This window comes from Ictidomys tridecemlineatus, chromosome 4 (assembly GCF_052094955.1).
Source record: "Ictidomys tridecemlineatus isolate mIctTri1 chromosome 4, mIctTri1.hap1, whole genome shotgun sequence".
NCBI lineage: Eukaryota > Metazoa > Chordata > Mammalia > Rodentia > Sciuridae > Ictidomys > Ictidomys tridecemlineatus.
Genome location: NC_135480.1, coordinates 58,702,985 through 58,774,746, shown reverse-complemented (window position 1 = coordinate 58,774,746; position 71,762 = coordinate 58,702,985). Strand labels below are relative to the sequence as shown.

Sequence of the window (71,762 nt, the reverse complement as noted above, 5' to 3'; positions counted from 1 at the left end):
GTATATGGTAGTCTGTAACTATAAAGAACAAAGGTTCTGCCTGAGCCTGAAATCAGTAGTTACCCAAAGAAGGTGATTAATAAGAAGTTTATAGCTGCAGCTAGTCCTTGGGAGGATTATAATTTTCTACTAACTTTGTTGCTAACTTTACCCATAATTTTTGTTCTAGATTTATGATTGACAAGTGGATTTTTTTTAATTTTTGCATTTTATTTTATCTCAATGTAACGTCACGGAATGTTTAAATTACATTAAAATAAAATGAAAATATTAATATTCAATGCACATACACAATTTTATAACAATTGTTTAAAGAGATCATCACTGAACATTTTCAAACCATTTCTATTTGGTATTGGAAAAGAAAATTCCAGCTGAACAATGTATTTTTTAAAATGTAATCTTTGATACTTTCTTTTTTTTATTTATTTATTTTTTTGTGTTTTTTTTTATTGTTGGTCGTTCAAAACATTACATAGTTCTTAATACATCATATTTGATACTTTCTTTATTTTACTTTCTTAGCTTTAGTAATCTTTATCAGATGTGTCAGAGTTTTCCTGATTGTTTTGCCTCAGTTACTCTGGTATATAACAAACTCTTTCAATGTAAAAGTGAACATTTTCTTTTACTTTCCAGAAGGACTTTGTGAATTATAATTTTGATTTTTATTGAGTTTTGCTTTGTTTTTCCTTTTTGTTTTTCTAAGGAATCCATAAATGCATGCTAGCCTTTTTTTGTCTTTTGTGTATTTGTTATTGACACTTATACTAACTTTTCTTCTCTTAGTTGCAGCTATTTTCAATTTGCATTACAGTATTTTTACTATTCTACTTCAGACATTATGGATGGTAATCTCCCAAGAGGACTTTGATCATGTTTTCCAATCTCTGTGTCTGTGTGCAACTGCTTCCATCAGTAACAACTACTCAACCACTCATGGTAGTTGTTTTTACCAGAAAAATATGGCAGGAGTGATAGTGATGTTCTGGGGTTACTTCCTCAAATGTTGGGAAGACTAGTAATTTATATTTTGCTCTGAATTCACCATCAACAACTCTGAAATTGGCGTGATGTAAAGTGTGAGAACACAAGTGGTTATATTTGATCTTCTTGTTATTGCTCATGAGTTGGGAAAGGTGAGAAAAATACAGATATATTTAAAATGAGAGACTTCCATTTATTCCAGTAGCTTCCTAGATAAAGTTTAAATTTTGAAATTACTAGTGGAAATGTATTTTCTTCTCTTTCAGCTGGTACATTTGTATCTACTTAGGTATTCATTTTCCTGTAAGGAAAAGTTTTTAGAATGTCTTTTTAATTCTGATTTCATAGTAAAACTTAATGATTATGTGTCCAAGTATGATTGTCTTTTCTTTTTTAAAAATTGATGAACCAATATTGATACAGTATTATTAACTGAAGTCCACAGTTTACCTCAAGGTTCACACTTTGTTTATAATTGTATGGGTTTTGATAAGTGCATAATAGTATATGTTATGGTTTGGATGTGAGGTGTCCCCCAAAAGTTCACATGTGAGACAATGCAAGAATGTTCAGAGCAGACATGATTGGGTTGTGAGAGTTTTAACCCAATCAGTGAATTAGTCCCCTGACAGGGATTAATTGAGTAGAAGGATGTGGCTGGAAGAGATGGGAATTGGGAGTATGGCTTTGGGATATATACTTGTATCTGGCAACTGGAGACCTCTCTGTCTGCTTCCTGATCCCATGTGAGCTGCTTCCCTCTGTGACACTCTTTCGCCATTATATTCTGCCTCACCTTGAGCCCTGAGAAATGGAGCCAGCCTTTTATGGACTAAGACTTCTGAAACTGTGCACCCTCAAACTTTTCTTACCTAAAATTGTTTTGGTCAGTTCTTTAGTCACAGCAGTGAAAAATCTGACTAAAATGACATAAATCCACCATTATAATATCACACAGAATAGTTTTCACCACGATAAAAATTTCTTGTGCTCCACCTATCCTTTTCTTGCCCCTCTATCCCCAAACCTTTTGCAGTTAGTGATATTCTTTTACTAACTTTGTAGTTCTGCCTTTTCCAAAATGTCATATAGTTGATATTATATGGTTAAAGTCTGTCTGTTACCTAAAAAAAAAAGAAAGAAAGAAAAAGAAAAGAAATTATATGGAACATAGCCTTTTCAGGGTAACTTCTTTTCATTAGATATATGCAATTAGCTATTCCTCCATGTACTTTCATGGGTTTATGGCTTTTATAAATTTCTGTATAATATCCTATCAAATGTATGTTCCAGTTTGTATATCCACTCATCTTGGGTGCTTCTAACTTTTGGCAATCATGAATAAAGCTTCTATAAACATTTGTGTCTTCTTGTTATTGTAGGTCTTTGGGTGGACCTACATTTTCAACTTATTGAGTAAATACTTAGAAGTTTTAAGACAGGGTATGGTATGGTATTATCATTATCATAGTTTCTGTTTTGAAAGAAACTATGAAACTGTCTTCCAAATTGCTTCTGCTATTTTTATTCCCATCAACAATGAATGAGCGTTGCTGTAGCTCATCACTGGCATTTTACAGTGTCAGTTTTTGTATTTTAGTCTTTCTAATAGAAGTACTATGGTTGGTATTTTGTTGTTTAGTTTTCAATCCCTTAATGACGTATGGTATTGAGTATGTTTTTATATGATTGTTGGCATCTGCATATTTTCTTTGGTAAAGTGTCTGTTATATCATTTACTCATTTTTTTAATTAGGTTATTTCCTTATTGTTGAATTTTAAAAGTTCTTTGTATAGTTCAGACACAAACCTTTTATCAGATAATGTATTTTGTAAATATTTTCTTGATGTGTGCGTGTCTTTTTATTCTCTTACTATGAGACGTTATTTAATGTTATGTTTTGTATTGGGGATTTGGAAAATGCCCTCAATTAAAACTTTTATTTTCTTTTGTTCAAGGAAAAGCTTTATATCAGTGTCTAAATAAATTTCTCCTATGTTTCTCCTTTCTATCTTTCTAGAATTCCCATTAGTAAGATGATAGAGTAGCTGAATGGTCATTTTAAAAATATCTTTTAGTTGTAGAGGAACACAATAAATTATTTTTAAAATTTACTTTTATGTGGTGCTGAGAATATAACTCAGTGTCTCACATATGCTCGGCAAGTGCCCTACCCATGAGCTACTAATGTTACCCCCCTGGATTACCTTTTTTCCCCCCCTCACTGTAATCCCAGTGGTTCAGACGGTTGAGGCAGGAGGATAGTGAGTTCAAAGCTAGTTCATCCACTGCAAGATGCTAAGCAATTCAGTGAAACCCTGTCTCTGAATAAAATACAAAATAGGGCTGAGGATGTGGCTCAGTGGTTGAGTACCCCCAGGTTCAATCCCCAGTAACACCTATCCCCCCCCAAAAGACTTAAATCATTGGAAACCGAATCTGATAGTTTTGCCTTCAAGATTCTAAGTCTTAAGAACAAAGAGACTGCTTAATTGGATGAAATATAAAAGCAAAGAAGAGGGAAAGGCAAATACATAGAAAGAAAAATATAGATAGGTTTTGGTTGTATACAAAAATATCAAGAAATACTTGCCGTGTTGATTAATATTGCTCTGAAGTATGTCTTAAAATCTGGTATTGCCTTCAGCTTTGTTCTTTTTGTTCAAGATTTCCTTGATTATTGATATCTTTTTTGATTCCCTATGTATTTAATAATTTTTTCTACTTTGTGAAGAGTATTATTGATATTTTGATAAGAATTGTGTTGAATCTGTAATAAATAAAATTCCTGTATAATAAATGACAGAGGGTCAAATTATTTGTTTGTAGATTATATCATACTACATTATAGGAAAATCTAAAGCCTCCACCAAAAGACAATTAGAACCCATAAATTCAGCAAAGTTGCAGAATACTAAAATCAAAATACAAACATCAGTTTGCTTTCTATAAATGTCAATAACAAAATTGGTATGAAAGAAATCTTGAAAATAATCCTATTCACAACAGATACAATAAAATAAAATAAAACACATAGAAATAAACAACCAAAGAAGTGAAAAATCTATACCATGAATATTTAAGTAACATTGATTAAATAAATTGAGAGAGACACAAAAATTTTTGGAAAGACCTCCTATTTAATACATTTAAATTATTATTATTTTTAAAATGTCAATACTACCCAATGTTACATTTTTAAAAGCCTGAGTATTGCTATATTTTTTCAGAGCAATCCGTCTGAGTATTCTGGCATTAATCTGTTGAGTCTTGACTATAGATGATGGTAAAGGCAGGGCACAGACTTGGACAATGGGAAAGAGATACTTACAAAAACAATGCATCATTTTTAGCCTGACAATAGGACCATAGAACACAAAGACAGCATAGAAGTGGGAGTTACAATTCCAAAATGATTTATTCCACCCCTCCTGCAAGACAATTGCCAAGACTGAATTAAAAATCAGGACACAGAGAAAGAGGATGAACATCCAAAAACATTTTTCAAATGGCTGGCAATGGTCATGGTATCTGCTTAATCAGATGTCTCAACAGGCTAGGCAGAGAAACAGAAAACAGGTAGAAATAGAAAGAGCAAGAGAGAATGTGCAGATAATAGTAACAAGTTAGTTTGGGATGGATCATAAGGGGTATAATAAAGGATGAATTCGTACCTAATACACTACCCAATGTTGATAACCCCAGAATTTTCAGGATGAAGAAATAATGAAGTGGATTCAAGCTGCAAAAGACAGTCAATTCCTTGAAGGATAGATGAAGAATGAAAAAGGAGCAGGGAGTGCAGAAATATGAGCTAACTTCCCATTTGAATATGCACAGGTTTCCCAGTACTGTGTGCATGATGGCATGGTGAACAGACCCATGCACAGGTTGGCCATGATGTGAAACATTGGCTGCTGCAGGTTTGGCTCAGTCCAGGTTACATGGAGCACCATGCCATTGCCCAAAATCTCTGTGACATAGATGGAAGAGATAGGAATGAAGAATCAAATATGCTGCTGCTCCCGGACAGAAAGTCCAGTGAGAAGGAAAAATGAAGAATGCATGCTTAGACTTACTAACGTAATAATTCTGGAGCTGAGATACTAAAAAATATTTTTTAAATGAAGTGCTCTAATTTAATATGAATAATATACAATTCCTAAGTAAATAAAATCTTCATAAAAATTTACTAATTCACCAAATATAGTTGAGTCCAGCTTTTGCTTGTTTTTCCAGCATAATCACTGAATGGTACCCACACGTGTCCTATCACCCTTTGAACATGATTTTTCTAGCTAGGCGTGGTGGCACACACCTGTAATCCCAGTGGCTCAGGAGGCTGAGACAGGAGAATCGTGAGTTCGAAACCAGCCTCAGCAATAGCGAGGTACTAAGTAACTCAGTGAGACCCTGTCTCTAAATAAAAATAAAAAATAGGGCTGGGGGTGTGGTTCAGTGGTAGACTGCCACTGAGTTCAATCTTTGGTACCAAAAAAAAAAAAAAGTTTCTTCTAATGATCCTTCCTTCAGACACCAGTAGGGGACAGCAGTGGTCCTTTGCATTTTTCTCCTTTCTTCACTCTTGAAGCAAGTTCCTTTCAGAGCAGGATAAGCATAAGTGAGTTCAGCCCCCTTGGGCCTTGGCATGGCTGAAGAGATAACCACCTCCTCCTACAAAACTTATCCAAAGAATTGGGAGCTTAGAGTTTCTGTGTATGCTAATATCAGAGAGGATTCTTCATCACAAACTCAAAGTAGGCTTAAAAGCCCAGTTTTCCTAAATGTTTGTGACCATCAACTTGTCTTATTTATCTATTTTGTATTAATATGTTGTCTTATGAAAGTTCTATAAATATTATCCCCATCATGAATAAAATATTTAAAAATGCTGTTATCCCTAACTTACAATCTAGATAAACATATATGACAGTGTACATTTAATTGTAGTCACCTGCATTTTCAAGTTTCCATCAGTATTTAGATGATTTGATCGGACTATGATGAATGATTAATTTATCTATTTTGTTTACTTTGATACTTTTTCTTTAAGAAATTGAGAGACTACTTAAAACCAACCACAAGAATGTATCAAATGCTGAATAAAAGATGAAAATAGAAAGAGGGAAAGGAATTACAAATAATCCTATTTATTTGTGTTTTCTTGTTCATTTTTTACAGTTATCATAAACATTTATGAAGTGCAGTATGATGCTTTTAACTAGGTACACATTTTAGAAAGCTTCAATCTAATTAACATATCTATCACCTCAACAATTCATCATTTTTTACATGGGATGTTAAAAATCTACTATGTAGGAATTTTGAAATATAGTACATTAATATTAATTTTGATCACCATGCAGTGCCCTAAAACTTAACCTTCTTCTCTAACTGTACCTTTGTACCCTTTGATCAACAGTTTCTCTGCCTAATCTTCCCCTCCTCCACTGGCCCTGCTCCAGCTACTGGTAAGCACCTATCTATCATAGCTATGAAATCAACTTTAAAAAAATTATCTTTAAACTAAAGTGAACCATTTCATTTATCACAATAAATACTGTGTTTATTGAACATATCCAAATTTTTCCCTTGGAAATTCCAGAATAGGCCAAGAGGATCTCGATTAGTATTGTCATTTTTAAGACAAAAAAATTTGTAGAGACTTCCTAAGAAATTGAGTCAGGATACTAAGGTTGCTAGACTTCAGGTCCAATTGTTCTCCAAGGCGTTTCTTTGTCTTCAGTGAATCATCTATCATCAAAACCTTCATCACTTCTCCTATTTTCTGATCCTTACATATGAAGTTAAAAGGGTTTTGCCAGCAATAAAAATGTATATATTACATTAAATGAGTAATATATTCAGGAAAAAAGCCTAGAGAAATTATACATAATACATAGAGTTGCATTTATGTTAGAATTACTATTTAGTCATAGAAATTCAGTTTAGGGTTGTCTTTACAGATGTCAAAGAAATGTTATTAATAATGAAATTTAGAGTTCCTATAGTAGCATTACCTTCTAGTTCCACCCTCCTCTTTGAGAAGAAGTTACAAGAGGTAAATTAATTCTTCAAATTTACCTGCTTCATCCCCAGAGATAGTACTATTTTTTCTAAGATTGCAGCCTGGACTCAGATGATGATTACTACAAAGGAATTGGATTCTCAGAGCACTGAAAGTAAGGATGCTGTACAAAAGAGAGTCCAGGATCTAATTACTACTCAAGTATCCTAAAACAAAAACAAAACAACAACAACAAAAACTCACTAGGGATCCATATCCTCAAGTATCATACAGAATAAGGAAATGTCCAGCATCCTCAGATGACATGACATCCCTCCTAGAACTTCTGCTAACACAGAGATGGAGTTGCAATGCCTTGTGCATAGGCAAGCTGGCCTTGACATTAAGTTTGCTGAGGGACAAAAACCAACCCATTCAGTGCAGAAAGGAAAGTGTAGTTTTCAAAGCAACTCACCAGGACATTTTTGCTAGAACATGTGGCTCCTGGAAAGAAAAGATAATGGAGTGTAAAAGAATAAACTTCATTGCAGGGCTTATTTGCTTTCCCTATACAGATCTCTGATAAGTAAAGTGAAGAATTCTTTTTTAGTGTTCTGATAAATAAAGTGAAGAAAATTTGCCTTGCTCTAGTTTTGGACATTGGATTTTTGGATTGTGTGAGAATAGAACATGTTTCTTGTGAAGCACACACACATTAGAGTTTTTTTGACCATTGTTATATTGTGAAATTGTAATTTCTTAGATTGTTAGATCTTCTACTTCAATAATGTCCCAGAGGAGATAAAATCTTATTATCAGATTTACCTATGGTACATACTTTTGTAAATGAGTATACCCTACTCCAAGATCTTACAAACTGTGTATGAAAAAAGCATGTCTCTCAGACTGGAATTGGTAACTATTTTGAAAGAACAGGATAAACTCCCCAGGAAGATTACTGGTGACATAGTAAATGGTGTGTTTTTTCATGGCCATTTTATTGAATTTTCTGTTTAATAATCTATCTATCTGTGTATCTGTCTATCTCTATCCATTTAATTGATTTATTTATTTTGAGAACACACTGCATTCAAGCATCTCTCTCCTCACTCTGTGCTAAGGGTAAGCCTAGAAATGTCAACATCTATTATACCATATACAGAAAGATCATACTCTTACGTGTCTTTTAGAAGTTCACTATATCTAAAAAAAAGAAAAATATTATATTTTATTTATATTATTGATATAGCAATCATCATTATTAAGGGCATTTACTGAAAATTCAGTTTTGTCATTTTTAAATGACATTGTTAATTAACTCATTAAAAGAAACTTATATAATAGATTTTACTATATCACTCTATAGTTGAAGAAACTGAGGCATAAAGAGATTGAGTAACTTGTCTCTAAGTTAGGGTCATGAAACTATGGACATGAGAGTAGACCTCAGGCTGTCTCATGCCAGAATCTGCTTCCCTATATTGCAAGGCACAAGTAGGGAAATAGAACTGGTTTGAAATTGTTGTCTGACTCCAGGTAAGACAGGACAGTGGCTTGAAATTTGAGGTGGAGTATAATCAAGTCAAATTATGATTTTGGAAATAGCTACAGGAAAAAGGTCATGAAAGAGTTTGGGAATTATACCTACAAGAGTGTTTTAGTCAGTGAGAATGTGATTCAGATCTTTACATTGCCATTTATTATGTGTGGAACTTTTAGCTCAACATTTAACAGTTTGGTTATTTGTTTGTTTGTATTTTTAATATTGTTGACATAATGATAATATATGAAAAACAGATGTTTTCCACCCAGTCCATACACATCATCATTTGTGATAATTATCAGAAATTGATAATTAAATCGACATGACTAATGGAAGAGAGTGAAGAGTAAAGACAAAAACTATGAATGGAATTTTTGTCCTCCAAATCTGAGTGAGCCATTCATCAAGTTTGAGAGGACTGGAGGAGATTCCAAGAAGTGGGACATGGTGATCCATTGAGTTTTCAACATGCTGAGTTTGAGATGTCCTTTGGACATATAAACAGAGGTGACCAATAGGCTTAACATTTCTTTCATGTCCTAAAATGCTAATTTATTCTTGGCATATAGTAAAGATGCTCTTTTCTATCTTTTCCATGGACCTCTATTTGGAAACAAAGCACTATGTAATGAGGAGTGCTGACTTTGAATTAGAATAATCTCAGTTCTATTTCTTATTCACTCTGTGATCTTATTACTTTATTTTCCTTATATTGGGCTCTGTATGCAAAGCAGGCATAACAACTGCTCAGAAAAGTACAGAATGAACCAAGGAGTCCCTTTCTAATGTAACTTTTCTAGTTTCTTTTTTTTTCTTCTGTAGGTATTTCTATACTATTTTAAAATATTATTTCCCCCTCTTCTCCATGGAGATATGACCATCTCCCTTGATTCAGGTGTAAAAGCTGACATACTGGTGAAACTTAAAACCTAGCAATTTAAGCCATTTTAGAATGTCCCAGTCAGTATTCAGTTCTTGAATTTCTAAGAGATAGCATGGCTTTTCCCATTTTTTTCATTTTTTTAATCTAATTTTTATTTTAAGTGTAACATACATATAAATGCATACAAAATATATGTGTGTGGCTCAGTTAACTTTTACAAAGAGAATACACACATGTAACAACTACTCAGAAAGGAAATAGAACATAAAACAGATCTTGAAAGATCCCCTGTGTCAACTTTTCATTCCCTTAATTGATCACACAGTTGACATTTTCGTGATTTGATTCATTTCTATTATTTCCCTTTTTAAAACATTTATATACGTTGAATTATACAATGTTCCTCATGCTTGGCTCATCTATTCAGCGTTATGTTTATGAATTGTTTTCATGTTGTGTGACTATAGTTTATTACTTTTAGTTGCCCAGTGGTATTCCACTTTATGTGTATGCTATAATATATTGACTTCACTGTTGATGGGATTCTGTTCCTTTCTAGCTATGTATAATACACATTATATATGCGCATTTATGGAAATTGCTGGGGCATAGGATGTACATATGTTCAGTTTTAATGTATACTGCCCATGTATCTTCCCACTCAAATTTAATGTTATTTGGTTGATCTTCAATATAATGCCTGCTTTCTCTTATGGTAGCATGCATGTGTCCAGGTTTTGAATTGATCCCTTCACATACCTTATTAGTTCTTTATAAGAGGCCTGAGCAAAATGTTATTATTATAATTATGCCCATTTTGTAGTTGGAAAACTGAGCTCTAGCACAATTAAATTGTGCATGGCCATTTCTAGGAGCAATAATAACAAGTGAAGATAGGTTTTCCCATACTTGATTAAGAATTTTAAGAGGAGAATAGTTATTCTTTGAGTAGGGGGCAAACTGGTCCCAGAAGAAACAAAACAAAAGAAATACCAGGACCTCTAATAACTCAAGGAACCCACATCCCATTCAAGGTTGCTCTTCCTTTTCTCTGTGGAATCAAGGATGTGTAATCTTGCTTTAGGCCCATAAACTTATACTGTAGTGAAATGTAACATTTAATAACATGACCCAGAACAGTTAGATGATGAAACATGGAAGAGAAGAGGAGTAGAACCTGACATCTACCAAAGGTCTCACTTCTCCCACTTGTTCTCACACTCCATAGGGTGGCTACCCAGCTCAAGGCATTACTAGATTGATAGATTGGTCACCTCATGCAATTTTACCCCCTCACCAATAAAACAAAGTCAGATTGACTCACTCTCTCTACACACTATCACAGGGAAATTCTTAATCTGATAGACCTTCTACCTTAGATTCAAAGAGAGAATTTGAGTCCCTGTGAAGATTAGATATTAACCTTAACAATTCAGGTTGGCAAAGAAGACAAAGGGCAGAATTATAAACCAGAAAATCTCCTAGTGGCCACCGGTGTCTGAGAAACACAAGTTAAGAGATAATTGTATGATTAACAAAGGAATCATCCAGACAAATTTGCTCACACTTTTTCTGAGGGCAAAAAAATGAATTGCCATTATTGTTTATCTTCAACAACTAAGACACTTTGGTTTTTACATTTAATACATAGGAACTGAATAAATACATTTGAATAAAACTAAATGAAAAATAAGTAAAAGGAACTGGATGCTGTGGAACACACCTGTAATCTCAGTGACTCGGGAAACTGAGGCAGAAGGCTAGTGAGTTGAAAGCCAGCCTCAACAACTTAGCAAGGCCCTAAGCAAGATAGCAAAACCCTATCTCAAACTTAAAATAAATAAATAAAGGCTGGGGGGGGATATGGCTCAGTGGTTAAGCACCCTTGGGTTCAATCATTGGTACAAGGGGGGGAAATAAACTAAAGGTAAAGCATCATAAATTATTTTTTTACAATGCACATAAAACTTTCTATTTCAATACTTTTAAAATGAACTGATTCTAATTTTACAAAAAGATACGTAAATGATAGGTAGAAAGAAGAGCATATAAAAGTGAAAAAGGGAGAAGAGAACTACTAAAGGTTTATGATTTGGTTAGCAATTGAATCTTTTCCCAAGAGAGATCTAAGAAAGATGAAAAGAGTAGATAGCGAGGCTGGGAGGAAAATATATTATTGACTTGCCCCAGCAATGGCCCAACACTGGCCCAAAAATTCTGCCATATTTTGGGGGAAAAAAGTAGTCATTCTATATTTGGAGGCACTTTGAGTAGAATCTTATTAATCTCTCTGCCTTTCTCTCAACTCTATTTCCCTCTCAGAATACCCTGTGGCTTCCAAAGTCCCTCTGTTGGTGTCCCCTTGATTCCTTCCTTTGGTTATATCTGATCATGCCAGATCTGTGGCTTGTGGAATTCCCAGAAATGGAGAAAGCTAATCCAAAGTCTGAAGTAAACAGATGAGACATGTGGATGGGAGTCATTTCACAGCTTGAGGAATTCTAATGGGCCCAGTCATCCACTGGAGAACCTGCCTCCATGGGGAGGTGTCAGGTCTCTGTGTCAGAGTATATCAATAGCAATGCTTCCATGTCGTTTGGATTGGGAAATACTCAGCAAGAAAAAATACAAAAGAAAACATTGGATGATCTATCCATGAGCCAGTTGACTCACATCTTTATATTGATAAAAGAAATCTTTGCCTGTTTCTTTTTGTTTCAGTTTAACTGGCTTACTTGTTTTCAAACTTACTCTTACCTTTAGTTATTTTTAACTTCTGATTTATTATCCTAGTTGTCAAATATTTGACTTAATGGAAGGCTTTCATCTAGCTCACCGATTCCATATTCATATGGCATTTCACATTTCTTCTAGTCTTGGCTGCTATTAATATTACTCAAAATGATGTTGTCTAAGACCATTAAAAATAAACCTGCAAAATCCCCTGCTCAGTTCCAAGTTCAGTATTGTCATCCTGTCTGAAATCTCAGGATTTCGGAAGAACTGTTAAATGAATTAGCTCACTCTTATGAATTATTATCTGGCATAGGGTTTTTTTTGTTGTTGTTGTTTTACAATCAAAATAGAGGAGTTGGGCTGAGTTTATAGCTCAGTGGTTGGCAGAGAAGGCTTATCTAGTAAGTATGGGTGTGATCTCTAGCACCACAGAAGGAAGGAAGGAAGGAAATAAGGAAGGAAGGAAGGGAGGGAAAAAGTATGGAGGGAAGAAAGCAGGGATGGAGGGATGGATGGAGAGAGGGGAAGAGAAAAAAAGGAAGGAAGGAAGGTGGGTGGGAAGGAGGGAAGGAAGGAAAGAAGGAAGGGAGGGAGGAAGTAAAGAAGGACTATTTACAAATCTGCCATGTCTGGTAGCCTCTGTTATCATATATAGTCCTTCATATTTCAGTGTTTTCTTTTCCAGGTTCCTGTTGACAATGCTAGATCCTCATCACCATTTTCTTGGTTTACCTGGAAGTTGTTCTAGGCAGTTCCCTATCACCCACAATGTCTATGCTGACTCATCTCTGCTCTGGACCATGTATTTCTTTCTGTCCATGCTAGCAGAGTCTGATTGGCATCTCACAGTGCTGGGACTACTATGGCTACATCATAATACCCCTTTATGTGTCTCCCACCTCTATTTATTCCATGCATTTTCTTTCATGGAGTCGGATAGATTTGGGCCTTGCCATATAATTATTTTGTAACATCACCAACTCTCTGACACATCCCAACAGTGTTCATGCTGGCTCTTGGGTAACAAAGGTTGGAATGTTTGGGTATTCGAGAACAATGTTCACCATTCCTTTTGGTCTGTGACTCTCTGGTTTCACCTAATGAAAATTTTCTCATGGAAATGAAAATTTTCTCTCTCATTCCTAATGTCATGAAAATTTTCTCTCTCATTCCTATTGTTGGCATCAAGATATGATTCACCTCTCCTAATCAGTCCCATACTTAAGCAGCTTTCTGTTTTGTTGTCACCATGGATTCAGATACCCTTTTCACTTTGCTTTCTGAACATCAGTTGCTCAAGTCTATAAGGGTCATGAATCCCACAGGGATGGTGAGAGAAAATAACACAAATTTCCTACTGCCTGTGTATCTCACATACTGGCTGTCCTAGCGTATTGTGTCCCTGAGAGAGGTCTTTCTATCATTTAACATTTGCTAAGCATTCCTCCCCCTCATTTTTATTATCAAAAGCAATATGTACACATTTTCCACTGCTAATGAGCCCAATCATTAACTGCATAAAGATCCAGAAAGGTGTTCTCTTTGAAATAAAAATCTAGTGTTCTCAATAACTCCCATTTAGCTAAATTACTTATCATATGACATATGATATGATTATATAATACCACATGATATATGATTATATGATAATATAATATTTTAACACATTACCAATTATTAAAGGAGACAAAAATTAGAAGGGAACATTTAAAAATTTGGATTGGGAAAGATAAACCTGCTGATACAAGAGAAAACTGTAGTACAGTATCTGATGCAGTGTGTTCCCATAATAAACTTATCCTTAGCTTAAATTGTTTTGCACAGTTTTTTTTCAAAAAAAGGAAGAAAGAAAGAAAGGAAAAGATACTGTACTAAAAGAAGAATCATCACATTCAAAACTCAGACCTCTTGATGTGATTAGTCTTTTCCCTCCATTCTTAGCCGGTTTTTGTAACCCCTGGGGCTACTCCCCTTTTCTACCTTTCCCTCATTCCGTTCTTATGTCTGTATAAGTTGCTGTGTAGTACTTCTCTTAGTATTCACACAACTCTGCTTTCAAATAGACTTTTCAGTTGTACCTACTTATGAGTTAATACCAATCCTCATTTCATTTGGATTTATTAGACTGTCTACTTGTATGTTTTCCCTACATACAATCTAATTACTGATCAACTGAATGTCAGACATGACATATTTTGTTATTCTTATCTAGAGAATAAACAATGCAGAAACCAAACTATGCTTTTAACTCCTTTCTGATCCTGCAAGTTTGGAAGATTCTCATGTAAGTATTTGGCAGGACATCTAGGATTAATATGCACTGTGTATAGATTATTTATATGCTATTTTTTTGGCTATAGCACTCTAGAATTGTGAATCAGCAGTTCTTCTTACTTTCTGTCATGGTATAATACTAGTGAATTTTATTTTCATATCACCACATCACCACATTGAGGTCTGGCATTACTGATAGAAAAGTTTAGATATTTGGTGTGAAGTTACCATATACTTTTTAAAAAATACATAATGTCCAGAATAGTCTACATTCCTGGCTCCTATTGTATGTTTTTTGCTGGAACTTTTTCCCAGAATCACAGTCTGTGATTCAGTAACACTCATCAGAATGTAACCATCTCTTTTCTTTGAGAAAATAACATTGATCTTATTTTATTCCCAGCACCCAAAAAGGTAGGGAGACATTTGTTTATTTCAGTATGCTGAATTAAAGCTTAATATTTTTATCTGGGAAGGATATATATTTGTAACTAAATCAACCCCAAGACCAAAAATACTTTTGCAATGATTATTAACACTTAAATCTATGACAACAACTGATAATTGTTTTCCACCAATTTTTCATAAAATAATGTTTGGTTATTATTAGTTTCTTATATGACACTATTCCTTTTCTCAGGGTTGCCTTCACAGGCACTTAGATGTGAGCCAAGGGAATTTTCCAGGTCATTTTTTGTGCAATTGACTAGACTGAGCTGGGTTTTGTGCAGACCATCTTCCCTCTAGCAGAACTGATAGAAAAACTCAATTGGTGAGCCATTCCTGGGAAGAGTCACTGCATGTGCCATGAGCATCAACTAAGGAATCTATCATCCACAAAACAACCATAGCAAGGCTGTCAGTTTCAGATTCTTTCATAAATTCTGATATACATGCATATATATAGCATATGTATGTATACATGTGTACATGTGTGTATAATTTATATATACATCTACATACTCAGCAACATTTGTCTCTGTCTTTTTGATAGTAGCCATTTTAATAAGAGTGAGATGATATTTATTTGTAGTTTTAATTTGCATTTCCCTTCAGATTAGTGATAATGAACTTCTTTTCATGTACCTGTTGGCCATTTGTTTGTCTTCTTTTGAAAAATATCTGCTCAGTTCCTCTATGCATTTTATATTATTTGTAATTATTTGTATGAGTTACTTATATATCTTAAATATTAACTTCTTATCAGATATACATTCTGCAAATATTTTATCCTGTATCAGAGATTTACTGTAATTTTGCTATTTCCTCTATTGGGCATAAGATTTTTAGTTAGATATAGTACCACTTGCATATTTTGTTGTTGTTGTTCCCTGTGCTTTTGGTGTCAAATACAAAAGCTTGTTACCACAACTCTGTGTTTTCCTCTGAAAAATTATTGTTTCTAGTCTCATTTTAAGTCTTTAATCCATTTTAATTTGATTTTTTGTACACATATGTAAGCTAATTTAATTTCATTTGGAGGGCTTCATACTGTAACCTGTTAAAACCTTGTGGAAATACTTCCACAGTTATCACTTATTATATGCATTGTTTTCTACTTGCCAGCTAAACTCAGAAATGAGATAGAGGAGAGGAACCACTTGAAACCCATCCTTCCAGAAAGTAGCATATATCAAAGTGAACACTGAATAAGAAAACAAAGCTAGAATGCATTGCTCATAGCAACACTGATAACTACAGAGGCAGAAAAGCCATTACAGGAAGGCTAAGAAAGAAAGCAAATCTCTAAAAATTTCTCAAATATTAATGTTAAACATCTTGAGGAAGAACAGGAATTCTATTTGGCATGGGCTCATATAAAGATTGTAAGACAACAATAAATATCGAGCCATAAAAGCATCCTGAGCCCTACAGTCATCACACTATTAACAGCCCACTCCTTCCAGTGCAAACTCTGTAAGAGCAAAGACTCCAGGGAGACTAGCATTGCAGATTTTGGTCACCGTTAATGGTAAAGGTAGGGAACAAGTTCTCAAAAGACACGGTGGCAAAGCCACCTTCTACTATTTTCCCTTCCCCAGACAGATCCCTACGAGAAAACAGAGGCAAAAAGAGGCAAGAGGGGAAAAGGAGCATGTGTCCAGTAAAACATGAAAGTAAACCCTTGGGGAGGAGTGGAATCTATAAGTGGAGAACTGGGTGGACTAAGGCTGTGAAGTTCTGGGGAAGAAACTGGAGAAAGAAGAGAAACTCATGAGGAAGGCTGGGGAAAATAAGTAATAAAAAATAAATAAAACCTAACCCTTAAACCAAAAATTTCACTGAAATCATTTTATGAGTGGTAAGTAAGGAATAGAAAGCAAAAAAAATACCCACATTAATTATTAACAGTCTCCCTTCTTTCAGGGAGTACGAGAGAGAAGTGTATTAGCACAAGGTCTGAACTAGCGCTCATTTATTTATGTCTTAAATGCCTTGTCTTCCCACATTCCCTCATGAATAAAAGACACAAAAATAATGTACACCATTGCAATGAAAAATGATTTTATTAGGCAGAAACCAGGTGCTCAAAGGCCTTCATAAGTTCCCCAATATTTAGTAGTTGTTCTCTGGGGAAAAAGGCCTTTTGTATGAGATAGGTAGCAGGAAAGGTAGCTTAGTGGTATTTGTGAGACAGGGCATTGGCCACACCAGCCACCACCTTCTGAAAAGCAGCCTGTGCCTCTGGAGTGAAATCCTTGCCCAGGTGATGGGCCATCACAATCACAATCATATTGCCCAGGAGCTGTGGGAAGAAAGAAGAGGTGTGAATATGAAGAGTCTGAGCATGAACAGAGAATATTCCAACCTCATCTCCAGCTGTGTTTGTGGTTGTAATTATAAAACAAAAGCAAAATGTAATTATAAAACAAAAGCTTCTGCTACACATATGAATTCTCATGTATCTGTCAGAATTTATAAGCATAAGTTTTCTTCCCTATCTCCTTAACCCAGAAGATAAATTTTTCACTGTTATATGAAAACTTTAAAACTGTGCAAAGGAACACGACAAAGTTTATTTTCCTTGCTTGAGAGATCAGAACTGCATTTTAAATTAGAAAAAAAAAACATTTATTTTTTTGTAAAATTGTGGATGTGTAACCGACGTGATTCTGCAATCTGCATTTGGGGTAAAATTGGGAGTTCATAACCCACTTCAATCTAATGTATGAAATATGATATGTCAAGAGCTTTGTAATGTTGTGAACAACCAATAAAAAAAATAAAAAATTAAAAAAAATAAATGTAAATTAAGAGATGAAAGATTTTTAATTTACAAATATAATCTAAAAATTAATGGAAGAAGACAGAGCAGATATTGAAGAAAACAAAAACTGGAAAATGAAAATGAAATGAGAGGAAACAATTGTTGTCAATGGAGAATAAAAAATCAACTGTGCCAAACACCAATGCCTTTGCCTCCTGCTATGAACTTATCCTTAGGAAGGAAAAGGAAGGATCACATTGAGGCTTGTCCTAGACTCACCTTGAAGTTCTCAGGATCCACATGCAGCTTGTCACAGTGCAGCTCACTGAGACTTGCAAAGGTGCCCTTGAGGTTGTCGAGGTGTTTCAGGCCATTACTAAAGGAATCAATCACCTTCTTGCCATGTGCCTTCACTTTATCATTGCCCATAACAGCAGATGCAGAGGACAGGTCCCCAAAGGCATCAAAGAACCTCTGGGTCCATGGGTAGACAACCAGCAGCCTGAGGGGGTGAAAAGAGCAAGGTCATGGAGAAAGTCAGTGCCTGTCAGAGATGTCTGCCTCCACATGCTCAGCTTCCATCCCCCTCCTCACCCCAAGCTGCCTCATGACATGGATACTCACCTGCCCAGGGACTCAGCACCAATTTCTGCTGCATTCACTTTGCCCCAGGCAGTGCTAATGGCATTCTTCTCCCCATCACTCAGATGCACCATTGTGTCTTTTTGGAGGTTTGCTAGCAAACACAAGTGTGTCAGAAGCAAGTATAAGCAGCAGCTGGCCCTGCTCTGTCCTTTATGCCCAGCCTTGACTCCTGCATTCCCTGCCCTAATGAGCTCATTGGCCAAGACTAGGGTGTGGCCCTACAGGTTGAGGATTGGATGATGACAGCCATAACAGTCCTTGGCAGCTCTGGCACTGCCTTGGAGTCTGACTTCAGGCTCTCAGTCCTCCTTCTACATATCTGCTGGTCCCATGCCAGCAGTTCAAGTTGGCCCTAAAATCATCCTCCTGGGCAATTTTACTTCTATGAATTTTGGAATAACTGCCTGGTAGGTCTATTAGAGATTATTTCCCTAATTTCTTATTCTATAAATTGGGAAAGAAAGCCCAGGAAAATAGAACATACTTGCCTGTTGTGGTTCAGCACAAGATTATATGAGTGTAGCTCTTCCTGTTTCTGCAGAATATGCAAGATAACCCACAGACAGAATGGATATAGCCTCTATCATGGTTCTAAGTATGTCTTTCTTCTCCTGGTTTGGATTAAATCCTCCTGGTAAGAAAATAAATATTCATTCATTCATTCATTTGTTGCTGTTTTTTCTGTGTGTGTTTGCATTAATTTGGTCACCTAATCCAATAAATGATGTTCCAAAAATAGAATAAATCTGAATCCAAACATATTTTGTGTAATAATTTCTTCATTTGGTTTTGTGACCCAGACATGGAAACATAGAGACTGCCTAATACAGTAGAAATGAAAATTAATATAAAGCCATTTAAAACACGAAGTTGTGTGTAGTATTAGCAGAAGCAACATTTTCAAATGGGAGACTAATGAGAGATGGTTCTACCTGGAGTCATCTGGGAAAACGTGAAAGGAGAGAAAATCCTCTGATTTAAATCCAGTAGTCAGAAGGTGACAAGACCTTCTGCCCTTGGCTATGGTTTTCTTTCCCTGCTAAGCTTCGAGAAATGCTGTGTTTTAGAATCATGTCCTTGGTTAAAATTCTTGCCCTCAGTCTCTTTTTCTCTATATATGTTTTCTTTTTCTCTCCAGGTTTTCCAGTAGTGTTCCCTTTCCCCTTCTTTTTGATACCACATAATACAGTGCTAAGTTCTCAGGATAGAACAAACTTCTGAAGTGTAAAGTTTGGTTTTGGTTATTAGAAGACACAATTTTTAAAAAGCAAAGGTAACCAACATTTTCCAATGACAGTATAAGATCTCGACTTTCCTGGAGAACTCTCTTAGTCATCTTTCAACTTTCTATCATCTCTACCTCTTGGAATTTGTCCTTTAATTATATTCCCATATCCATTTAAAAAGGGGGCATGCTTTTTAATTTCTCTTATCATGTTTCTACTTTATAATCTCCTCCTGATTCTGGGACCCCAAAATGTAGAATCTTCCTTATTTTCCCTTGTTGTCCCTGGCAACACATTTTTCACAGAGATAGCTCATCCTCTCAGCTCTAATACTTTGAAACCTAGTTACACCAATATTTTTTTAGGTCACCCTGAAAAAGAGGTTTTCTGTATTTGTTGTTATTCCAAGGAAATTAACACAATTTTTATTTTCTTTTTTTCTGGGATAAGAGGTCTTTCAAATATTTTAAATGGTAAAAAAGATTTAGCTTCACCCTTAGATTCTTGGGTTTTATTGTATTAAAATCTGAATTAGTCTTATAACTGTTTTAGTCCAGATTATTTTCAGTATCCCTTTTTACATCTCTCCTGTCAGAGGTCAAGAATGTAGATGAGGTATAAATGTGTTATGTGGAAATTCTGTTGCATCTTTTGCAAGGATCCTATCCCTAAAACCTATATATCTTACTAGAAATGCTATAGAAAATTTTCATATTTTTCTGTAAAGAGCCAAATTGTCCAGGCTACAACTTTGCATTCTTCTTTGACAAAAATTAGCACTTTTTAAGATCCCCTTTTCTTTTTCTGTGTTCTGAAATGTTTCTTCTAAATTCTATGTTGTTTCTTCCTCAATGACTGTCCTATAGCAACTCTCTTCTACTGTCAACTGCTGCAGACACTATCATCCAGGCCTCATAACAGGAAGCTGATTTGGGGACTGCTGCTCACTGTGACTTGTGTGGAATCAGAAATTTTCTTCAGTTGCTGGGTTCTGTACAGACAAGCCTGTAAGTTATCATGAGACTATCAACAGCTTGGGTATAGATAGCCAAAACTAGTTATAAGAAATGATGAGTAGTGGTAAATGTGGTTATGTTCAGAGCCTCCAGCTCAGATTTGGACCATTCAAGAATTCAAGTGGGGCTGGTTTTGTGGCTCAGTGGTAGAACATTTCTGCCATATATGTGAGGCACTGGGTTTGATCCTCAGCACCACATTAAAATAAATAAACAGAATAAAGGTGTTGTGTCCATCTACAACTTTAAAATATATATATAAAATATAGAATTCAAGCTCCATGAGGCTCACTTTCCCCTTCACAGTTGTGAACTCACTTCGATCCTGCAAAGGTCCCACAGCACCCCTGATACCAGCCCCCACTGACCACCCAAAACACACACTAGCACAGGCAAGTACTAAAAACCCTTAAAAAAGGAAAAAAGAAAAAGAAGAAAAAACAAGTCTCAAAGTTTATTTGCTTTCTTCCAATTATTCAAGCTTTATTATTTCTTAATGTTCTGGACAAGAATGGGCCTAATCTGAGTTTATCAACAGGATAAATATTAATTTCCTTCAAAAACATCAGGACACTCATCCATTGGAACATGGTATCATTATTTGTTTCAAAAATGACATTCAATTAGAATATTTTTGTATATGCTCTGCAGTTTAGTTTCCACTAATTCAAGCAAAGTCTAGCTGCTTGCTACAGTCTTCTCTCCCACATGCAAAATCTCTTGGTGACCTCAGCTTAACATCTTCCCAGAAAAAATAAAACAGCTACAAAGACAAGCAGAGTTCAAGAAAGAAACCCCCACATACACACAACAGTTTGAGAATTGATAGTTTCATTCATTAAAAAAAAGCTATATCTCACTGGAAAGCAATGTAGTCAACAAAATAGAACATTGATAAAATATATCTAATTATTACAGAACAATTGGCAGCCTACTCTAGAACATGCACACTGATGTTTTCTCCCTCAGGCTTAAGTGCTCACTCAGCATGAGCTTCTGTTTACCTCATGAAGTTGACATGGTGTTGATGTATGCAGAGAGGCCATCTTTTCTAAAGCTAAATTGGACCTTCACCTCTTTAGAGCTAAAATTTTGGCTTTAGTATGTGAAAAATAATTACAAATATGTGAAAATAATTCACTAGGCCAAACCTTCAATGCCCTTCCTGAGGCTAAGGACTTTGGTAATCTAGGAGAACATTGTGCTATATTCTCTTTATATTAAATTAAATTATTTTAAAACTTTCTTTGAAATGAAACTGACAATATTGCTTTCCTTCCACTCCCCTCTTAGACACACACACTCACACACACACCTCTTTTCACCTTTGACCTCCACACCATCAACGTGAAGATTCAGTGTCGGGATATAGCCATCATTCATGCTGAACAGGAAGTCCCATCAATGTCATGTTCTGAAATGTACAATGTGAGAATTTTTAGGCCCAACTTATTTATTTTATTCAAAATGGAAGGAAGAGGAGAGGATGCATTACTAAAACATTCTTTTATTTTTCCCCTTTCCAAGATTATGACATCCATAATATCTTTATCTGTTCTGAAATACTCTCAAAGCCTCTTATGCTCCTCCTCATATCTGACTCCATGAGGACTTAATGATGCTCAGGAATGTGACAGTGATCTTCCTAAAATTTCCTCGGAGTAGCTCTGCTTCTGGGATGTGAGTTTGTGGTTCTTGAAGATCCTACTCAGAAATTTTTGTCTGGACTGCTGTGTACAATGTCCTGAGAAGGAACACATGGATATACCAGGGCCTCTGACCTGAGACACAGTTGCAAACAATGAAGGGTAACTCATTGTCAATGTGTCTTGGCAGAACTTGTGAAAGCTTTAAACAGAAGAAGATACCAGGGTTTGTTTAAGCTTTCAAGTGACTCAAAAAGTAACAAACAAGAGAAAGAGATAGATTTGAAGAAATGGATACAAGATAGAAATTTCTACAAATCCATCTAAATTTACTGAGAGCAAAAACCACACACACAGGAATAAATGGAATTATCTAGGCAGAGAGCAAATGACTGATTTTAGAGAGCTTTAGTTTCTTGAATGAGATCCTTTCAATATTCACATTGTCCTCCAACCTGGAATTTTTGAGACAAGGAATAATGAGTCACTCATTCGTTGATTATTCCCCTGAATAAATGTTCAATTTATGTAAGAATTTGGTGCAAGGCACAGTAGGCATGCAAGTTAAAAAAATAAGTAGAAATGTTTAGGAAGGATGATATACATGGATGGAGAGTGGGAAAGAGAAGAAGAATAGAAGGAAATACCAGGTCCAGGTATATGCATATATATTTGACTAATTAGTGTTATGGTGGGCTGCCTCTTAGCAACTATTGCTGCATTCCCCACCCTGGTGAGCAAAGTGGCCTAGGATTTGGCAGCTCATTGGCTTGTAAGGATGAAGGTGTACCCGAGTTCTTCAGTTCACTTCAACTGGCTCTGATGTTGGCCATTCTAGCTTTTGTGTGTCTGAACTCTAAAATCTTGTGCTCCTTATGCTTATGTCCTAACCTCATCTCGTTCAACATTTGCTTCTATATCCCCAGTTTTATTTACAAATGTGACTCAGTTTGATAGAGTGGAAAGTCTTCTAGTATTGAACTCATCCAATTCAGTCATTTTATATATTTTATATATAGAAAAGCAAGTCTGGGGTTGGGAGTATGACTCAGTGAGAAAATGCTTGCCTTGCATGTGCAAGGCCCTAGGATTGACTTCCAGCACTGCGAGAAATAAAAAATAAAATGAAAAAAAAAAGTCTGTAGAGCAGGAATATTATCAATTAACTCTGTACAGATTTTTTTCCTTGTCTCTAGGAATTTTTGATTCTAGGAGTATTTTGAATTGGTATAATGAATAAATATTTTACCATAGCTTGAACCCTCTTTGTTCCATATTTGGGTAATTATTTCCTGCCTCAAGACTCTTATTTTCTCTTCATTTTTTTTTTGAAATAAATGTCCATTAAAAGGATGAAAATTAAATGAAGTGTCTCTTTTCCAGCTACCAAGATCAATTTTGAGAACATGGATAATAATAGGAATGTTTTAGTAAGAGATAAAAGAAAATACAGATACTTATAGTTGCTTATAATTATGATAAAACTGGAGAAAGAACACAGAAGAAGAGCAAAGTAGATTTATCTCATTTGGTGAGATTACACCTGACAGGTTATCTGGGAAAATGATAGTACAGAACTTTTCACAAATATATTCTTAAGAATCAAGTGGAGTTACATTGAGGGATGAATATTTAAAAGTCATTTTAAACTTTTTTTCAATCAAAGTAGTACTGTAAAAGCAGAAAAATTCACATTCATCCTCATAGCAGGAAGGGGAAGAAGGGAGAAAGAAGGAGAAAAACAGGAAGGAAGAGACTGAAAGAAGGGAATAAAAGGAAGAAAAGGAAGAAAAAGGAAACGAAGAGAAGGACAAAGGAATGAAGGGATGGCTGGAGTGGATTGCAAGAAGAAGAGGGCAGAAAATAAAGGAAGGGAGAGGAGTTGATGGTGCCATATTAGTGAAATTTATAAGTTGAATTAAAATAATCAGAGATAAAATGCCCAACCATATGGTTTTATTTATATATAGAAGGGTCAACACTGTGGCTGGGGTTAGGATCTGAAGGGAAAGTTTGTATTCTAGGGTAGTGTAAAGGAGCCATGAATGATTTTTAACTATGTTATGGACTTTCTTTCCCCCTATAAACAGCAAGCAAAAAAAAGTACTGAATAATTCAAGAAAGGAGATAGCATGACTTGATTTGTATTGTTAAAAGACTGTTCTCTCTTCTGTGTATGGTTGGATTTTAGAAGTGATTAAATAGGAACAGAGCTGAGGTGGTGTTCAGTACGCAAGAAAATTCCACTGGCATCTTGATATTGAGCTGTGTCAAGTTGGTGGTGTTGGTGTGAGGAGAGCAATATAAACAGAAGGCAAAGTTTGCTAGAGAAATATTAGAATAAAATCAGGAGCTCAGTCTTGGGCTTATTCTATTTGACGTACTCTTGAGCAATTCAAAAGAAAATATTTAGATATTTAAGATTGGAACTAAGAATATAGCCAGGTCAAGAGTACAGAATGAAATAAAGCATACAGAAACACACCACAGTATGTTGTGTAAACCACTACCACTACCTGTTTAAAAAGGACAGAAAGTGCTCTTTACTAATACCTCCTTGAAATTCTATGCCATTTGATGAAGTGGGGATTATCCCATCTGATAAGGAAGGAACTTGATTCTTTAAAATGTTAAGTACACTTTTGAAGGACTCAGGGCTAATTTTTATCTTTATTAATTGTGAAGACTTGACTTTCATTTCAATTCCCTTCTGCTTGTTATGATTTTACACAATAGGGATATATATATATTTGCCTTGAGAACATTTTTAAAGGGGGATGAATTCTTAAAGTAGAATAGTTTGTATTCTTGTCCAATAAGGGCCTGGTTTTTGCCAGAAAAAAAAAATGGTGACAAAAGGAGAATTAGATTATTTATTACAGGGAAAGAAACAAGGAGAAACCGGGATGAATTTAAGTTTCTGGTTCTGATGAAAGGACAAGTTAATATCCAATTGACTGAAGTGGCAAACACTGGAAGTGAAATGGTTTCCATAGAAAAAGCGAAATGCCCACGTTGAGTCCATGGCGCTTAACGGAGATCTGTGTGAAAGAGTTCAATAGACACTTCATTGTGTGGATTTGGCACTGAGATCAGAAATCAGAGCTGAAGATCAGACTTGAGAATTTTGATTATACAATTTATGTTTAATAATTTAGGTATAATTGATATACCAACGAAAGATATGTTGAATGCAAAATAAGTGGATAAAGGAAAGAACTTTAGTGAGCACCCACCTTGAGTTTGAATCATAAGATACTAGATTACAGAACAAAGAGTGCTCAACAGCTTTAGAAGTCAGAATTGATTTTAGTGAGCATAATATTAAGTTTAATCATGATGGAATTCAAATTACTATTGGTCTTGGAGAAGATGGGAGACAAAGCTCTGGATTTTGACAATGAAAAGCTTAATTACATTGTATCCTATTAATCTGTAGAATTTAAATAATAATTAACTCAAAAAGAATGGAAAGAACCCTGTGAATAATAAAGTATGTATGTAGGGAGTATTGGCTATGTGGTATGAGAAAAGTAAAAAGGATTCCAGGGTCATATAAACTTGGTTTAAAATCTTCTACAAATTTATCATCCGGCTATCCTGAACAGATTACTTAACTATCTGAAATGAAATAAGCACAAAATTAGTTCAATAATTAATCTCAGTTCAATTATTGTTTACTTGCAATAATGAATTATACTGACTTTAATTTATGACTACCTTATTGACTTGAAAAATGGCAATTGGTCCTAATTCATAATATTTGGATATGGATCATGGGATAATTATTCTCTACATAACAAAATGCGTAAGAGACTGATTGTAAGTAAGTGACATTATTTTTTATTTCTATTTCTTAAATTCAGTGCCAGGATTCTAATATCTCTTCTCTTACCTTAGAGTTCTCTATTTCCACATTTTCTTAATAATGCATTAATCATTATGAGTATCATTCCACATTAAAATAATTTACTGCGCATCTTAGCTTTCTACTGTAGATTACAATTCTAGTGAGTTTTTTTTTAAGATTTTCTTTTTGTAGTTGTAAATTGATAGCATGCCTTTATTTTATTTGTTTATTTTTATGTGATGCTGAGGATTGAACCCAGTGCCTCACAAGTGCTAAGCAAGAGCTCTGCCACTGAGCTACAGCCCAGGCAACATTATCATTCTTGTCTTTAATTTATTCCTCATCCTTCCATGATTTCCTGAAAGAATTCACCTTCCCAAGTTTCCTTACCCTTTGGGTTCCATGCATGTTCTGTAATGGTAAGTCCTGATAAAAGGAGAGTATGTGTGAAGTTATTTCTGGCTTACCTTCTCTCTGTGTCTGGTGGAGTTTTCTATACTAGAGAGTCTCTTCGTGACTGATATTATCATGCTCCCATTAAACAATCCAGCCATTCCCAGGGAGTCCCTGCCATATTGCTCTCCCAGTAGGTCTCTAGGAGCAATGTTTTCTTTCTCTGTCCTTCTAAGCCTAGTTATGGAAGAAGCATCCTGATTTTGCTAACTTCTCTTCTTCTCTTATTTGATATCTTAGCTCTTCTAGCACATTTAGCTAACTTGCATCCAATTATTTGTTGAAATGACTAACAATGATCTATATTTTCCTGAGTGGACCCTAACTGACATATCTACTAAACTGCTTTCTGATGCTGTGTCTTATTGGTGTTTGAATTATTAATGTTAAAAAAATTCTACCACATAATATCAGTTCAATAGAACTGTTTATTGCACAAATTGGAGCAGAAAAGGTTGAGGAAAGTACAACAGCATCTGCAGAAGAAGAAACCACGTGACTTATAAATACTAAGATATCTCATAGCCCTTTTAAAACCAAGGTTCCCTCATTTTAGTATTCAATCACACTCCTCTGAGAGTAGTGAAATACTTGTAATATAGAAAGGTGAGATCTTTTTTGCTTAAATGTCCCTTTAAAATTTGTTCTAATTAGTTACACATGACGGCAGAATGCAATTCAACTGAGAACACAATGAGAACACAACTGGCTGTACATGATGCAGTCACACCATTCTTGCAATCATACATGTACATAGGATAATAATGCCCTTCTCATTCCACCATCCTTTCTACCCCCATGACCTGTTCCTTCCTCTCGCTACCTCCTGCCCAACTCAAAGTTCCTGAAAGGGGGGAATCTTATTTTAGCATCATGCATTTGTTCATTTCCAAGTATGTACTGAGTGCAAACTTTGTGCAAGGGAATGTGCTTTGGTGTTAAAGACAGAAAAGATTTTATATAAGAAAAATCTCTGCCATAAGGCAGATTAGTATTGAAACTTAATGTGCAGAGGATAGGATAGAATCATTGCCATATTGGTCCCTTACTTAGTTCCATTTTTAAAAAATTTTTTATTCTAATTTGTTATATATGACAGCAGAATTCATTACAATCCATATTACACATATAGAGCACAATTTTGTATCTCTGGTTGTACACAAAGTAGAGTCACACCATTAGTGTCTACATACATGTACTTGGGGTAATGATGTCCATTTCATTCCATTATCTTTTCTACCCCCATGGCCCTTCCTTTCTCTCCCACCCCTCTGCCCTATCTAGAGTTCATCTATTCCTCCCACTCCCCCTCACCCCAACCCCATTATGAATCAGCCTCCTTATATCAGAGAAGACATTCAGCATTTTTTGGAGAGGGGATTGTCTAACTTCACTTGGCATTATCTTCTCCAACCCCATCCATTTACCTGCAAATGCCATGATTTTATTCTCTTTTATTGCTGAGTAATATTCCATTGTGTATATATACCACATTTTCTTTATCCATTCATCTTCTGAAGGGCATCTAGATTGGTTCCAATTTAGCTAGTTTCTTAATTTAACTGATGCCATCAACTTCAGTTTTTCACTACCACTTTGATATAAATCATAGCAAGTATCTCTGATTACATCCTAGTCAGGCCCTGTCTAATTGGTTCTAAATGTTTACCAGAATCACTTTCTCTAAAATTGTCTATTCATTATATTACTCAATCTCTTGTGCCAAAAATTTCACTTGATCTTTATGCTTACCTCAATAGATTCTTTCTCTTCTTATCTGTCTCTACAACAGCTTCCCTAATTTTATACACCCATTGTTCTCTCCTCTACCCCCCTTCCTCCTCATTCTCCTCCTCCTCCTCCTTCTTCTCCTTCTTCTGTTCCAGGGATTGAAACCAGGAGCACTTAATTACTGAGCCAAGAACTCAACCTCCCACCCTTTTTGAATTCAATCATGCTAATTCACATAACCTACACCTGAACAACTTGTGATTTTTTAAATGAGATGTTTAAAAGTCTCTTATTTAGCAGTTTCAAAATATACAGCACATTAATATCAGCAATGGTCACCATGCAGTGCCCTAAAATTTAATCTTCTTGTCTAACTATAGCTTTGTAAAGTTCGATCAACAGCTTCTCTGCTTGTTCCTCCCCTCCTCTACTGATCCTGCCCCAAGCACTGGTGAGCACTTATCTACTATTTTTATGAGACCAACTTAAAAAAAATCATCTTTAAACTAAAGTGAACCATTTAGTTTTTAAGAATAAATACTGTATTTATTACACTTTTCTAAATTTTTCCCTTGAAAATTCCAGAACAGGCCAAGAGGGTCTCGCTCAGTACTCTCATTTTCAAAACAAAGGGATTTGTAGAGACTTCATGAAAGTTTGAGCCAGGATACTAAGATTGCTAGAATTCAGGTCCAGTTGTTCTCCCAGGTATTTCTTTGTTTTCAGTGAATCATCTGCCATCATTGCCTCTATCACTTCTCCTATTTTCTGATCCTCACATAAGAAGTAAGAAGTGTTTTGCCAGTGATAAAATGTAATAGATTAAAAGAGTAATGTATTCAGAAGAAAGACCTAGAAAAATAATAGATATCACATAGACTTACATTTATAATAGAATTATTTTACAGTCATGGAAGTTCACATTATTAGGATTGTCTTCACAGTTGTCATACAAATGTTATTAATAATAAAATTTTGAGTTCCTATAGTAGCATTACTTTCCAGTCCCACCCTCCTCTTTGAGAGGAAGTTAGAAGAGGTAAATTAGTCCTTCAAATTTACCTGCTTCATCCAAGTACGAGATAGTACTATTTTTCTAACAGTTCAGTCTAGATCCAGATTCTGACTACTATAAAGGATTTGTGTCTTCAGAGCACTGAAGGTAAGGATGATGTACATAACAGAGTCGAGGATGTAATGACTACTCAAACCTCCTAAAAATAACTCACTAGGGATTCATATCCTCAAGTATCATACAGAATAAGGAAATGGTCAGCATCCCTGGATGACAAGACCTCTTTGCTATAACTTCTATTACCACAGAGATGGGCTTCTTGGCTGCAATGCCTTCTGCAGATGCTGGTATTGACTTTCAGTTTGCAGAGGGACAAAAATCAACCCATTCAGTACAACTCTAAACTAAGTCAACTGAGGGTAGTCTACGTATGTAATCACATTATGTCAGAAAGGAAAGTTTAGTTTTCAAAGCAGCTCACCAGGACATTTTTGCTAGGATATGTTGCTACTGGAAAGAAAAGATAATGGAGTGTAAAAGAATAAACTTTGCTGCAGGGCTTCTTTGCTTTCCTTATACAGATCTCATGTGTTCTGACAAACAAAGTGAAGAAAGTTTGTCTTGCTCTAGTTTTGGACATTGAATTTTTGGATTGTGTGAGAATAGAACATATTTCCTGTGAAGCACATGTCTGAGCTTTTTGAGCATTGTTATATTATAAAATATAATAATTTCTTAGATTACTAGATCTTTCACTTCCAGAATGTCCCAGAAGAGATAAAGTCTTACTATTGGATCTACTCAAGGTACATATTTTTTGCAAGTGAGTATACCCTACTCCAAGATCTTACAAATTGTGTTTGAAAAGAGCATGTCTCTCAGACTGGAATTGGGAACTATTTTGAAAGATTCATTTTCCTAGAACAGAATAAACTACCCAGGAAGATCACTTGGTGGCATAGTAGAGGGTGTGTTCTTTCATGGTTATTTTATTGGATTTTTCTGTTTGATTATTTATCTATGTATCTATCTCTATCAAATTAATTAATTAATTATTTTGGGAACACACTGCATTCAAGCATCTCTGTCCTCGCTCTGTGGTAAAGATGAGCTTGGAAATATTAACATCTATTATACCATATATAGAAAGATCATATCTTACCGTTTTTCAGAAGTTCACTATATCTACAAGTAAAGATTGTATTTTATTTATATTGTTAATATCACAATCATCATTGTTAAGAGCATTTACTGAAAATTCAGTTTTGTCATTTTTTAAATGACATTGTTAATTAACTCATTAAAAGAAACTTATAAAATAGATTTTACTATATTGCTCTATAATTGGAGAAACTGAAGTATAAAAAGATTGAGTAACTTGTCTCTAAGTCAGGGTTATGAAACTATGGACATGACAGCAGATCTCAGGCTGTCTCACGCCAGAATCTGTTTTTCTATATTGCAAGGCACAAGTAAGGAAATAGAACAGGTTTGAATTTGTTGTCTAAGTCCAGGTAAGACATGATGGTGGCTTGAAATTTGAGGTGGAGTACAATCAAGAAAAATCATGATTTTGGGAGAGTTACAGGAATAAGGTCATGTAAGAGTTCGGGAATTATACCTACAATAGTATTCTAGTCAGTGAGAATGTGATTCAGATCTTTACATTGCCATTTATTATGTGTGGAACTTTTAGCTCAACACTTATCCTGTTTAACAATTTGGCTATTTGTTTGTTTTGTAATATGATTAGCATAATAATCATATGTGAAAAACAGTTGTTTTTTTACTCAGTCAATATGTATCATCATTTGTGATAATTATCAGAAATTGATAATTAAATCAACATGTCTAATGGAAGACAAAGGAGAGTAAAGACAAAAACTATGAATGGAATTTTTGTCCTCCAAATCTGAGTGAGCCATTCACCAAGTTTGAGAGGACTGGAGGAGATTCCAAGAAGTGGGACATGGTGATCCATTAAGTTTTCAACATGCTGAGTTTGAGATGTCCATTGGACATATAATGGACCAGAGGTGACCATTAGGCTTAACATTTCCTTCATGTCCTAAAATGCTAATTTATTCTTGGCATATGGTAAAGATACTCTTTTCTATCTTTTCCATGGACCTCTATTTGGAAACAAAGCACTGTGTAATGGGGAGTGCTTACTTTGAATTAGAATAATCTCAGTTCTGTTTCTTATTCACTCTGTGATCTCATCGCTTTATTTTCCTTACTTTTGGCTTTGTATGCAAAGCAGGCATAATAACTGCTCAGAAAAGTACAGGATGAACCAAGGAGTGTCTTTCTAATGTAACTTTTCTAGTTTCTTTTTTTTTCTTCTGTAGGTATTTCTATACTATTTTAAAATATTATTTCCCCCTCTTCTCCATGGAGATATGACCATCTCCCTTGATTCAGGTGTAAAAGCTGACATACTGGTGAAACTTAAAACCTAGCAATTTAAGCCATTTTAGAATGCCTCAGTCAGTATTCAGTTCTGGAAGTTCTAATAAATAGCATAGCTTTTTCCATTGTTTCATTTTTTATCTAATTTTTATTTTAAGTATAACATACATATAAATGCATACAGAATATATGTGTGAGGCTCAGTTAACTTTTACAAAGAGAATAAACACATGTAACAACTACCCAGAAAGGAAATAGAATATGAAACAGATCTTGAACCTCTCTGTCAACTTTGTCATTCCCTTAATTGGTCATACAGTTGACTATTTTCCTGATTTGATTCATTTCTACTATGTTCCTTTAAAACACTTATAATCATTCAGTTATAATGCTTGGCTTATCTATTCAGCATATGTCTGTGAATTATCTTCATATTGTGTGACTATAGTTGATTATTTTCAATTGCCCAGAGTTATCTCACTTTATGTGTATACCACATTATGTTTATCGACTGCACTGTTGATGGATTTTGTTCCTTTATAACTATGGACTGTACACATCATAAGTGTGCATTTTAAAAAATGCTGGGATATACAATGTACATATGTTCAGTTTTAATATATACTGCCTGTTTATCTTTCCACTAGAATTTAATGTTATTTGGTTGACCTTCAATATAATGACTGCTTTCTCTTATGGTAGTATGCATGTGTCCAGGTTTTGAATTGATTTTTTAATATACCTTATTAGTTCTTGTAACAGGACTGTGAAAAAAGTTATTATTATAATTATGCCCATTTTGTAGTTGAAAAACTGAGCTCTGGCACAATTTAGAATGCTATGTCCAGGAGTGATAATAAAAAGTGAAGATATGTTTGCCTAAACTTAATTAAAAATTGTAAGATGAGAGTAGTCATCCTTTGAACAGGAGACAAACTGATCTCATTAGAAACAAAATAAAAGAAATACCGGGACCTCTAAAATCTCAAGGAACCCATATCCCACTGGAGGTTGTTCTTTTCTGTGTGGAATCAAGGATGTCTGATTTTGGTTTAGGTGCACACACTGATACTGTGGTGAAATTTAACATTGAATGCCACTATCCAGAACAAACAGAAGGAAAGAGGAGTAGTGCCTTCCATCTACCTAAGGTCTTACTTCTCCCACTTGCTGTCACACATGACAGGACGTCTCTCCAGCTCAAGTTCTTATTAGACTGATAGGTTGGCTGCCTCATGCAATTTTACCCCCTCACCAACCAAGCAAAGTCAGATTGACTCACTTTCTCTCTATGCCCTCTCACAGGGAAATTCTTAATCTGATAGTGCCTTCTACTTTAGGTTAAAAAAAAGAATTTGAGTTCCCATGCAGATTATATATTAATCTTCACAATTCAGGTTGGCAGAGATGACAAAGAGCAGAATTATAAAAGAGAGTAAAAATCTTCAGCTGCCACATGTGTTTAAGAAACATAAGTTAAAAGAGGCAGTTGTGTGATTAACAGAGGAATCATCCAGACAAATTTGCTCACACTTTTTCTGAAACCAAAAAGTGCATCACGATTATTGTTTACTTCTAACAACTAAGACATTTTGCTCTTTATATTTAATACATAGGAACTGAATAAATGTATTTTGAAGGAAACAAAATTAAAAATAAGTAAAGGGAGCTTGATGCTGGGACATATGCCTATAATCCTTGTTACTCAGGAGGTTGAGGCAGAAAGATAGAGAGTTGAAAGCTAGCCTCAGGAATTCAGCAAGGCCCTAGGCAATATAGCAAGATCCTGTCTCAAAATAAAAAAAAAATGAAAAAGGGCTGGGGATGTGGCTCAGTAGTTAAGTGTTCCTTAGTCCAATCATTGGTAGGGGAAAAAAAACCTAACGATAAAGCATCATAAGTTATTTTCACAATGCACATAAAACTTTCTATTTTGATACCTTTAAAATGAACTGATTCTAATTTTACTAAAGATGTGGAAGAGAGAGGTAGAAAGAAAATCAAGTAAAAATGAAAAAGGAGAAAAGAACTGATAAAGATTTATGATTTGGTTTGCAATTGAATCTTTTCCCAAGAGTAATCTAAGAAAGATTAAAAAAAAGAAGGACAGAGAGGTTGGGAGGAAATACAATATTGACTTGCCCCAGCAAGTCAGATGACTGTCTCACCAATTCTGTCAATTGTATTTGGAAAAAAAAAAAAAAAAAAAAACAACAAAAAGTAGTCATTCTATATTTATAGGCACTTCAGGTAGAATCTCATCAATCTCTCTGCCTTTTGCTCAACTCTATTTTCCTCTAAGAATACTCTGTGGTTTACAAAGCCCCTCTGTTGGTGTCCCCTTGCTTCCTTCCTTTGGTTATATCTGATCATGCCAAATCTGTGGTTTGTGGAATTCGCAGAAATGGAGAAAGCTAACAAAAGTCTGAAGTAAACAGATGAGACATGTGGATGGGAGTCATTTCACAACTTGAGGAATTCTAATGGGCCCAGTCATTCACTGGAGAACCTGCCTCTAGGCTCCGAAGAGGTGTCAGGTCTCTGTCAGACTATATCAACAGTAATGCTTCCACGTAGTCTGTGGTTTGGATTGGGAAATACTCAGCAAGGAAAAATATAAAAGAAAACATTGGATGATCTATCCATGAGCCAGTTTACTCACATTTATAAAATGATAATCTTTGCCTATTTCTTTTTGTTTTGGTTTACCTGGTTTACTTATTGTCAGACTTGTTCCTATCTTTAATTATTTTTAACCTCTGATATATTATCCTAGTTGTCAAATATTTGACTTAAAGGGGGGGGGGGCTTTCACCTAGCTCACTGATTCCAGATTCATATGGCATTTCACATTTCTTCTAGTCTTGGTTACTACTAATATTGCCTCCATTGATGTTGTCCAGATCCATTAACAATAAGCCTGCAAAGTTTCCTGCTCAGGTTTAGTACTGTCATCCATTCTGAAATCTCTGGGATTTGGGAATAGCTGTTAAATGAATTAGCTCACACATATGAATTATTATCTGGCATAGGGTTTTGTTGCCAATCAAAATAGAAGTGTTGGGCTCAGTAGTAGTGCACTTATCAAGCAAGCATGAGCATGATCTCCAGAACTGCCTAAAGAAGGACAGAGAGGAAGAAGGAAGAAAAGAAAAGGGAATGGAGGGAAGAAAAGAGGGTTGGAGGGAGGTATGGACAGAGATGAAGTAAGAGAAGGAAGGAAGGAAGAAAAGAAGGAAGAAAGAACTTTTTACAAATCTGCCATGTCTGTTGACCTTTGTCATCATATCTGGTCTTTCATATTTCAGTGTTTGCTCTTCCAAGTTCCTGTCTACAATGCTGGATTCCCATCACCATTTTCTTGGTGTACCTTGCAGTGGTTCAGAGCAATTCCCTATCATGTACAATGTCTTCACTGACTCATGTACTTCTTTCTGTCCATGCTAGCAGAGACTGATTGTCAACTCTGTGTGACAACCACACTCACACTCACAGTACTGGGACTATTAAGACTACTCCACAATCACCCATTTGTGTGTCTCTGAACTCTATTTGCATCCCAGCTCTATTTACTCCATACTTTTTCTTTCCTGGAGTCAGCTAGGCTTTGACCTTGCCATATAATCACTTTGTAGCAACACTACCCCTCTGAGATATCTCTCACTGTTCACCAGCTCCTGGGTAGCAAGAATTGGAGTTGTTGAGAATTCAGAGAGTGTCGCTCACTATTCCTTTTGGTCTGTGTCTTCCCAGGTTTTACCTAATGTCATGAAAATTTTCTCATTCCTACTGTCTGCACCTCTCCTGATCACACTCAAGCAGCTCTCAGCTTTGTTGATGGGTTCAGACTTGCTTTTCACATTGCTTTCTTAACATAAGATGCTCAAGTCTATAAAGGTCATTGCTCCCCCCACTCCCAGGTTTTTTCCTACTGAATATGTATCTCACATCATGGCTGTCCTAGTGTGTTGTGTCCCTGAGAGAGGGCTTTTTATCATTTAACGTTTACAAGGCATTCCTCCCTCTTCATTTTGATTATTATGAGCAATGTGCATACTTTTAGCATTACTGATAAATCCAGCATAAGACCCATAAGAAAGGTGTTCTCTTTGAAATAGAAATATAATTTTCTAGTTAATTCTCCCTTAGCTAAATTAATTATCCTATTATATGACATGTGATGCAATTATTTTATAATATTATATAATGTGATCATATGATGATGTATTATTAAACACATTGCCTATTATTACAAGACATAAGACTTAAAGGGAGCATTTGAAAATTTGGTGATAAAAGAGAAAACTGGAGTTAAGTAACTGATAGGTTTTGTTCCCATAATCAACATCCTTAGCTTAATTTTTTTTGCACAGTTTTGTCAAAAAAAAAAAAAGAAAAGAAAAGAAAAACTCTACTAAGAGAAGAATCATGATGTTAAAAATACAACTATCGTGAAGTTATTAGTCTTTTGCTTACATTCTTACCCCCTTATTGTGACCCCTGGGACTATGCACATTTCTGTGCCCCCCCATTCTGTTCTAGTGTCTATATAGGCTGTTGCATAGTGCTTTCTCTTAGCACTCATACAATTCTACTTTCAAATCTACTTGTGGTATCTACTTATCAGTTAATACCAATCCTCATTACATTTGGACTTATTAGACTGTCTACTTTTATGCTTTTGCTACATACAATCCCATTAATGTTCGAATGAATGTCAGACACAAGGATTTATCCAGAGAATAAACCAAGTACAAACCAACCTACACTTTTAACTCCCTTCTGCTCCTAAAATTTGAAAGATTCCCACTGAAGCATTTGTCAGGACAACTTGGATTCCTCTGCCCTGTACACACATAAAAATTGTTTGTATACTATTTTTTTCTTATTTTTGGTATGGAACTCTAGCTTTGTATTTCAACAAATTCTTCTTACTTTCTGTCACTATAGAGTAGTAGTGAATTTTATTTTCATATCATCACATCACCATATTGAGGTCTGGCATTATTGATAGGAAAGCTTAGCTATTTGGTGTGAAGTTACTACATACTTTTTAAAAAGTATATAATGTTGAAAAGGATCTACTTTCCTGGTTCCTGAGGTATTATATATTTTTGCTGAAATTTTCTCCCAGAATTACTGTCTGTGACTCAGTAACACTCACCAGAATGTTCCTGTCTCTTTTTCTTGAGAAAATATATTTACCTTATTTTATTCCCAACAACCCCCAAGGTAAGTGGACACTTTTTATTTCAGTATGCTAAATTAAAAGTCAGTATTTTCATCTAGGAAGGATATATGTTTTCAACTAAATCAACCCAAATATCAAGAAGAAGTAATTTACATGTAAAATGGAAGGAATACTTTTGCAATAATATGAAACACTTAAATATGTGACAACAATTGATGATTATTTTTTATCACTTTTTCATGAATTAAGATTTTGTTATTAGTTTCTTATATAAGAAACACTATTCCTTCTCTCGGGTTTGCCTTTACAGGCACTTAGATGTGAGCCAAGGGAATTTTCCAGGTCATTTTTTGTGCAACTGATTAGACTGAGCTGGGTTTTGTGCAGACCATCTTTCCTCTAGCAGAACTGATAGAAAAACTCAATTGGTGAGCCATTCCTGGGAAGAGTCACTGCATGTGCCATGAGCATCAACTAAGGAATCTATCATCCACAAAACAACCATATCAAGGGTGTCAATTTCAGATTCTTTCATAAATTCTGATATACATGCATATATATATAGCATATGTATGTATACATGTGTACATGTGTGTATAATTTATATATACATCTACATACTCAGCAACATTTATTTCTGTATTTTTGATAGTAGTCATTTTGATAAAAGAGAGATGGTATTTCTTTGTGGTTTTAATTTGCATTTCCCTTCAGATTAGTGATAATGAACTTGTTTTCATGTACCTGTTGGCCATTTGTTTTCTTCTTTTGAAAAATATCTGTGGTTCCTCTGTCCATTTTGTATTTTTTTGTAAAGAGTAATATGAGTTTCATAAATATTACCTTTTTATCAGATATACATTTTGCAAATATTTTATTCTATATCAGAGATTGCCTGTCATTTTGTTATTTTCTATGTTGGGCATCAGCTTTTTAGTTACATACAGTTCACGTGTGTATTTTTGCTTTTGTTCCCTATGTTTTTGGTGTCAAATCCAAAAGCTTGTTGTCAGGACCCTGTGTTTTCTTCTGAACTTTTACTCTTTGGGGTCGAATTTTAAGTATTTAATCCATTTTAAGTTGATTTTTGTAAGATACTTTAACTTAATTCATACTGTAATCTGTATAACCTGATACAAATTCTTCTATAATTAGTTATCACTTTTTATATGGATTACTTTCTGCTTGCCAGCTAGATTCAGAATTGAGGTGGAGAAGAGGATAAGGACCACTTAAAACTCATCCTTCTAGAATGTACTATATACTGAAGTGGATACTAAATAAGGAAATGAAGGTAGAATGTGTTGCTCGTAGCAACACTGATAAATACAGAGGCAGAAAAGCCATTATAGGAATGCTAAGGGAGAAATCAGATCTCTAATAACTTCTCATATATCAAAGATAAACAACTTGAGGAAAAACAGGAATTGTATTTGGCATGGGCTCACCTAAAGGTTGTAAGGTAACAATAAATATCAAGCCATAAAAAGCCCCCTGAGCCCAACAGTCATTGCACATTGACAGCCTAGTCCTTCCAATGCAGGCTCTGGAACAGTGAAGGCTTCAGGGAGACCAGCATTGCAGATTTTTGGTCACCACTAATGATAGAGGTAGGGAACAATTTCACAAAGATACAGCGGCCAAACCACCTCCTTCTATTTACCCTTCCCCAGACAGATCTTTTTTGAGACAATATAGGCAAATAGAGCCAATAGGAGAAAAAGAGCAATGGGTCCAGTATAGCATGAAAGAAACCCTTAAGGAGTAGTAAAATCTATAAGCAGGAGAACTAGGTGGACTAAGGCTATGAGGTCTGGGGAAGAAACTAGATAAAGAAGAGAAACTGGGGCTGGGGTTGTGGCTCAGCAGAAGAGCACTTGCCTCACTTGTGTGAGGCCCTAGGTTCAATCCTCAGCAGCACATAAAAATAAATAAATAAATAAAAGTGAAGATATTAAAAAACACTCTAAAAAAAAAAAGAGAAACTAATGAGGAAGGCTAAAGAAAATAGGTAATTAAAAAAACAACAACAACAAAAACCTAACCCCTGAACCAAAGTTTCACTTAAATCCTTTTATGAGTGGTGAGTAAGGAATACAAACCAGAAAGCTTCCCACATACATTCATTCTTAATAGTCTCCCTTCTTTCATAGAGTCCAAGATACAGGTGTATTAGAACAAGGTCTGAACTAAGCCCTTTATGTCTTAAATGCCTTGTCTTTCCTCTTTCTCTCATGAAAGAAAGACACAAACATATCATACACCATTGCAACAACAAAAAATGATTTTATTAGGCAGAACTCTTGGGGAGGAGTGGAATCTATAAGCAGGAGAACTCGGTGGACTAAGGCTGTGAAGTTCTGGGGAAGAAACTGGAGAAAGAAGAGAAACTCATGAGGAAGGCTGGGGAAAATAAGCAATAAAAAATAAATAAAACCTAACCCTTAAACCAAAAAAAAAAAAAATCACTGAAATCATTTTATGAGTGGTGACTAAGGAATAGAAAGCAAAAAATTTCCCACATTAATTATTTTTTTTTAAAGAGAGTGAGAGAGGGAGAGAGAGAAAGAGAGAGAGAATTTTTTAATATTTATTTTTTAGTTATCCGCGGACACAACATCTTTGTTTGTATGTGGTGCTGCGAATTGAACCGGGCCGTACGCATGCCAGGCGAGCGCACTACCGCTTGAGCCACATCCCCAGTCCCCACATTAATTATTAACAGTCTCCCTTCTTTCATGAAGTACAAGAGAGAGGTGTATTAGCACAAGGTCTGAATTAGCTCTCATTTCTTTTTGTCTTAAATGCCTTGTCTTCCCACATTCCCTCATGAATAAAAGACACAAAAATAATGTACACCATTGCAATGAAAAATGATTTTATTAGGCAGAAACCAGATGCTCAAAGGCTTTCATAAGTTCCCCAATATTTAGTAGTTGTTCTCTGGGGAAAAAGGCCTTTTGTATGAGATAGGTAGCAGGAAAGGTAGCTTAGTGGTATTTGTGAGACAGGGCATTGGCCACACCAGCCACCACCTTCTGAAAAGCAGCCTGTGCCTCTGGAGTGAAATCCTTGCCCAGGTGATGGGCCATCACAATCACAATCATATTGCCCAGGAGCTGTGGGAAGAAAGAAGAGGTGTGAATATGAAGAGTCTGAGCATGAACAGAGAATATTTCAACCTCATCTCCAGCTGTGTTTGTCGTTGTAATTATAAAATAAAAGCAAAATGATAGCTGGACTTAGCTTCTGCTACAGATATGAATTCTCATGTATCTGTCAGAATTTATAAGCATAAGTTTTCTTCCCTATCTCCCTAACCCAGAAGATAAATTTTTCACTGTTATATGAAAACTTAAAGACTGTGCAAAGGAACACGACAAATTTTATTTTCCTTGCTTGAAAGAGAAATTAGAATTGCATTTTAAAATAGACAGTTTTTAAAATGTAAATTAGATGAAAGATTTTTAATTTACAAATGCAATCTAAAAAGTTAAATGGAAGAAGACAGAGCAGATATTAAAGAAAACAAAAACTAGAAAATGAAAATGAAATGAGAGGAAACAATTGTTGTCAATGGAGAATAAAAGATCAACTGTCCCAAACACTGATATCTTTGCCTTCTGCTATGAACTTATCCTTAGGGAGGAAAAGAAAGGATCACATTGAGGGGATGTCCTAGACTCACCTTGAAGTTCTCAGGATCCACATGCAGCTTGTCACAGTGCAGCTCACTGAGACTTGCAAAGGTGCCCTTGAGGTTGTCGAGGTGTTTCAGGCCATTACTAAAGGAATCAATCACCTTCTTGCCATGAGCCTTCACTTTAGCATTGCCCATAACAGCAGATGCAGAGGACAGGTCCCCAAAGGCATCAAAGAACCTCTGGGTCCATGGGTAGACAACCAGCAGCCTGAGGGGGTGAAAAGAGCAAGGTCATGGAGAAAGTCAGTGCCTGTCAGAGATGTCTGTCTCCACATGCTCAGCTTCCATCCCCCTTCTCACCCCAAGCTGCCTCATGACATGGATACTCACCTGCCCAGAGACTCAGCACCAACTTCTGCTGCATTCACCTTGCCCCAGGCAGTGCTAATGGCATTCTTCTCCCCATCACTCAGATGCACCATTGTGTCTTTTTGGAGGTTTGCTAGCAAACACAAGTGTGTCAGAAGCAAGTATAAGCAGCAGCTGGCCCTGCTCTGTCCTTTATGCCCAGCCTTGACTCCTGCATTCCCTGCCCTAATGAGCTCATTGGCCAAGACTAGGGTGTGGCCCTACAGGGTGAGATTTGCATGATGACAGCCATAACAGTCCTTGGCAGCTCTGGCACTGCCTTGGAGTCTAACTTCAGGCTCTCAGTCCTCCTTCTTCATATCTACTGGTCCCATGCCAGCAGTTCAAGTTGGCCCTAAAATCAGCCTCCTGGGCAACTTTACTTCTATGAATTTTGGAATAACTATCTGGTAGGTCTATTGGAAATTATTTCCCTAATTATCTTATTATGTAAATTTGGAAAGGAGGCACAAATTATAGAAGAAATGTGCCTGTTGTGTTTTAGCAAGAGTGTATGGAGTGATCTCCTCCTGTTTCTCCAGAATATATAAAATAATCCACAGACAGAATGGATAAAGGCTCTCTCATGATTCTAAGTATGTCTTCTTTCTCCTGATTTGGATTTCATCCTCCTCCTAAGAAAATAAATATTCATTAATTCTTTCAGTCATTCAATTTTTGATGTTTTTGTGTGTGTTTGTTTAGTTTGTTCATCTAATCAAATAATATTTGAAAATCAGAATAAATCTGAGTCCAATTATGTTTGTGCAATACTTACTTTATTATGTTTTGTTGACCAAGACATAGAAACATTGAGACCCTTTAATACAGTAAAAGTTAAAATTAGCTTAAAGCCATTTACAACACAAAGTTTTATGTGTTGAATTAGCAGAAGCTATAGGGGACATAGTCAGCACCTCATTAAGAAATTCATCCTACCAATGAGAGTGTAAGCTACCTAAGAAATTAAAGTCACGAATAATTAGTGAAGAACAAAAGACAGTCAGAAAGACAGTTTCAAAAAGGTGGAGCCCCTTTAAGTTGATTTTTGCACACATAAAAGATAATTTAAGTTCATTTGGATGGTTTCATACTGTAATATGTATAACCTGATACAAATTCTTCCACAATTAGTTATCACTTATTATATGCATTACTTTCTGCTTGGCAGCTAGATTCAGAATTGAGGTGGAGAAGAGGACAAGGACCACTTTGAAGTGCATACTAAATAAGGAAATGAAGCTAGAATGTGTTGCTCATGGCAACACTGATAAATACAGAGGCAGAAAAAGCATTACAGGAAGGTTAAGGGAGAAATCAGATCTCTAATAACTTCTCATATGTCAAAGATAAACAACTTGAGGAAAAACAGGAATTCTATTTGGCATGGGCTCAAATAAAGATTGTAAGATAACAATAAATATCAAGTCATAAAAAGCCCCCTGAGCCCAGCAGTCATCACAACTATTGACAGCCTAGTCCTTCCAATGCAGACTGTGGAAGAGCAAAGGCACCAGGGAGACCAGCATTGCAGATTTTTGGTCACTGTTAATGGTAGAGGAAGGGAACAAGTTCACAAATACACAGTGGCCAAACCACCTCCTTCTCTTTACCCTTCCCCAGACAGATCTCTTTGAGACAATAGAGGCAACTAAGGATTAACCAGATCAGGGGAAAGGAGCAATGTTTCCAGTACAACATGGAAGGAAAACCTTGGGGAGTAGTGGAATCTATAAGCAAGAGAACTTGGTGGACTAAGGCTGTGAGGTTCTGGGGAAGGAACTGAAGAAAGAAGAGACACTTATGAGGAAGGCTGAAGACAATAGTTAATTTAAAAAAAAGTAGCAAAAACCTAACCCCTGAACCAAAGTTTCACTTAAATCCTTTTATGAGTTGTAAGGAATAGAAAGCAGAAAGCTTCCCACATACATTCATTCTTAACAGTCTTCCTTCTTTCATAGAGTCCAAGATACAGGTGTATTAGAACAAGCTCTGAACTAAGCCCTTTATGTCTTAAATGCCTTGTCTTTCCACTATCCCTCATGAATGAAAGACATAAACATATCATATACCATTGCAACAAAAAGTGATTTTATTAGGCAGAAGGCAGATGCTCAAAGGCCTTCATAAGTTCCCCAATATTTAGTAGTTGTTCTCTGGGGCAAAAGGCCTTTTTTATGAGATGGACAGCAGGAAAGGTAGCTTAGTGGTATTTGTGAGTCATGACATTGGCCACACCAGTCACTACTTTCTGAAAAGCAGCCTGAACCTGCGGGGTGAATTCCTTGCCCAGTGATGGGCCATCACAACCACAATCACATTGCCTAGGAGCTGTGGGAAAAAAGAGGTGTGAATATGGTTAACAGAGAGTCTGAGCTGGGACAGAGAATATTCCCATCTCATCTCCAGCTGTGCTTATTGTTGTAATAGCAAACTAAAAGCAGAATGATGGATGAATTTAGCTGCTGCTAATAAGAATTCTTCTGTGTCTGTCAGAATTTATATGCATAAGTTTTCTTTTCTATCTCCTTAATCCAGGAAATAAATTTTCACTGTTATTTTTTAACACTGTACAAAGAAGCATGACAATTTTATCTTCCTTGCCTTGAAAGAGAGATCAGAGACAATTTTAAAGAAGACAAAATCTTAAATGTAAGTTAAAAGATGAATGATTTTAAATTTACAAATATAATACAAAAATTTAATGAAAGAAGACAGCACAGAAATTGTAGAAAAGAAAACTGGAAAATGAAAATGAAATGAGAGGAAACAATTGTTGTCAGTAGAGAATGAAAGATCAACTGTCTCTAACACCTATGCCTTTGCCTCCTGCTATGAACTTATCCTTAGGGAGGAAAAGAAAGGATCACATTGAGGGGATGTCCTAGACTCACCTTGAAGTTCTCAGGATCCACATGCAGCTTGTCACAGTGCAGCTCACTGAGACTTGCAAAGGTGCCCTTGAGGTTGTCGAGGTGTTTCAGGCCATTACTAAAGGAATCAATCACCTTCTTGCCATGCGCCTTCACTTTAACATTGCCCATAACAGCAGATGCAGAGGACAGGTCCCCAAAGGCATCAAAGAACCTCTGGGTCCATGGGTAGACCACCAGTAGCCTGAAGGGGTGAAAAGAACCAGGTCATGGAGAAAGTCAGTGCCTGTCAGAGATGTCTGTCTCCATAGGCTCAGCTTCCATCCCCCACCCCACCACCCCTACTAATAAGCTGCCTTATGACATGGATACCTACCTGCCCAGGGCCTCACCACCAACTTCATCTACATTCATCTTGCCCCACAGGACATCAATGGCAGGCTTCCCATTTTAAGTCAGATGTACTATAATGATGTTGAGATACGTTCCTGTTATCGCTAGTTTTTCTAGTGGTTTGAACATAATGGGTGCTGTAGTTGGTTGAATGCTTTTTCTAAATCTATTGTGATGATCATGTGATTCTTATTTTAAGTCTACTGATGTGATGAATTACATTTATTGATTTCCATATGTTGAATTGCATCCCTGGGTTAACCCCACTTGATTGTGATACACTGTCCTTTTTGATATGTTTTTGTATTCAATCTGCCAGAATTTTACTGAGAATTTTTGCATCTATGTTCATTAGAGATATTGTTCTGAAGTTTTCTTTCTTTCATGTGTCTTTGCCTGATTTGAGAATCAAATTTTTTTTTCAATTTCATTGATTTAAGCTCTGATTTTAATTATGACCTGTCTTCTACTGCTTTGGGTGTTGGTTTGTTCTTCTTTTTCTAGGGCTATAAGATGTCATGTTAGATAATTTATTTGTTGACTTTTTATTATTTTAAAGAATAAACTCCATGCAATAAACTTTCATCTTAGTACTGCTGTCATAGCATCCCAGAGATTTCAATATGTTTCATCAGTGTTCTTATTTATCTCTAAGAATTCTTAAATCTCCTCCTTGAAGCCTTTGCAACTCATTGTTCAATCAGTAGCATATAGTTTAGTCTCCAGGTGTTGGAGTCACTTTTATTTTTTATTTTATCATTGACTTCTAATTTCATTCTATTGTGGTGTGATAGAATGCAAGGTAGTATCTCTACTTTTTTGTATTTTCTAAGAGTTGCTTTGTGGCATAATATATGGTCTATTTTAGAGAAGGGTCCATGTACTGCTGAGAAGAAAGTGTATTTTCACTTGTTGAAGGATGAAATATTCTATATGTGTCAGTTAAGTCCAAGTCATTGATTGTATTATTGAATTCTATACTTTTTTGTTTTGTTTACTCATCTTTCCACTTTCTATCATCTCTACCTCCTGGAATTTGTCCCTTGCTTACATTTCCATTTCATTTTAAAAAGGAGGAATGCTTTTTGATTTCTGTTATCATATTTCTACTTTATAGTCTTCTCCTGATTCTGAGAACCCAAAGTCTAGAAATTTCCTTATTTTTCCCTGGCAATGCATGGTTCACAGAGATAGCTCATCCTTTCAGCTCTACCACTTTGAAACCCAATTATGCTAATATTTTAGGTTACCCTGATAAAAAGGGGATTCTGTATTGGTTGTTATTCCAAGGAAATTAGTAAAATTTTCATTTTCTTTTTTCTTGGATAAGAGGTCTTTCAAATATTTTTAATATTAATAATAATAATAAAAGAGGATTTAGCTTTACCTTTAGATTCTTGGGTTTTATTATATTAAAATCTGAATTAGTCTTATAACTGTTTTATATTCAAGTTGTTTTCAATATTCTTTTTCACACCTCTCCTGCCAGAGAACAGTCATGTAGATGGGATAAAAAGATGTTCTAGAGAAATTCTGATGCATCCTTTGCAGGCATCCTGTCCCTAAAACCCACAGATCTTACTAAAAATAATATATAAAATTTTTATATTTTTCTGCAAAGAGCCAATTGTCAAAGCTACAGTTTTGAAATCTTGTTTGGCAGAATTTAGCACTTTTTAAGATCCCGTTCTTTTCTGTGCTCTATAATCTTTCTCCTGTGTTGCTTTCTACTTCAATGACTGTCCTGTGGCAACTCTCTTCTACTTTCAACTGCTGTAGATTCTATCATCCAGGCCTCAGGGCAGGGTAGCTCTCTTGATAAGGCTGCTCACTGTGACTCATGTGGGATCAGAAATTTTCTTCAGTTGTCTCAGTTCTCTAGGGATAAGACTGAGTTATCATAAGACTATCAACAAACAGCTCAGGTACACAAAGCCAAATTAAGTTATGAAAAAGGATGAGTATCAATAAATGTGTTTCTATGCTATATATAACTTGTCCTCATATCTCATCAAATCTGGATCATTCCAGAATTCAGTGCCTTGAGCTCACTTACCCCTTCATACCTGTGATCTCACTCCCATCCTGTGAAAGTTCTGCAGCATGTCTGCACCCCTAACCACCCAACTCACACAGAGGCACAGGCAAATACTACAAGCCCTAATATATATATATATATATATATATATATGTGTGTGTGTGTGTGTGTGTGTGTGTGTGTGTGTCTGTGTGTGTGTCTGTGTGTGTGTATGTATGTATACTTTAAGACATATATGTCTTAAAGTGTATTTGCTTTACTCCAATTATTCAAGCTTTACTAATTCCTAATATTCTAGATAAGGATGGGCATCATCTGAGTTTATCAAGCAGATAAATATTAACTTTTTTAAAAAAAAAGGTCAGGGCATTCATCCATTGGAACATGGTATTGCTGTTTGTTTCAAAAATAACACTCAAACTAGAATACTTTTTGGATATGCTCTGGAACTCAATTTCTAATTCAAGCACAGTCTATCTACTTGCTACAGTCTTCTCTCCCACATGCACAATCACTTGGTGACCTCAGTCTTGGGCATTTTGTATATGATCACACTTGAGCAATCCAAAAGGAAATATTTAGATATTTAAGTTTGTAACTAAGAAAGAATACAGCCAGGTCAAGAGTCCAGAATGGAATAAGGCATACAGAAACAAGCCACACACAGTATGTTGGGTAAACTACTATCGTTACCCATTAAAAAATGACAGAAAATGTTCTTTACTAATACTTCCTTGAAATTCTATACCATTTGAGGAGGTGAGACTAATCTTATCTTAAAGTAAGGAAACTGATTCTTTAAAATGTTAAGTAAAATTTTTAAGGCTTCGGGGCTATTTTTTTCATCTTTATTACTTCTGAAGGCTTGACTTTTCATTTTAATTCTCTTTTGCCTTAATGAGACAAAAAGTGAGCATTACTTTGTTATTTTTGAGTTATACTAATAATATATGCACAGTCTAAGCAAAATGTTTTTCATTCATTATATGAGTGAGTGTGTGGGGCTCATGCCTACTCACTCATGTGATCAAATACTCAATTTAGTGTTGTGGACAGGAGGTGTTTATGTGTTCAGTGGATAGAGAAATACAAGATCCTATGGCAAGACCTGGGAGTAGGTGATTTGTGACTAGTGTCTAGTCTTTGTGTCTCCTGTGCTGTATATAACTTTTCCTCATATCTCATCAGGTGAGGCAGACTTCATTAACAGTAGTCCACATACTAATGCTGCTGTGGCCTGAGGTACTTTGGTCTCACACATTTTAAAGAAACAGTTACAGGATAGACACTTCTCGTGGTAGAAGGAGTATTTCATTTTATTATTTTTTTCCTCAGATCTATTTCCCACTCTTAGATCTCCAGAAAATGAATTTCTTTGTTCCTGAGATTAATTTTTATAAAAACTACAGTGTAGTAAATATTTATTGGAGCATTCTAACACTCTAAGATATAGACCCAATATATTAGACCTAAATTTGTTATTTGAAAATAAATTATTTCTGCCTACTTGATACAGTGAGAAATATTTTATCTACTTAGATTTGGAACAATTTAAATAGGACGTATGGATAACAACAATGACCAAGAGGCCAGAAGTTGTTATGCCATGAGAGACTGAAGTTATCTATAAGCTCTCAGTCTCAAAGTGGCTTGGTTCCAAGACATAAAGGAAAGATTCTGTACTTAGTTACAGAGATATAAAGTCTGAGTCAAACCTGGGGAGGTGGCTCATTTTAAGACCAAAGATTTATGAAATAAAAAGAAGAGGCGATTTTGACCACAGGAATACTTCCTGTACACATTACTGGGCCTGGACTGAGGCAGGGTGGCTCAGGGTACTTGCTCTCCAATGGCCTTAATGCTCATCTCCAACATGGTGTGTTTACCCAGCTATCCCTCTCAACTCGGGGACCTTAAAACTCTGCATGTGAAACCAGTAAACCAGACAGTAACTCCTCTCTAGACAATCACTTTCAAGATGTTTTTTACTCTTGTTAATAGTTTTTCTACAATTCTAACTTATGTCTATGTTCATTGCTTCCATTGGAGTCTGGACCTTGATCACATCAATACTAGATCAGCACCACAGAAACTAATAATCTTTCATTGTTGTATACATTTTAAAGAACAAATATTTATTGAGCCCAATCATGCTGTGTGCCGTTTTAAACACTTGAGAATTTTAGGGAACAAGACAGAAAGTTCATGTGGTCTCATGAATGTTACATCTACCAGATGGGCCCAATCTAAGTGATTAAACAAATAAGAGAATTTTACATACTGTTATAGGACAAGAAGAATATGCAAGCAATAGTATGATACCAAGTGACTATAGGTGACTATTATAAGATAGCCTTAGATTAAAAAGTCACCTTGAAATGACTTAATGGTAAGGTGGAGTCAGCCAGAAGTAGTTCAGAAGAAAGTTCCCAGAAGCAGGAAAGGCTTCTGTGCAAAACTCTGAGGCTGGGAAATAAAAGAAGAAAGAAAAACAAGCAAACAATAAAATCTTGCTACTTCGTTTATAGTCAAAGCATTAAAAGTCCAGAGAAAAATGTACTAAGGGAAAATAAGATGAATCCAAGACATGGAGATGGCCTCAGATATATTATTTGGTATTATAGATGAGACTTGGGTGAAAATTTACTTCCAAGACATTGAAACCAATGGAGATTAGTACACCTAATGTTAACATGATCTCTAGTTTACTCAGCACCCACAGCCAGACATATCTTCCTATATTACCTATGCATCATTCACATTTCTGCTTATATATATATGGAGAACTCCTGTTAATCTGCCTTCCCAACTAATCCATATAAATTCTTCTCACTTCCTTTTGCTCTCACAGTGTTGGTCTTTTGCTCAGACACACTGATCTGCTGGTTTGTTTTCCTCACAAGTATCCCCACCTCTCCTAGCAGGTTATAATAATTTCTTTTCCTTGACATGCTACAAATAATTTGCACACTTTGGCATTGTCTATCATAAGGACTAATTTAACCTCCATGAGGCACACACCAACACTTAATGTATACATTTTCTCAGAAAAATGAGGGCCAGTTCTCTGGAGTTGACTTGGGCAAGAGCTTTCCCTTCCAACCCCCACTCTAGCCAAAAAAGTGCTATGAAAAGGGGCTAGGGCTGTAGCACTTCCTTGCACGTGTGAGGTATTGGGTTTGATCCTTGGCACCACATAAAAATAAATAAATAAAGATATTGTACCAACTACAACTACAAAAATATTTTTTTAAAGTGCTATGAAAAATAAAAGCCAATAGAATGTAATCACAACCCCTGCCTGAACCTTGACCTCCTAAGCCTGGAATAATTTTCTTCCATTGAGCCCATTCTTGCTACAGTGCCTCAGATTAGCCCTGAGGGTCCTCCCTGAATTGTTCCTCCTCTACTCTAAATTGTCTGGTTCTGAGACACCTTGTATCATAGAGCTCTTCCTTCCCACCAGAGCTCTCCTGCACCTGTGCTTTCCCTTGGGGAACTCACATGTGCATGTCCTTCTTTTATTTTCTCAGTAAAATCTACATCTCTTGCAAAAATAAATGGAGAACACATACACACACACACACACATACACACACACAACCTTAACATAAAATTCCTTTGTGCTTATATATTTAAAAGTACACGTAAAAGTAGAACTGAAGGTAATCAGAAAAGGTTTCTTAAAATAATTCTTTTATTATTTTTGTTATTATTAAAAAGAAAGCTTCTCTCTGAATCTTCTGCACTATGGGTGGGAGGTTCAGTGATACTTGTGGGCCAGAGCGCTGGCCACTCCAGCCACCATTTTCTGCCAGGAAGCCTGCATCTCGGGGGTGAATTCCTTGCCAAAATGTTTTGCCATAATAATCACAAGCATGTTTCCCAGGAGCTGTGAAGTGGAAAGAGACAATAGATAATAAGCACAGTGAACAGAGAGATCTAGACTGGTTTCCTGTTATCTAAACACCCAGTTCTCACTCAGAACTAAGCATATGTCAATTTCCCTCAAAGCCTGAGGTGAAGCCCAGGTACCCAAACTACACAGGTAGTTCATTCTCTTTGTGGAACTAATCGGGCTTTAAATATTTAAATTCAAATGTGTGTATCATGATTTGAAATTTTATATCTTACCACCCAAAACCTCACATTTTGTGGACTTAATTTTTTTATCTTTCCAAACCCAATGCAGTCCAAATGTTCCAGTTATTTGTCTGAGACACATAACCCCTCTTTTGGAGTTGTAAGTTGAGCATTAGAAACACTTCACACAAATGTCCAACCAATATGGGAATTGCCTTAGCAATGCTTGGCCTAGGTTTCTTCCTTTTACTGAGTCAACATGAGAATATCCTCTCTATAAGCCGTTCTTTTCTTGCTTTCAGCAGGGTTTAAGATGAATTAAAAAGAGGGAAAAAGAATTTTCTTGTAGAAAAGGGTTCATCCTATAAGAGTTTCATTTTAAAAACTGATCTTCTCCATCTTTACATAGCTATCCTCTCAAAGCCAACAGAGTGTATTCTAGACTTCTAGACGCACCCCTTAGGTCCAAGTACCACTTGGTCTTAGCTGAGTTAGCCCTCTGCAGTTGCTTTACTCCCAAATTCAATATCTCAGAATATGTCACACTCTACAGGTAGCTTCACTAATGTTCAGATCAATGCTTAATTATCTAAGCTTTCCCAAGGCTGAAAGCAAAAGGAGTTGAGTATCTCCTGAACTCACCCTGAAGTTCTCAGGATCCACATGCAGCCTTTCGCAGTGCAGCTCACTCAGCTGGGAAAAGGCACCCTTGAGGTCATCCATGTCCCTTAAAGCATTTCCCAAGGAAGTCAGAACCTTCTTGCCATGGGCCTTGACCTTGGGGTTACCCATGATGGCAGAGGCAGAGGACAGGTTTCCAAAGCTGTCAAAGAACCTCTGGGTCCAGGGATAGACAACCAGGAGCCTATGAGATAGAGCAATGATAATTGGAAAGTCAGGGTGTCTCACAAATCCCAAGAAGATGCCTAGATTTCTGCTAGTTGCAGTTTCCTTCCTACCCTCCCTTGTCCTGGCCCCCAGATCCTACCTTCCCAAAGTTTCTCCTCCAGCTTCTTCCACATTCACTTTTCTCCACATGCTTGTGATAGCAGCCTTATCCTCAGCTGTGAAATGAACCATGGTGTCTGGTCTAGGAGCTTATCGATAATCTCAGATGCTTCAGAAGCAACTGAAGACTACTAGAAGGCACGTCCTTTTATTCTTCATCCCCCACGCTGTGGCCCCTTGACTCACCACATATCCTGAGGCTATTGGTCAATAACAAAGGCTATTGGTCAAAGGCAAGGCTGGTCACACAGGGGGTGTGGTTTGAGCAGGGCAGGGTTCAGACAACCATGTTAAGATAGTGCTAGGGAGGCCCCCTCAAAGGAATTTCACTGCTAACATTTTTTTAGGGTCTTTCTGCTGTTTCAAGTCAATTGTTTCAATTTTCCTTTTTATTCTTTAGCTTGTTTTCCTTCTCTTGTCAGAGAATGTTCTGGGTCTTCCTTTCCAGCCTTTTTTATGTTTTTGTCTCTAGTTTCAGAGAAGCCTAGAGGTTAAAGTATAGACACCAATGTAAAAAATTCAGTTATTAGGAGATTCTTATTTAAGCACAATGCTTAGTATCTCCGATGGAGCAAATATAAATGTCATACAGGTAGGAATGGTTTCCAAGGGAAAAGTGCTATATTGATCTTTGAATACATTCTTTATGGGTTTATGCCACTGTCTCCCAAGTTCACAATAGTTTTAGGGAAATGATTTCTGTAAAGCATCAGTTTTAGTGCAGAAATACATTAGTGTTGTGTAACACAACATGGGACTGAACCCTAGCTTCAGTCTAAAATAAATAAAGCATGTCTACTTTGAGCAAACATTTTTGCTTCCCTGTCAATGCACTGTGTAGTTACCAGGTAATATGCATTCCCACTGGATAAGTGGGTGCTGGCTGTTGAGCCAGGGTCTGGGGGTAGCTTTTCTATGCTCAGTGAAGAGTGGTGGGAGGTCTCTTGGTAGGTATTATGACCTTGCATGATTTATCTTTCAAATAGTGTCAGCCAGTTTTATTCTAAGACATAGTACTAGGAATCACCTCCTTTGCCTTCTCTAAGTGTTTGCAAAACAACTATAGAGTCAGAGTTGGTTTGGGGGTTTTTGTTTTGTTTTGTCACATTGACTAACAGTCCACATATACTCTCACAACTGGGACAAAAACTACATTTTTTAAAAAAATTTGCTTTTTTTTTTTTTTTAGCAGACCTGCAGATCAAATATAACTATAGAAACTTTTTAAATCCTCCTGTTAACACATTATAGTTATACATAATAATTGGGTTCATTTTGACATAATCATACATGCATGGAGTTTAACTTGTTCTATTTCAGTTTCCAGTGCCTCCTCTTTCCTTCTCCTCAATCCCCCAATTCCCCTTCCTCTACACTTTTGATCTTCCTTTTATTTATATATATATATATATATATATATATATATATATATAATTTTTTTATTTTTTTAATATATGAACTCTTTATTAAATTGATACTTTATAGATATATATGAAAGTACAATTTACTGTGATACATTTATTCATGTATATTTTGTAATTTTGTTCTGTTTAGAGGCCTATTGAAAGGCAACAGAGCTCAGAAAGACCCAGGCTCTTATCACCTGAAACTACAATGTTTATTGGTCTCTCATTCCTGAAGTAATAAAGTCAAATTAAAAATTAATTTACAGGACAAATCCTAATCAGGCAACGAAATTCCTGGTAGTTATATTTGCCAAGGTTTGGCATGCAACTGGTACAGTGTACTCGTTTCAATCCTTGATATGAGAGTTTGGCTCAGGACTTGAAGGTAAAGACTCTGAGCAATATAGCACTCTTTCAGAGTGATTCATTTGCTAATGCAGCATCCCAGATGAGGGGTGGGTGGTCCTCAGTGAGTGCCTGGCCTCAGACTGTTCAATTCACTCAGGATTGGACTTTGGGTTATCTGCCACTTCCTTTTCATCCACTCCAACTAATCTAGTACCATTGCTTCCTCACTCTACTTTTGTCCATTTTTCATGTTTGCAGATTCACCTGCTCTGTTATGTCCTCTGAGTCATCATTCATGTCTAGTGTCTATAAATTTGACCAAAAGACTTGCTTCCCACAATATCCCTTCACTGAACTGAATGCTGCACCTCACAAGGAGGCCCTCCTTCTCTTCAGGTCTCAAACTGCTTTGAGAAAGATTCTTACAACCTCACTTGCATGGTTTTTGCATGTGTAAGCATATTACTTTGCCCTAAAAATCTTATCTCTTCAGTCACTTAACATTCTAAGAATATTCATTGTTTACTATTTTACTATTGCCAATAACATGATAATAGCTTATATAGCTTTTTCTTTTCTTTCTTTCTTTATTTGGTACTGGGGATTGAACCCCCAGGGGCACTTTACTACTGAAAGTTATATCTCAGTCCTTTCTTTTTTTTAATTTTTTTTTTTTTAATTTTGAGACAGGGCCTTGATAAATTACTGAGAGCCTCAATAAGTTGCTGAGGTCTGCCTTTAACTTGTGATCTTCCTCTCTCAGCTTCCAGAGTTCCTGGGATTACAGGTGTGCACCACCAGGTGCAGCAATAGCTTGTATTTTTATAGTCAAGTTCTTGCACTATTGGGTCTTTGCTGATACTCTCCTTTCAAAGAGGCAGTTTCATGCAAGTCACCAATCCCTGACTTGTTGGTTTTAGACCATGAGCCTTGAAGTATTCATGTAGATTTCTCCTACATAAAGTGTTCATCTCCTCATCCCCCAATGTCCCCACATATATAGTAATTTTAACTTCATTTTAGTGTGCTATATTCTATCAGAATATAATGTACAATTATTTCATGTGTCTTAGCCACGGTGCTCCATTAGGATAAAAAAGAGCAAGCTATTGTTGAATCATGGGAACTTATTCTAGAAAGTGCTCAGTCATCACTCAATTCAACCCCATACCTCTAAAACAGTTTCATATCACATTTGACAATTTAGCTGCTCAAGGTGGATATTAGAATAAATTAAAATAGTTATCCTATCCTAGACCTAATATCCTAGAAGACTTTATTATTATTGTTGATGTTAATGAAATTTGGCTTGTACTACAAATCTGCTTTCTCGGGTATCATTTACCACTTCCTTTTTCCCCTCTATAGCAAGTTTTTGCCACCCTATCCCACAAGTCCCTGCTGACTTAACTCACCATTTCCCCATACCCATAGAAATTCTTCCCCATCTTAGTGTCCTTGATCTTTTAATAATATATGCTTGACTTTATGTGTCTCTATACACTTCTCAAAGAAACTCTCGTTTCTTCCTATGTCTCTTCCTACTTCTCAGTACAAAAGAGTAAAAAATGGAGAAGACAAAACTTTTCAATTTTGAATTACTGAAGAAATGTTTTATTAAGCAGAAGCTATGCTTTCAAGGCTGAGCTCAGTCCCCATGTACAGAAGGAGGGTACTGGGGACACATGGGAGCACTGGTGAATAGGGAGGCGGGTTTAGTGGTACTTGTGGCCCAGAGCATTGGCAACACCAGACACCAGCTTCTGCCAGGCAGCCTGCATTTCAGGGGTGAACTCCTTGCCAAAGTGAGTGGACAGAACAATCACCAGCACGTTACCCAGGAGCTGTTAGATGAAAAAAAGAATGACACATAGGCAGGTTGAGTAGGAGTTTCCAAAGAGAATTTGTAGGAGAAAAATTACCTTTATACCTCTATTTCTTCACAGTGACAACCTCAGCTAAGCTTAGGTTTAAGTTAATCTGTCCTCCCAATGCAACATTCTACCTCCTTATATCCTCACCCTTTCTTTCCATTTAATCATTTTTATTTCCTTCCTTCTTTTTTTCTTCATTCACCCAAATTCTGTAAACACGATTTTAGTGCTACGAGAATTCTCAGTGGCAATTTAGAATCTCCCATCAACTAAGGAATAAGTCTTTACTTGATCACAATACTTAATGGGAATTGGATATATTTTAGAGAATTTTTCATATTTTCTTTGAGAAAATCTGTCCTTAAAACTTTCCCCAAGATCTTTTCCTAAACTTCAATCATTAAGATCCACACTGAAACAGCAATTCCGTTTCCTTGGGAAAAACCCTTGGCCTATATATTAAAAAAAAATCCATTTCTCCTTGCACAAATCTATTATTGTCTAACATTATTCTCCAGAGAAAACACATCCAGTTCTGACAGAATTTTCTGAGTAGTTTTAAGAATATTTAGGCTTCTAAATGACCTCAACTGTCAATAGTTTTGAATCAGATTTGTCTTAATTATGCCCTTGAGATATCTGTGTTTCTACTGCCAAGCTGGGCGGATGATTTTTGAGGTCTTGGCTAATATTTCCAATCAAAATCTCAGCTCCTATTATTGGCCCCAAGTCAAAGCTATAAAGAAAGCATGAGCATCTTTAACTCACCTTAAAGTTCTCAGGATCAACATGCAGCTTGTCACAGTGCAGCTCACTCAGCTTAGCAAAGGTACCCTTGAGGTTGTCTAGGTTCTTAATGGCCTCTCCAAAGGAAGTCAGCACCTTCTTGCCATGGGCCTTGACCCTGGGGTTACCCATGATGGCAGAGGGAGAGGACATGTTGCCAAAGCTGTCAAAGAATCTCTGGGTCCAAGGGTAGACAACAAGGACCCTGCAATATGAGATAATAACAGATTCAAAATTAGAGACATTCCTCATTCATGTGCCAGAGTCATGTTCACCCTTCTCTCCCATTCATCATGATCCATTGCTTACCTGCCCAAGGCTTCACCTCCGGTCTCTTCCACATTCAATTTGCCCCACAGGCTAGAGATAAGGTTCTTCTCCTCAGCAGTTAGATGCACCATGATGTCAGGTCTGGGAGTTTGCTGGTGATTACCGAAGTGTCAGAAGCAAGTATGTTCTGCGGCTAGGAGTCACGTCTTTTATTCTTCACTGCTGAAACACGGGCCCCTTGTTCTCTGCAGTTCCTTGAAGTCATTGGTCAAGGTTGAGCTGTGGCCCTCATGGGCGGAGCCAGAACAGGAGAGGGACAGCCCTGAAGAATCCACTGTGAGTTTGTGACCATGCATGCTGGATCCTCAGATATCTTTACTGGTTTTTTTTTTTTTTCTTCTCATCCAACCACAGCATGGTTTTTAACTTATTTCTTATCCTTGGATTCTTTTCTCCACATGTAATCTTCCAGGATAATACCCATCTTTTTCATCTCTTATCTGCTTTTTCCAAGAAAGACCCACTGAGAGGAACTAAGCCCAAGATGGAAAAAAATAAGTTTCAGTTAAAAGAAAAAAGTTTAATATTTAGTTTAAGAATGTTGACAGGGCTGGGGATGTGGCTCAAGTGGTAATGTGCTTGCCTGACATGCGTGGAGCGCTGATTTAGATCCTCAATACCACATAAAAAAAAAATAAAGATGTTGTGTTCACCAAAAACTGAAAAATAAATACTAAAAAAATTTCTCTCTCTCTCTCTCTCTCTCTCTCTCTCTCTCTCTCAAAAAAAAAAAAAAAAAAAAAAAGAATGTTAACAGTGATCAACAATGAAGTCAAGGGGGAAGAAAGTTAAAACACATGTAACTCTTACTCTGTTGAGAAGTTATTGCAACTGATATTTCTGGATCTTAGTTTTCACCAGAGAGAAGAAACATACCAGGTTACTTCTGGATGCTGAACACAGTATCAAAGAACCCACAGTGGGGCCACTGCCCCAGTTCCAAAGTACATTGGGTGGCTTCCCGGAGAGGATGGACAGAACAAGATCATACTCTGTGCTTTTAGAGAATCCTCAGTCTTTCCATCTCTATGACCTCAGGAGAAATTTGTTGCTTTGGTTATTTTCTCTGGACTCTCTTCTTGCTTGTCTTTCCCACCTATACTGGGACTGTAGAGGGGACTGAAATAATTTAGAACCAGGATTTGTGATCAATCTGAGGAACAAGTGAATTGATCATAGTTGGGATATATTGTGTTTGCTGTAGCCTTCAAATTCCTCTAGTGCCCTTGTTTCTGATGACCCCATTGTGATAACTGGGTAGCTTTTTACACATTGGAGCTGAAATTGAAAGCACACATTTATATGTATTCAATTTCATCCATATATATAAAGAAGATTTATATTATGTATGTAATACAAACGCTCCTAGGACATAAGCATATTTCCACTTCATCTGCACTAGTAATAATTGTCATTATGCACATTTTTTTTATGGAGGAACAAGGTCTCAGAAGTGAAGTAAATGTTGAAATGACAGAGCTAATGGTTGAGGGAACAAAGGAAGCAGAGTTGAAAAATTCCAGAAAACTTTTTGCTTCTTATCATAATCTAGTTTTCCCTGCCCATTTCTTGCTTCTAGGTAGTTCTTTATCTGCTTCTACCATTTTACTTCTCTAGTGCTCCTTTTTCCCAGAACTGAAAGATTCTTGATCTACAGGTCTATTTTTATTTATTTAGTAGAAATTTCTATTTATTTATTTGTTTGTTTGTTTGTTTGTTTTATTTCATTTTGGCACCCTAGGTGCTGCTGGTCCTTTTTCCTTTAGCAGTAAGGCTTCTGAGTCCCAAGTCTCCATATTCCAAGTTTATCCAGAGTTCTGTTCTGCTCTGCTGTACAACTCTGCATTGGTATTTATGATTGTTTTTTATGTATGTTATCATGAACACTCTTAGCACATGAGAATATTTTGCTTGCCTTATTGCTGTGATTCTAGAAGTTTTTATCTGCTTCAATTACACTCCACAAATTGGCATTATTCCAGGCTGCTGAATCTTTAGTGCACTTTCGTTTAGCTTTTAACTAAAATTAGCTTTTAACCAAACTTATCATTATGGGAATATATTCTAACCAACGGTCAATTTAGATATAGCCAGGAATTCCTAAAGTATGGACTAGTTTGACAGACCCATACATGCTAAGCAATGTATTTTAATGCATTAAGTATTATACATAGAATTTCCAAAGAAATAAATTATATTAAAATGTATTAAACCACTTGAAGCAAATGTATGAAAGATGATATGTCATGAGCTTTGTAATGTTTTGAACAACCAATAAAAAATGTATTAAAATTATATCAAGTATCAAAATATTCAATTTGTGTTTGGTACTATATTCTCATCTTGACACATACATTAGATTTAGTAGTGGGTCTATAACTACCATAATATTTAACTAGTGATACAGACTAATATTATTTAAAAATGTCCTCAACAACTGTATTATAACATGAAAATATCTGTGATTTCTATCTGTAAGTAGGCATCAGGTACTTTTATATTATACTAGTTTGTTTTCTCCATTCAAATAGTTAGTGAAATATGGTATATTCAGAAAGGTTGGTGAAAATAAAGATGAATTGGTATCCTCATAAATCTTTCTTAACTCATTAAGTGTTCTGTGGTTCCCAGGTTAAAACTTCCTGATATAGAATATGTAGCCCAGGAAGATAGAATTCTAGGTAAAGAGAGAAAATACTGAGTGTTGGAAGTAGAAAAACAGTGAATGATCAAGTAGCAGGTGGCCACTCTGGGAAGAGCAATGAATTCATGAAGACAAAGCTCTAGTTTCCAAGGCACATTTTCTATGGATCTACTGTGAAGAATTTGGGTATGAGGATCAGATACTGCCAAAGCCTATAGAAAAAGGACCAGGTCTCTCAAGCCTAGAATTTGGGAACATTTTTGGTCTCTTCCATCCTTCTTCCTGGTCACAGTGTGGATGCCAGTCTTCTGTGACATTCATAGTGTAGAATTTGGTTCTTCTCCTCCTCCCCCTCCTCTCTCAGACCCAATTTAAAATCCATATCTCTTCCACTACTTATGGCCTATGAAACCAGACCTCACTTCCATTCAGAGACTTGGCCTATCCCTTGTTCGGTTGTTGCCAAAAGCTTCCAGAGTGCAGGTTTAAAGGTAGTAGGTCTGTGCATCAGTGCGTGAAGGATGAATTCTGATTCCTAAGTCAGGCAGGCTGACAGCAGTTGCATTATTGCTTAGGTATTTGTGAATTCAACTGCTCCGTAATAAATATTGCATTTCTTTCTCCTATCACCCATGAATGAAGGATTATCGTCTTCCTTCTTTGGGATAAAAGTCAAAAGTTTGTAAAACTAAGTGACATGGCTATGCAGGACAAATGAGAAAGAATCAAAAGCCAGAAAACAAAATCAGTGGGAATGTTCACTTATGATTTATTTACTTAAAGAGTACTAAAATAAAAACTCTGTATGTTTAAGATATTTTTGAAAAACTTTAAAAAGAAGAAGACACTCAAGTTTAATAGAAATTAAGCCATGCATTTTTAGGGTTTCCTGCAGCATTTGCAATTTTCTAAATTCTTTGCTGGATTTTAAGAAATTTAAGATAACTTGTTTCAACAGGGAAAAATTCTATGTTTTGTTAAACCTTTATGTCTTAATTTATTACATGCATTTGAAACAAAGATTCAAATATTGTATTGTCCTTAGGGTGCTATTGATATGAAAAAATTATTGGTGGGTATAGTAGGTCCTTCACTTTACTGATGTTTTTCACATCTGTGGAAAAAAATAGTTGTTTCAATGGTTATTATTTAGCATAAATAAGTTCTTTTATTTTTCATCTTAAAATAGAAACAAATTATGAGCAAGAGGAAAAAGTTGTTTAGGACCCTTAGAGAGGCTACAATTTATTCTGCTTCTGTTGTGTAGTTATATTGTTATAAAAGTAGTAGATGAAACTGAATGGTTCTATTCAATTTTGTGTTAGCTAGAGATGACATGAGCACCATTCAGCAGGAGGAAGCCTTCCAAAAAGAAGGAATGGGAAAGCCAGAGGCAGCCAATTATTCCACATTTTTTTGCCTCTGAATCTTGAAAGTTAAAATTTGAATCTGGTAACTTAGAAAAGTCATAAATGTCCTGTTTTTCTTAAATGTAGCTTCATTTTCTTCTTTTCTTTAGCAATTTTTGACCTTAATTAAATAAAGTTGTCTTCATTTATTTTCATGATTACAATTTTTGGGAAATCTGGTTTGTCTTTATTTATGTTAAATAGCATTGCCTAATTATCCTATGAATTAAGAATGACATAAAACTTCTCTGAAATCATCATAAAAATAGACACTGTCATTAGAATGAGTACTTTTCTTTTTATCTCCTTTTCTTTCAGTTTACTGCAGCACTACCTTTGGGCATTGGGCCAAATCTCATTACTTTATCCAAGACTTAAGTCAAATAAAAATTTACAAATTTTATTCAAACATGGCACTTCCGAAACATATATAAACTCAACATTCAAATCATTTAGCATAGAGTTGACTCAAATGGACCTCTTTTCAGTTCAGGGTTTAAAATTCTCTAATCAAAAATGTTAGAAAAGATCCAATTATGTACTAACAGTCCACCTCTGCCGCTATAAATGTGAAATTTTTGGTTTGGTGAATTTTGCATTCTAAAAAAGTAAGAAGAGGCTGGGCGCAGTAGCACACGCCTGTAATCCTAGCAACTCAGGAGGCTAGGACAGGAGGATTGTGAGTTCAAAGCCAGCCTCAGCAATTTATCAACTCAGTGAGACCCTGTCTCTAAACAAAATACAAAAAAAAAAAAATGCTGGGAATGTGTGGTTCAGTGATTAAGTGCCCCTGGGTTCAATCCTCTATACCAAAAAAAAAAAAAAAAAGTAAGATGGGACTATTTCCTACCTAGGCATATAAAGTATTTGGGCTTCTCTGTGTTGACACTGTCACATAGCATATTTCCTAAATTAAAAGTATGCAACTCTCTGGGAAAAATAAAACTGCAGATTGGCAAGTTAGCAGAGCTGGGGTGGAAGGAACAATGGTAGTTATTAGACCATTAACAAGATCAGCCACCATTAGGAACTATGAGAAACCAGGACCCTTTGCTTTGTGTCACCAAGGATGGGATTTCTTAATGAATGCTCTCTCTCCCAGATTCCTAGTCCCAAAGAGATCCTATGGGAATTAAATCACTTCAACCTCAAGTTTATTGAGTCTGAAGCACTGTGAAGGAAAGGAAAATCTCTTTTTCAGGTCCCTGGATCAAAGTGCTGCTCGAGTTTTTCTCTGTACTCAAAACATGTGGCCAGTCTCTTACTGCATGTTTTCTTCTTCCTTCTCCTCCTCCTCCTTCTCTTTCTCATCCTTCCTCCTCCTTTTTCTTCTCCTTAATTGTTCTTTTTTTTTTTTTTTTGTACAAAGAGTTTATATGCCAGGGTTTATTTTACTTTGCTTGTCTTTTCATATACAGAAACAGGCAGATTCCGTGTTTTTCTTCCTCTGGGGACTTGCACTGGTGATAACTGGGTGGGGTCAGAGACTGTGGGTGGAGATAAGGGCTCAAGACTACACAGAGCTGTGGCATGGGAGGAGTTCAGCTAAAGACAGAGTCAGAATGTACCCTCTACTGCCTTCCACATTCCCATTTTTTATTCCCTCACAAATAGATAAAGGAAGGAATTTGAGCTAGTGTCTGTGGATCTGGTATGGTTCAGAAACACCTGACAAATGTGTTCTGTGTTATAGATACATAGGTATGTATGTGTATGTTTAGGTGTGTGGTCATAATTACACGACCATTATAAAAATGTGAAAAATACAGTGACTACATAATGCCAGGAAAGCCAGAGAAATAAATCGTATTTTCCAAATTCAACTGAGATTAAAAAAAAGAATGATCAAAAGAGAAGCTCAAAGTCATCTGAAGAAGACAGAATGACTTCCAGACCAGAAACTCGCAACTGCAGTCTTATGAAATATTCTGATGTATAAAGCAAAATATCATTAGAGATATTTGGCAAAATAGGATAGCATAGAAACTGAAAATTGCTCTGTTGGTTTGTAGTTAGAGATGTTTTGAACTTCTCTTAGCATTGAGGTCCAGGCCGGGACTGTCTTTCCCGGGAAGGCTAAGTGAGTAGTTGTATCTGCTGCTTGGCTTGATACTTACTTTAGTGGCATGGCTGCTTCAGGCTATCTGCTTGGCATAGTTTGTTTCTTCTACCTTTACTTAACAAAAGGAAAGGCTTTATTGCTCATGTAGGAATATTTCAGTTATAAATATCAATGTAAATACATAAATACCTCATAAATACCTTGGCTTCTATATTAGTCTTTTGTGTCTTTCATTTTAGCCAGAATAAGCTATTAAGAGCAAATCTCAGAGTACAAAACAAATGAGCGCAATCCTGGAACATAGCAACCCCTGGAGGTACTGTCCGCAGAGGCCTCCCCAGCTCTAACAGTCTTACCTTCCCAGCATTCCTCACTGTTTTCTTTGTACATATGGAGTAGCTGCTAGGTCCATATATGTCTGTTCACTTACAGTTGTGTAGGTGTTAGGCTGTTCATTTATTCATTCAAACTATAAAAGTGCCAAGTACACAACACAAAAACAGTATATAAACAAAAGCCCTGATCTTACAGAATCAATGGGGGGAAAGTTAGGAATTAGTAAGTAGGTAGGCAAGTAAAGTATGTAGTATATACCAACGATGTTAAATGTTATGAAGAAAAAAAGAGGAACTAAAATGAAGGATAGAATGTAATTTGGGTAAAAAATTATTGCTACTTAAAATACTGTGGCAGGGACTTCCTCACTAGAAGGCAGCACTTAAGCAGATATGAAAGGTGATGAGGAACCTATTCATGTGGCACTTCTAAATATCAGAAAATGAGAGGATTCTTAGAATGTATAAAGGCCAAGATAGGGACAGATTAAGTGAAGGGGAATTTAGAAGAAGATATAGTTGTAGAGATTCTAAACCATAAAAGGTGGGGCATAAATGATACTTATATAAACATAAGAAAAAACTTATACATGCAGATACATAAACACACACTTACATACACATGTGTGTATACATCAGTGTGCATATATGTCTTATATGTATATATATACATGAGTATTTTATTTATAATAAACACAGTATATCCATTAACAATTATTATTGCTGTAGAAAATTGTAAAGATTTTGCTTTATTATGAGTGATACAGAAAAGTATCAAAAGGTTTTGAATCAAAAGGTGATCATATATGACTTACATTTTTTAAAAAAATTGCTTTGGCTTCTGCGTTGGGAAGAAACTATGTGGGGTCAGTGGTAAGAGCAGAACCAACACTTAGGTGTCTACAGCTAAAATTTAGGTGGTGATAATAGTGGTTTAGACCAGGGTGGCAGCAATGGGGTTGATAGCAAGGGATAATATTTTAACATAAGCCACCAGGACTTTCTGACAGATTGGATATGGGATTGTGGTGTGTGTGTGTGTGTGTGTGTGTGTGTGTGTGTGTGTGTGTGTGTGTTCATGCTCACTCTAATGCATGCTAATTTCTGGGTATAAGTATGAGGACTTTGAAGCTGGACCAGCAGAATCTTTATGTTAAGTTTTATCAATGACTTTGTTCATCACACTCACCTCCTCAGAACTAGCTTTGAAGTGGGGAAGGTGGGTGAGTAGATAGGAAAATAAGAAATCATCTTTGGAACTTTTCTATATATCATAACTTCAGACAAAGTGATATCCACCAGTACCTCTTAGATGCTAACTGATGGCCTATAAGACACGAACCTCTAGCAGGAGGAAGTTTACATTTTCTTTGAAGAGGGGAAACTGTGGGCCAAGTCAGAGAATAATCAGACAGAAAGCATTCTGTACAGTGAGAGACTTTGTGGTGGAGACTGTGGCCTTTGAACTAAGGAGAGTTAGGCACCCCACACTTCTTCCTCAGAATGCCTAATCACACTCCCAAACACCACTTGCTTCCCTAAGGGTGTCCCTGTATCCCTAAAGACTTAATCCTCTGTATGTAGAAGAGAACAAGGAGAGAATTTAATTCAGCAAGCATTTGAGTATTTGTTATACCCTAGGCCTTGGGCTAATAGCTATGTTTGAGAAATAAATAAACAACACCTTTTACTCAGAATCAGCCACATAATTTCCAGGTTCAATGCAAAGTGAGAATGCATAGCCTCTTTATCAAAAATTATTGAGACTAGCATCACATTGGCAACAAGAAGAGCGTTAAGCCAGTCGTGAGTCCATCAAGCTGTATCTGCTGCTTGTACCATGAAAGAATGAATAATTCTCCAGTTCTTTAATCACAACTTTGATGTTTGTCACTCTTTAAGCACTTTCCCTACCTAAGTGTGATATTCTTTCTAGATCCATCACAGAATCTTTTCTCTACCTCTTTTTTTTCTATTAATTTGTGATTTAAATGGCCCCATATTCCCCCTCTGTTTCAGAGTTGCTACACACTTAACTCATTCTCTTTATTCTAGTTTCTTTACAAACATTCTTCCAGTATGTTTTTTTTTCTTAATGACTGTATCTGTTTCAAATATGGATCATTCAGCTTGTTTCTATTCCCATCATAACATGTACTTGAAGAAGGAAGTTTTAATATAGCATCTCTAAATCTTCTCTCTGTGATCCTGCCAGAGGCTCACATACTGGAAAGAAATCCAGTGACTATGGAAACCATGCCAAGTCTGTATCAAGGCTTCTAGTAGGTCTTGGGCATCCAACACCCTCACAGCTTCTGACATCTAGAAACTTAGTGCTTAGAGTCATTCCTAGCATTCATTTGAAAAAAATATTATTCATGAATCAGTTTAACTCATTTATCTGCCTCTCTTTTCATACTTTTCCCTGTTGTATAGGCCCTCAAGTCATCTGAAATTGCTGAAACATTTTTTTTTGCAACCATAAACACTTAAGAGAACAACTTCAGTCTTTTTCTTACAGGTTTTCTCTGATCCTTTAACCTCTTCCACCCACTCACCCCCAACCCTAGGCATAAATATCTCTTTCTGTCATGGACTTTATCCCTCTGTAATCCTTGACAGTTACCCTCACATATGAAGACAGTTCACCTTGCTGCAAAAATGTTTTTTTCCCTTATCAGACTTGGTTTTCCTACATTTTTCCAATAAAGTGGTAGCTCAAAGAATAACCTGAAGTATGTCCTTAAATCTGAGCTCCCTGATGGTCTCCCCTCTCCAGTCTGTCCTAGCATGTGAGCACATGCCTTCCAAGACCACAGACCCTTTGTCAGTCCCTGTCTTTGGACACTGGTGAACACTGTTCTTCTTTCCCTCCTTTCACATCTTCTTCTTCCATCCTCTTGAGTCAGTCCACGTATCCAGAGTTCTGTGCAAAGTAGGGACGCAATATATGGAGTCCTAGAATAGGGAGAGCTGAGAAAATCCTTTAGCCTTCTAGCTCTGCCATATCTTTATATAGAAGAAGAAACTAAGGTTCTGTTCTGGACTATAGAGTACATGAGGTATGTCAAAGAAATCACTAGCATAGGTCCTATGTTTCAAATTACTCAGAGAACATTTTATTAATTACTCTATATTTTATTTTATTATATATATATATATAGAGATAGATAGATAGATAGATATAGATACACGCACACACACAAACCCAAACACCCATATATCATGCCAATGCATGATTTTGCTGCTTCTAGGTATGAGAGGAAACATGCAAGAAGAATATTTGATTCTCAGTGATTAATCATGCTATGGCATCTAAGAAGGTCAACCAGAAATAACTTTTTAATTAGGAAATTATATATTCTAGGATATATCACATTATGTTTCAAGGGTCTTTTTCTCTTCATAATGATGACTGATGAAGAGTTTTAGTCAGGCGATCAACTTCTCTTTTTTTTTTTTTTATTGCCATCTGTCCTGTAAGCTTCCTGCTGGGGAGGTAGATAGCTGCCATCACTCAAGGCTGAAAACATCTGGCCATACACCCTAAGCCTCAGCATGACTCAGCATGATTCAGCATTGTCCTGCTTAGGCCAGATGCTGGTGGAGAAGCCTGTACAGGCAGAGAGGGTAGGAAGTAGGGGACTAATTTAGACTGGTCCCCAGCCAGGATTTTCCATGCTTGGACTATGGGGATTCAGCAGTGGGGACTCAGACAGACATGAAATATGGATGAAGGGAAGCTAGAACCTATTTAATCAGAGATAAGGGGGCTAGAAGTAAAAGAGGATTCTGGGTCTATACAAAATATAATAATCATTCAATAAATGATTTTGGAGTAACTGTTGTGCATTAAACATTAATTTCAATGCTTTGAGTCATAAACAGACTAGAACAAAAATCTTTCCCAAAAAGAGTCATAGTAAAAATTCATAGTTAATTATAACAGTATTACAACATTTTCCATACTTAGTTGAGATACATATGGCAGAGGAGAAAATGACTATCTCTCTCAGTGCAGGTTCTTTTTAGAGAATGAGGAATGTAGCAAAATATTTAATAATATTAACAAAACATAAATTAGACCTTGAGAAATGAAAATGAATTTCTTTATGGATAATACCTGTTCTCCATATCTCTTAAGGGCAAGGTGTATGGAATGGCTAACTCACAATGAGTCAGAATGCTTTATTCTTAAACAGGAGCCCACTGGGCCATGAACAGAGAAGGTATCCTTAGCACTTAGCACAATAAGCTCTCCCTTTCTCTTAAACATGAGAAGCATCATGAGCCTGCCAGAGTCAGGCGTATCACATAAGAGAAGAGGGTGCCAGGTAGGATATACTTTGAATAGTAGCCCATTCCTGATGAAATAAAGCAATCAACATTTTAGTTAAATGTTGTGATGAGAGTTTAAGAGGGGCCCAGGGATCCCAGGGATCCCATTCTTCTGAGGTGATCTTAGGCGAGTTGCTTGGCTTCTTCATGTTTCTGAAATATAGAATGATAATGTGGTTTAGATCATAAGAGTATAAGGATTCAATCAGTTTCTAGTGCACAGAGCTAGGAACACCACACATGCTAAGTGTTATCTATTATTATAGTAAGTCTATACATATAACTCTTAAGATCACATTTTACTTTCAAAGGAGAATTGGAAATACAGTTTCTCTTAGATATTTCTTGACTTTAAAAGCTAACTGCAGATTCAGTGTATTTTAAAACACGGTATTTCACAAAATAATTTCATGGGAGATATTTGATAGTAGGCCCTCAGGTTGTCACTTCTATTTCTGACTCTCCAATTCACCATTTTCTTTACTCTCCATCCCCATCATAGTAGAGTTTCCTTCTGAAAAGTGAGCATTTCCCTAGGCAATGTTAGACATGTATGCTTTGGGCTTAGAAGGAAAAACAGTGAAAACCTATTACTGAGAGAGAGAGAGAGAGAGAGAGAGAGAGAGAGAGAGAGAGAGAGACTAATATCTAGCCTAACACAGATGATATAGGACTGCTAAAGGATTTATGCTGAGTTTTTACATTCTGTTTGCAGATGAAAAAGTCTATGTGAAGCCCCAAGTGATTTGGGAGTAGTTAGCACATGGAACAAGGACTTTCACTGGTAAAATTTGGTGCTATTCTGTCAGAATCCAAAAGGATACTCAGGGAACTTGAAGTGTTTTTTTCTTATTTTGAGTATTATTATCACAACACCCCAGCACTGTGCCTAGCCTGGTATAGGGTTCTCAGTACTTGGCATTAAATAGAATGACACACAGACAAAGAGATATATCTCTGAGCCTTGGGAACAATGAGGTTCCAAGTTATTGCAGGGTGAGGGCAGAGCCAGTGGTTCAACCTGAGGAGTATCTGAAGTATGTGATTAATGTATGAACACTCTCATCCTTAACGAAATTTGAAACTTTATCCAAGTACTTAAGGGACAATTTGGACAGGTGTGGGCTACCAGTTTTCTCATGAAAGTACTTATAACTTCCTTGAAAATCTCTGTAATTCAAGACAGTCTCATTGTATTCTGAACTTGTTTTCAAATTTTTATTTGATTCTTTTTCTCTTAAACTTTCCAAGGTGATGCAACCATGGTCAAAGAAGGATGATCTACATTTTTGACTTGAACTTTTAACCTCTGATTTCCAATGGATAAAAGTAAGAAGCATGGAGCAGGGGCCCTGAGTTCCTGTTTCTACCCTCTTGGGCCCATAGTAGGTGTTTCTGTTGGTGTTTTTGTTGTGGAAAGTCCACAGTTCTGGGAAGGTGCAATACTGGACCTAAGTCTTAGCCTTGATACTTACTTGGGAGCTCTGTATCTTGGAAAGACTACTTCGTCTCATTGACCTTCAATTTCCCACACTTAAAAAGAAGCAGGAGAGACCAGTCCACCTGGGTCCTAATCACATTTTAGCTGCTTAATAGCTATGCGTCTTTAATAAATTTACTTAACCTATTTGTGTCTTGTGTTCCTCATCAGTGAAAAATAACAATCCATATCTGAGTGTTGGTAATAACATAAACTAGTTTAAGTGATAAAATAGACTTAAATTATATTCTGGCATCTACTAAGTGTTTAAGAGATGCTACTTATCATTAGCATTAGTTAAAATATGGTCACTAATATATGCCTCACAGAATTATTGGATTCATTTGAGATTATTTAAATATCATAGGATGGCACCTGACATAAGGAAAGATGTCAGTTACATGTTAATCCAGGCTAATACATGTTAATCCTTTCAATATCCTATAATCTGAATCATCATGTTTGTTTCTTCATGTGTCCCTCATATGTACTTTGGCCCTTCATCATCCTGGTTCTCTCAACTCCTGCAAAGGTCCCTGAGACTCTTTTGTGCTTTGGAGTCTTGAAGTTATGCCCACTCTGTGCAGTGACATGTTCTTAGACTGCAAAGTTGCTGCCAATTGTCTTCCTCTTGTCATGTGGCCTGAGATGCTTCAGTCATTAATGTTAAGCTCCTTATAATATGTTTCTACTGAGGCAGGGTGGAGCTCCTATTGCATAATATCCCAGTCCTTTGTTAATTTTAAAACACTAAGCTCTGAGGCTGTCATTATAACTCTTAAAGTTCTTGCTGCCATTTTCTAGAAATTGCCTGCTGCTTTGAAATATCTGCTTCTTAGGGGGCCTATACCTCTATCCTAAATTGCTAGGCTTTTGGTTCAGAGAGTGTGCATTTCCTTTAAATTTCACAAAAACTCCATCATAAGATTAATATAATTTTTACTCCTATTTTACAGCTTATAAGCTTAAACTCATAGAAGTCAAAAAATTTTTCCCCTACACGAGGGACTGTAAAATTTTAGGTGGTTACAGACTGGGAAATGCTACTATGCTGTGCTTCCCCACCCTTTCCCTTGCCCGCTCTCTCACTCCTGGTCTATCTCCCCTAAGAGTCATGGTCTCCACCCAGAGCTGACAACCTGACCTGGTCACCTATCTGAGCAGTCAGGCCTGTAGTCTTCCTGGGCCTTTGATAGCTAGCTGCTAGCCTTGGCCCTGCCCTCCCTGTGACTTCTGATAGACTCATCTTATGTACCAGTTCCCTCCATCCTCACAGGGGCCCTCAGTTTGCTGAGTCAAAGTTCCCTGAAGTTCAAGCCCATAGAGACCCCTGCTCTCAAAGTTAGTTGCAGACATTTGCATTGCTGCTGCCTTCTTCTACAGCCTGACTCTTGTGCTTCCCCATCCCATTCACTAACCCTCCTGATCAGTGCATCAAATGGCACTAGGACAATAGCTTGAGTCTGACATGATCAAGCTCTGCCTCTGACATATTCAACTTAGGCAAATGCTGTTTGTTACTCTTCTAAGTTCCATCTCCTTATCCAAAAGTAGGAAGAATAATGATATCTCTTTTTGCAATTACAATGAGAATGAAAGACAATAGTTAAACTTATTAGACCCTAGAATATAAAAGGTCTCAATAAATAGTTGTCAATTGTACTTTTTATAATATTTTTTATTAATTTTTAAAAAATAAATGACAGCAGAATGCATTACAATTCGTCTTACCCATATATAGCACAATTTTTCATATCTCTGGTTGTATATAAAATATGTTGACCAATTCATGTCTTCTTTCTCTTCTCCCCCAACTTTCTTACTTATGCTCCATATTCTCATTTCCCATAATTCTCTCTTACCTACAGTATTTTTCCTACTGCACTCTTCTTATAGTGATGCCAGATATTAAGATCGAGTTTGAGGGTAAGCCATTAACAAGTGAGGACTTTCTTGAAAAGGCCATACTCACCACATGGATCACCTCAGCAATGTTCAGGAAGGAAGGAATATTAAGGTCAAGGTAGCAGCTAAAGAAGGACTCCCAGACAACTGGACTCAGGGCCTTCCAGAAGCTGAAAGTAGAAATCTGAATGCCTCTTGGGTATGTCCAACTAAGAAGGCCCTGGCTGTGGAGAAACAATTGCTGGATGGATGTGAAAAGATTTACTAGGACAGACTGAAGAGAAGGTCTCTGGCTGTTTGGGGTAGAAAGTAAACCTGTTATAGGAAGAAAATAAAAACAACTCTTCTCTGTGTCGGTTTTGGTTCTCTTCTTCATATTTTATGGGGCTTTGAGTTTAGGTCAAACTTAAAAAAAACAAAAACAAAAAACAAACAAACAAACAAACAAACAAAAATTAATTCCCACCTACTGGGCTCCTGGGCTCCTAATCAGAGAGGGAGCATTGTAGTTCCTGTTCCCACTTCATTCAGAGCTTCAGAGATTGTTGTTGTTGTTGTTGTTATGCTTTTCCATTTGCCTCCACATATTCACTGCACTCATCATGAAGTACAGGAAGAACCTTCTTCCTGCCCAGTCCTGTGTCCCTTGCTATGTGCATGATGGCAGAAGAGGATAAAATGTAAGGGCATAAGGCTTCTCCAAGTTAGAAGATCAGCCTTCTGCTTAGGATCTCCCCTGGGAATTCATGCAACTATGGGTAAGGTACTTTCTATCATGGGGAAAAGCTCTCCCACTGTGCCCTTATTTGGGCTAGACAACTCCATAATTACAAAGTTCTTACATAAATGAACATCCTTTAATCCCAAGTCATCCTTTAATCCCAATAGTATATCTCAATTCCCTCTTTCAGAAGTTACCCTTTTTATATTGGAGCATTCATATGTATGAATAACACAAAATATGTACATTTTTAACAAATTCTGTAAACATAACAATGAACAATGGAGATATAGCCCTTGAATTCACAAAGTCAACTATTTAACTAAACTTAGTGATCATAACTGCCACCCCTTCTCTCCTTAGTGTAGTCTTTCCTGATTTCAGGGATGTTGTGGTCAAGCAGGGAAAAGCAGACTACCATTCCAGAGCCAGCTATAAAGGAATGCAGTGTAACTTTACAGTAATTGAGGACAGGGGAGTACAGAGGATTAGAGAGTGTTCACACATAATATGACTAGTAGCATCTTGAAGGCAGGAGCTGTAGCTTAAACTGAAATCCCAACAACTGCAGAGAGTGCCACAAAGTAGTTGTAAATACTTATTGAAAAACTTTAATACTTGCTAGCATAGGTGTGTATATGTATGTGTTTTGTACATGGTGTGGAAAGTTAAAAACAGTTTCCACACTGTGGTAAAGGAGAGATGTTAATATTATGCACTTCTACTCTTTCAAATATATTAAATGAGATAATTTATGCAAAACATTTGTTACAATATGTAACATATTAATCCTTCAATAAACATAGTAAGTCTTCAATAAATATTAGTTAATTTTTTATTAATATTTATTAAAT

The 71,762-nt window shown here is 36.3% G+C and overlaps 5 protein-coding genes across 5 annotated transcripts; all 5 read right to left on the bottom strand.

Moving 5' to 3' along the window:
* Nucleotides 1-16,919: 16,919 nt before the first annotated feature.
* Nucleotides 16,920-18,426, bottom strand: LOC101974084 (hemoglobin subunit beta-S/F). The gene is made up of 3 exons (XM_078046594.1): nt 18,264-18,426; nt 17,919-18,141; nt 16,920-17,177 (listed from the first exon to the last, which is right to left on the bottom strand). Exons 1-3 carry the CDS (start codon nt 18,353-18,355, stop codon nt 17,049-17,051), a joined length of 444 nt encoding a protein of 147 aa, XP_077902720.1. The 5' UTR covers nt 18,356-18,426; the 3' UTR covers nt 16,920-17,048.
* A 21,259-nt stretch (nt 18,427-39,685) lies between these two features.
* On the bottom strand, nt 39,686-41,014 carry LOC101967841 (hemoglobin subunit beta-S/F). Its single transcript, XM_078046593.1, has 3 exons — nt 40,858-41,014; nt 40,513-40,735; nt 39,686-39,943 (listed from the first exon to the last, which is right to left on the bottom strand). Exons 1-3 carry the CDS (start codon nt 40,947-40,949, stop codon nt 39,815-39,817), a joined length of 444 nt encoding a protein of 147 aa, XP_077902719.1. The 5' UTR covers nt 40,950-41,014; the 3' UTR covers nt 39,686-39,814.
* Nucleotides 41,015-43,078: 2,064 nt separating this feature from the next.
* LOC101969569 (hemoglobin subunit beta) lies at nt 43,079-46,246 on the bottom strand. The gene is given in 5 exon segments (XM_021721495.2): nt 43,079-43,164; nt 43,167-43,206; nt 43,770-43,992; nt 44,125-44,189; nt 46,208-46,246. Coding segments are annotated over 5 exon segments (453 nt in total).
* Nucleotides 46,247-49,919: 3,673 nt separating this feature from the next.
* LOC101967554 (hemoglobin subunit gamma) lies at nt 49,920-51,357 on the bottom strand. The gene is made up of 3 exons (XM_005342522.5): nt 51,251-51,357; nt 50,905-51,127; nt 49,920-50,071 (listed from the first exon to the last, which is right to left on the bottom strand). The coding sequence occupies exons 1-3, from the start codon at nt 51,340-51,342 to the stop codon at nt 49,943-49,945; spliced, it is 444 nt and encodes a 147-aa protein (XP_005342579.1). The 5' UTR covers nt 51,343-51,357; the 3' UTR covers nt 49,920-49,942.
* Nucleotides 51,358-54,608: 3,251 nt separating this feature from the next.
* On the bottom strand, nt 54,609-56,229 carry Hbe1 (hemoglobin subunit epsilon 1). Its single transcript, XM_005342521.5, has 3 exons — nt 55,994-56,229; nt 55,667-55,889; nt 54,609-54,868 (listed from the first exon to the last, which is right to left on the bottom strand). Exons 1-3 carry the CDS (start codon nt 56,083-56,085, stop codon nt 54,740-54,742), a joined length of 444 nt encoding a protein of 147 aa, XP_005342578.2. The 5' UTR covers nt 56,086-56,229; the 3' UTR covers nt 54,609-54,739.
* Between the last annotated feature and the right edge of the window lie 15,533 nt (nt 56,230-71,762).

Excerpts from the sequence above, each read along its gene's own strand:
- LOC101974084 (XM_078046594.1), bottom strand. The coding sequence starts at position 18,355 with ATGGTGCATCTGAGTGATGGGGAGAAGAATGCCATTAGCACTGCCTGG. Across the intron at positions 18,142-18,263 it reads GGTGCTGAGTCCCTGGGCAG|GCTGCTGGTTGTCTACCCAT; the intron begins GTGAGTATCCAT and ends TCACCCCCTCAG. Across the intron at positions 17,178-17,918 it reads TGGATCCTGAGAACTTCAAG|CTCCTGGGCAATATGATTGT; the intron begins GTGAGTCTAGGA and ends TTCTTCCCACAG.
- LOC101967841 (XM_078046593.1), bottom strand. The coding sequence starts at position 40,949 with ATGGTGCATCTGAGTGATGGGGAGAAGAATGCCATTAGCACTGCCTGG. Across the intron at positions 40,736-40,857 it reads GGTGCTGAGTCTCTGGGCAG|GCTGCTGGTTGTCTACCCAT; the intron begins GTGAGTATCCAT and ends TCACCCCCTCAG. Across the intron at positions 39,944-40,512 it reads TGGATCCTGAGAACTTCAAG|CTCCTGGGCAATATGATTGT; the intron begins GTGAGTCTAGGA and ends TTCTTCCCACAG.
- Hbe1 (XM_005342521.5), bottom strand. The coding sequence starts at position 56,085 with ATGGTGCATCTAACTGCTGAGGAGAAGAACCTTATCTCTAGCCTGTGG. Across the intron at positions 55,890-55,993 it reads GGAGGTGAAGCCTTGGGCAG|GGTCCTTGTTGTCTACCCTT; the intron begins GTAAGCAATGGA and ends CTCATATTGCAG. Across the intron at positions 54,869-55,666 it reads TTGATCCTGAGAACTTTAAG|CTCCTGGGTAACGTGCTGGT; the intron begins GTGAGTTAAAGA and ends TTCATCTAACAG.
- LOC101967554 (XM_005342522.5), bottom strand. The coding sequence starts at position 51,342 with ATGGTTCATTTCACAGCTGAGGATAAGGCTGCTATCACAAGCATGTGG. Across the intron at positions 51,128-51,250 it reads GGAGGAGAAACTTTGGGAAG|GCTCCTGGTTGTCTATCCCT; the intron begins GTAGGATCTGGG and ends TCTATCTCATAG. Across the intron at positions 50,072-50,904 it reads TGGATCCTGAGAACTTCAGG|CTCCTGGGAAACATGCTTGT; the intron begins GTGAGTTCAGGA and ends TCCACTTCACAG.